At 36.4% G+C, this 64,535-nt stretch overlaps 5 protein-coding genes across 9 annotated transcripts; 2 read left to right on the forward strand and 3 right to left on the reverse strand.

Moving 5' to 3' along the window:
• Positions 1–10,764: 10,764 nt before the first annotated feature.
• LOC132051055 (probable myosin-binding protein 4) lies at positions 10,765–15,498 on the reverse strand. 2 transcript variants are annotated; one of them, XM_059442358.1, is made up of 4 exons: positions 15,109–15,496; positions 13,497–14,921; positions 11,912–13,367; positions 10,765–11,218 (listed from the first exon to the last, which is right to left on the reverse strand). In XM_059442358.1, exons 2-3 carry the CDS (start codon positions 14,689–14,691, stop codon positions 11,953–11,955), a joined length of 2,610 nt encoding a protein of 869 aa, XP_059298341.1. In that variant the 5' UTR covers positions 14,692–14,921; positions 15,109–15,496; the 3' UTR covers positions 10,765–11,218; positions 11,912–11,952. The 2 variants fall into 2 exon arrangements, with proteins under 2 accessions (XP_059298341.1, XP_059298345.1); XM_059442362.1 differs by lacking the exon at positions 10,765–11,218 and adding an exon at positions 11,229–11,536 and having other exon boundaries at positions 15,109–15,498.
• A 6,409-nt stretch (positions 15,499–21,907) lies between these two features.
• LOC132069420 (uncharacterized) lies at positions 21,908–23,185 on the reverse strand. 2 transcript variants are annotated; one of them, XM_059462769.1, is made up of 4 exons: positions 23,056–23,185; positions 22,831–22,929; positions 22,646–22,732; positions 21,908–22,572 (listed from the first exon to the last, which is right to left on the reverse strand). In XM_059462769.1, the coding sequence occupies exons 1-4, from the start codon at positions 23,071–23,073 to the stop codon at positions 22,282–22,284; spliced, it is 495 nt and encodes a 164-aa protein (XP_059318752.1). In that variant the 5' UTR covers positions 23,074–23,185; the 3' UTR covers positions 21,908–22,281. The 2 variants fall into 2 exon arrangements, with proteins under 2 accessions (XP_059318752.1, XP_059318757.1); XM_059462774.1 differs by lacking the exon at positions 22,646–22,732.
• Positions 23,186–30,992: 7,807 nt separating this feature from the next.
• LOC132051071 (uncharacterized) lies at positions 30,993–33,192 on the forward strand. Its single transcript, XM_059442370.1, has 3 exons — positions 30,993–32,133; positions 32,208–32,271; positions 32,736–33,192. Exons 1-3 carry the CDS (start codon positions 31,837–31,839, stop codon positions 32,972–32,974), a joined length of 600 nt encoding a protein of 199 aa, XP_059298353.1. The 5' UTR covers positions 30,993–31,836; the 3' UTR covers positions 32,975–33,192.
• A 3,623-nt stretch (positions 33,193–36,815) lies between these two features.
• Positions 36,816–48,514, forward strand: LOC132051100 (fructokinase-1). Its single transcript, XM_059442387.1, has 5 exons — positions 36,816–37,377; positions 41,549–41,799; positions 41,951–42,242; positions 46,177–46,329; positions 47,211–48,514. The coding sequence occupies exons 1-5, from the start codon at positions 37,000–37,002 to the stop codon at positions 47,598–47,600; spliced, it is 1,464 nt and encodes a 487-aa protein (XP_059298370.1). The 5' UTR covers positions 36,816–36,999; the 3' UTR covers positions 47,601–48,514.
• A 941-nt stretch (positions 48,515–49,455) lies between these two features.
• On the reverse strand, positions 49,456–60,702 carry LOC132051080 (flowering locus K homology domain-like). Of its 3 annotated transcripts, none has more exons than XM_059442383.1 (7): positions 60,567–60,702; positions 58,379–58,927; positions 55,816–56,065; positions 51,716–51,864; positions 51,348–51,635; positions 50,839–51,033; positions 49,456–50,117 (listed from the first exon to the last, which is right to left on the reverse strand). In XM_059442383.1, the coding sequence occupies exons 2-7, from the start codon at positions 58,922–58,924 to the stop codon at positions 49,947–49,949; spliced, it is 1,599 nt and encodes a 532-aa protein (XP_059298366.1). In that variant the 5' UTR covers positions 58,925–58,927; positions 60,567–60,702; the 3' UTR covers positions 49,456–49,946. The 3 variants fall into 3 exon arrangements, with proteins under 3 accessions (XP_059298366.1, XP_059298361.1, XP_059298358.1); XM_059442378.1 differs by having other exon boundaries at positions 60,571–60,693; XM_059442375.1 differs by lacking the exon at positions 60,567–60,702 and adding an exon at positions 59,024–60,165.
• Positions 60,703–64,535: the final 3,833 nt, after the last annotated feature.

The following is a 64,535-nucleotide window of genomic DNA, read 5'->3' on the forward strand; positions in this document are numbered from 1 at the left end:
TGGTTGCCAAGTTTCTTGACTATAAGATGACAGACAGTAAAACTGTTGGAACCCAAGTTCAAGAACTCCAAGTCCTTATCCATGACCTTATTCTTTGAAGGAATGGTGTTCAACGAGGCATTTCAAATGGCTGTTGTGATTGAGAAGTTGCCTTCTTCATGGAGAAACTTCAAGAACTATTTGAAACACAAGCGTAAGGAAATGTCGCTGGAAGATCTTGTGATCCGCTTGAAGATTGAGGAAGATAATAAAGTTGCTGAAAAGAAGTCGCGTGGAAATTCAACGATTATGGGAGCGAACATCGTTGAAGAAGAAGCGCTCAAAGAATAAGAAAAGGAAGAAACCTTTTAGAAAGAGTAAGGAGCAAAACAAGAAAAAATTCAAGGGCAATTGCTATAATTGTGGGAAAGCTGGCCACAAAGCCCTAGATTGTCGTATCCCGAAAAAGGACAAGGGAAAGGGACAAGCCAATATGGTGGAGAAGAATGATGGCATGGATGATCTGTGTACAATGCTATCAGAGTGCAATTTGGTTGGAAACCTAAAGGAGTGGTGGCTTGATTCTGGTGCCACTCGACATGTTTCTTGCTGTAAAAGAAGCATTTGCAACCTATGCTTCCGCTGGACCCGAAGAGGAACTGTTTATGGGAAATACTGCAACAGCCAAGGTTGAAGGATATGGGAAGATACTTCTGAAGATGAATTCCGGCAAGGTGCTGACTCTCAACAATGTTCTGCATGTTCCAACAATTAGGAAGAATTTAGTTTCAATCGGACTACTCGTCAAAAACGGGTTTAAGTGCATCTTTGGTTAGTGAGAAAATTATAATAAGTAAGAATGATATGTTCATAGGAAAGGAAATTTTGCCACCGAGGGCCTTTTTAAACTCAATGTAATAGTTGTTGACAGTATTAATAAGAATTCAGCTTCATCTTACTTATTGGAGTCAAATGATTTATCGCATGTTCGTTTAGGACATGTCAACTACAAAACCTTGCGAAAATTGATTAATTTAGAAGTATTGCCTAAATTCAAGTGTAATAAATCAAAATGTGAAATCTGTGTTGAATCTAAGTTTGTTAAACATCCATATAAGTCTATTGATAGGTGTTCAAATCCTTTAGACTTAATCCACACGTATATATGTGATATGAAGTCAATACCATCTCGCGGTGGGAAAAAGTGTTTTATAACTTTTATTGACGATTGCACTCGATATTGTTATGTGTATTTGCTTAATAGTAAGGATGAAGCAATTGATGCATTTAAGCAATACAAAAACGAAGTGGAAAATCAATTGAATAAAAAGATAAAAATGATTAGAAGTGATAGGGGTGGAGAATACGAATCTCCTTTTGTAGAGATATGTTTAGAATATGGAATTATTCATCAAACTACTGCCCCCTACACACCACAATCAAATGGAATTGCGGAAAGGAAAAATCGAACATTAAAGAAAATGTTGAATGCTTTATTAATAAGTTCCAGTTTACCGCAGAGCTTGTGGGGGGAAGCTATCCTTACAGCTAATCGAATACTCAACAGGGTGCCCCACAGCAAAACACAATCTATTCCATATGAACAATGGAAAGGAAGAAAACCCAACTTGAAATAGTTCAAAGCGTGGGGGTGTTTAGCAAAGGTCCAAGTTCCTTTGCCCAAAAGGGTAAAAATTGGACCAAAAACTGTGGATTGTGTTTTTATTGGCTATGCTACAAACAGCAAAGCTTGTCGGTTTTTGGTTCACAAATCAGACAATCCTGAAATTCATGTTAATACGGTAATTGAATCAGACAATGCTGAATTCTTTAAAAACATTTATCCGTATAAAACTGAATGTGAGTCGTCAAGTGAAAGATCTAAACGGCCGCGGGAAGAACCAAAGGAAAGTAAACCAAGTGAAGAGGATCCAAAGCGTAGCAAACGTCAAAGGACATCTACTTCCTTTGGACAAAATTTTGTGACATTCTTGCTTGAAAATGAGCCTCAAACATTTAAAAGGCAATGTCTTCTTCTCGATTCAAAGATTTTGGAAAGAGGCAGTCAATAGTGAGATTGAATCAATTTTAAACAACCATACATGGGAATTGGTTGACCTTCCTCCTGGAAATAAACCTTTAGGATCAAAATGGATCGTTAAAAGGAAAATGAAAGCTGATGGCACTATTGACAAATACAAGGCAAGACTTGTGGTCAAAGGTTATAGACAAAAAGAAGGCCTTGATTACTTTGACACATATTTTTCGGTAACAAGGATAACATCTATTCGGGTGTTAGTGGCACTAGCAGCCGTATATGGTCTTGAAATCCATCAAATGGATGTCAAGACAACTTTCTTAAATGGAGAATTGGAGGAAGAAATTTACATGGAACAACCTGAGGGTTTTGTGTGTTATATCCCGTATTTTGGTACATTGGGATAATCCGAGTCAGTCATGATAAGTTAAGGACAAGGTTATAATTTCTTCCGATTTTGTTAAAAGTGCATAAGTTGCATATTCATATTTTCATTGGCATGGAGTGTTAAGGGTAAAATTGGAATAAGAAAAATTTGGGGTCAAAAGTGAATTATGAAAAGTTAAGCATTTCATGAAAATTAAGGGCTAGAAGTGAAATTTTGGAAAAAGAATATTTCATGAAAATGGCCATATGTGGCCATGGGTGGGGTGTGGGCCATGGGCCACATGGAAGCAATATATAAGTGGCTAAAAGATGACAATTAATCATCTTCATCATTTTCATCACTTGGAAAATTCAAGAAACTTGTAGAGAAAACAAAGAAGGGAGGTTCGGCCATGGAGAGGAAAACGGAGGTCCAAAAATAGCCATCAAAATTTTTATTTCTTCTAGGTTTCCTACTAATTGGAAGGTTCTAATCAACATGGAGTAGTTGTTGGAGCAAGAAAATCGTTCGTTGTGGTTATGAGCAAGTCTAGCCGTATAGAGAAGTTGAAGGGAAAAGGTGAGATTTAATCCTCTTTATGTGTTTTATGGATGATTGTTCATGTTGTGAAATGTAGAAGGGAATGAAATTCATGAAATATTGCAAGTTGAAGTTGAGCCGTGTGTGTGTGGATTGTAGCCGTGTAGTATGTGTTGTGTAGAAGGAGTGATGAATTAATTGTATTTAGCATGTTTGTGTGTTGTTGTAGTGTGTAGAAAATGAATGAGACTCATGAAATTATGCATGTTGAGGATTGGCCATATAGGGGCTGTTTTGAGTAGGTTATGGCGAATTGATTTTACTTAGTATTTTGGTTGTTGTTGTCATGGATTATGTGATGAGAATGAAGGTATTGAATGGTTCAAGTTGAAGTTATAATTGTTGTGAGCTTGGTAGTGTATATGTGGTGTTATGTAGGAATGATGAACAAATTTTATTTAGTGTTTTGGATTGTTGTGTTGTGGATTCAATGATGCAAATGAAAGTTTAATGGTTCAAATTGAGGTTACAATCGTGTGTGGGCTGTTTTGAAAGCTAATGTGAATTAAATGTAATTTCTTGTATTTATGAAGATGATGTTATTAAAGTGTGGATTGTTGGAGTAGTTTATGAGTTTGGAAGAAAGAAATATGTTATTGTTGTTCATGTTGAGTTGGGAAGGTTTCGGGTTCCATAGTGTATTGTTTGGATTGTTTGAATGTTGGGTGGATTGTTTGAAGCATTCTTGAATTTTGTTTGAATGATCTCGGATTAGTATTTGAATATGTGAGCGTCGATATTGATTTGAATGTATGTAGTTAAATGGAAGGTAAATGAAATGTCGTCGAATTATGTGGATGAAGGTTGTTAATGTTAGAATGCGTTTGAAATTACTTATTGATATTGTTGGAATGGTTGTTGGTATTGTTGTTGATGATATTGGCCGAGTTGAATTCTCGGGGTGGTTGAATTTATAGGGGAAATGCTGCCCAAATTTCCGTAGATAAAGTGTTAGTTTGGAATTGGATTACTAAGTGCCTATGGCTAATGTTTGGTGTCTAATGATGATATTGTAGATTTTGAGAAGCCGAGACTTGAGTTTGGATTAGCTCAGGAAGCAATCAAGGTATGTGAAGCTTATCCTTCTTTCCTTTTGGCATGTCCTAGACGCAACTAAGTTATGATGTACTATGAGCTTCGGGGGAAATTATATTCGTAAAATCCGAGCATGTTTACGATGCTTATTTGCTTCTTGATGTTGGCATCTTTATATGGTCAAGCTATGGTTTATATGTTTTTGTATGATTGGTTCTCAAATGTTGCATAAAAATGGTTGTTTTCAAAAGAGTTTTGCAACTACGAACGTTCGTAACTTTCACAGACAGAACCGGATTGCTTTGATAAGTTCGCAAACGATTCTTATTTGTTTCTTGATATTCGTATTCTTAATGTAGACGAATTATGATCCTTATGTCTTTGGTATGACTAAATTTCTAAGGTTACATAAGAGTTTTGTTTTCAGAAGAGTTTCGTTTTCAAAAGAGTTTTGTTCTTAAACGATTCCGAAACTACGAACGACCGTAACTTTCAAGAAAGGGCTCGGATCGCTTTGATATCTTCGCAAATGATTTTATGACGTATAATGACTTTAATTTTCATAGGCGGGCCCGGATTGGGTTGACGCTCGTCCGTGGGTCCCGCGACTTTCCTCTGTATAGTTCTGATGGCTTTTTGAAAGAATTCAATATGACTATCTTTCTGACCCCCGAGTATGATTACTTATTTATCGGTTGAGTCTGAAATAAGGATTTTTATGTATGTGATTTTGATACGTGACTATGGTTTCTGCAATTCGGTTATGTATCGTGCGCACTATATGATATTCTGGAGTATGATGTGTCCGGTTCGCCGAGCCCCTCCGCTATAGGGCGGCATGCCGCATGTGCGATATTCGCCGGATATTTTGACCGCGGTATGTGTGATATTGCCGCCGGATATTTTGACCGCGGTATGTGTGATATTGCCGCCGGATATTTTGACATGGTATGTGTGATATTGACCGCTGGATATTTGACCGCGGTATGTGTGATATTGACCGCTGGATATTTGACCGCGGTATGTGTGATATTGACCGCTGGATATTTGACCGCGGTATGTGTATATGTGACATTGGCCGCTGGGTACTTGACCGCGGTATGTGTATATGTGATTTTGACAGTCTGGATTATGATCAGTCGGTTAATGTCAGCTCATATGATTTGTTCTATTTTCTATATATATGAGATCGAAACGTTTTACAAAAAAGCTAAGCATTTTGGCATTGATTATCACATTTGTCTTCGTACCGCCTATGTATGATTTGTACTTGAGTGCAAGCCCTTAGGTATTCGGATTTTTATGCTCATTTTACGCACTCCTTACTTGGGTTATGACCTCGTTTTACGTATGCCATGCTTTACATGCTCAATACATATTCATCGACCCCGCTTTCTTCGGGGTCGCATTTCATGCCGCGCGGTACCCGCGAGATGAGTAGATGACGTTAGCGGAAGACGTTCAGTGGGTTGGCGAGCCCGTTTCCTCGGTCTTCCGAATACGAGCGCTTTTGTATGGTATACGAGATGTTGGTAGAGACTTTGCGAACGGTGTCGTGTGTGTGATATGTCGGTTTTGTAAGCGGCTATGTAAGCCGACGTATTATATGCATTATGTTACGAACTTCATATGTTTACAGATTTCATACGATGCTAGTTTATTTGATTTGACAAAGATGAAAGGCATGTTTGTTTTCAAAAAAAAAAAAAAAAATTCACTATGTGCTTATGTCATGTTTTGCGGGCCCAGTATGATTATGAGTATGACGAGAGTCAGCGGGTTCGCTCGGCCCTAAGTAAGGGTCGGGTGCCCATCATGCCCTATCGGAAATTAGGGTGTGACATTGTGGTTCCTGGTAAAGAAAGGAAAGTGTGCAAACTTGTTAAGTCACTTTATGAACTTAGACAAGCACCCAAACAATGACATGCGAAATTTGACCAAACAATGTTAGCAAATGGATTCAAGATTAATGAGTGTGGCAAATGTGTTTACATTAAAAATACTCCAAATCATGAAGTCATTGTTTGTTTATATGTTGATGACATGTTGATAATGAGCAGAGATATTGCTGATGTAAATGCTACGATGCGTATGCTTGCTAGCAAATTTGACATGAAAGACTTAGGAATTCTTTGATTTGATCTTAGGAATTAGGATCCATAAAACTCCACAAGGTCTAGCATTATCTCAGTCACATTATATTGAAAAGGTACTTGACAAGTTCAAGTAATTAAATTTCAATGTCGCAAAAACTCCAATTGATGTAAGTTTTGCATTTCAAAAGAATGAAGGTGAAAGTGACTCACAATTGGACTATGCACGAGTCTTGGAAAGTTTGATGTATATTATGAATTGTACACGACCAGACATAGCATGTGCTATTAGCAAGCTGAGTCGATTTACGCGTAATCCCAATCAAACTCATTGGATGGCAATGAAACGAGTCTTGGGGTATTTGAAACACACCCAAAACTATACTTTGCATTATAATAAATATCCCGCAGTAATTGAGGGGTATAGTGATGCAAACTAGATCACTGGCTCATCTGAAGTTAAATCCATGAGTAGATATGTTTTCACTGTTGGTGGAGGAGCAGTGTCTTGGAAATCATCAAAACAGACATCATACTTTTTTGCTCTACAATGGAATATGAATTTATAGCTTTAGACAAGGCTGGTGAAGAAGCTGAATGGCTTCGAAATTTCTTGGAAGATATTCCATTTTGGCCCAAACCTTTGGCACCTATATGTATACATTGTGATAGCCAAGCGGCAATAGGTAAGGCAGGGAGCATTATGTATAACGGAAAATCGCGTCACATTCGACAGCGACACAATACCGTTAGACAACTACTCCCTAGTGGTGTTATCACTATTGACTACGTAAAGTCAAGAGATAACGTATCGGATTTGCTAACAAAAGGCCTATCTAGAGAGGCTGTTGAAAGATCATCGAGGGGAATGGGGTTAAGGCCTAGGACAAGTCATCATGGCGGTGACTCTACCTAGTAGATTGGAGATCCCAAGAACTAGGTTCAAAGAGATCAAACAAAGTTATGAATGACGGTTCAACATTGTCAAATAACTCAACCTATTCTCGTGATAATGACAATGTTCAGAAACAAGGATAAAACCTTAAGGCTTTTTAATGAGTTAATAAAGCATTAAAGTTTTTTAATGATTGTCTAAGTCTGGCAGAACATGACCAGATAGTGTGTCTATAGGACTACACGTTTAGAAATCACCTATGTGAGTGTGAAGTATAAGCGCTTCAAGGGGAATGATGGTAAAGGCCCATTCTATGCATTCACGAAACCGGGCGGTGTTCATGGCTAAAACGAACACAACAAAGTGAGAACTATAGATGGTTGAGGGTTAATTGTGTGACTTATGTTGTCTAGTTATACAACAAAGTTCGACGGTTCAAAGATATCACATCTACCGATTGATCAAGTATATCCGATATAAGTTCACTACGGAAAGTTCAAAGGGAAACCTACTTATCCAGATGCAATTAATCTTCGCTTATATATCACATACTTATCCGTGCATTCCTTTATCTTATAGCCATTCCCCATTCATATGGGGGATTGTTGGATTTAATCGATAGGTTGAATGGGAAATGGAGGGAAAAGAAGTGGAGGGAAAAATGAGTTGTTCACTCTTGCTTTATGAAATAAGCATTTGTCCCTCATAGGCGGTGGAAAGAAAACTTCTCCTACTTAAAAGTAGAAGCACTCCTTCGTGTTGCTAAAGGATCAAGAAGAGGGCCTCCCCTCGCGTCGTCGTCGTCGCTCGGCTTCGGATTTGGATTTGGATTTAGTCAAATGATCTGATTGATTAATAATCTTTTTGGACCAAATTTCCTTTAATTTTAATTATTTAACTAATTATTATTTATTTAATTAATTAATTAATTAAAAAGTCCTGACCCGCGACCCTTTCCCGAATTAATTTAAAAACAATTTCCCTTCGTTTTTCAACGGAATTTTTCTGAAAGGTTGCAAACTTTTCTGAAAACAGGCTATAGATTTCTGTTGATCCTCAGAATTTTTACTTACGAAATTTTCTGATATTCATCTTCTTCTTTCTCTGCCTTCTTAAAAACTCTCGTGTGATATACTACCTTGAGTGGTTCGTAGTCACACAATTCTTTACCGCTATTTTGGTGAGTAAATCGTTCTATCTGGGAGGAAAGATTCCAATACCTCGAGTACGTTGAGGGGAATAATTTTCAAGGACACACTATGAATTCAGTGGGCTCGATTTGGTTTTCCATATACTGTTCATATTATTTTTCAGTTTCTGTTAATTTCGTTTTCTACAGTTTTGCAGAAATTGGACAGATTCTGTTTTCTGTTTCAGGAATTAGTTTAACTTAGTGGTTCAAAATATTTTTTGCAATACAGATTTAATAACAAGAAGATATGCAATGAATTGGTATCATCCATTGGCCAATTGCCAAAAAGCTTGATGGGAGCAATTGCCCGTTGAAGTTGGTCAAGTTGATCGATCTTCAATATATATAAGTGAGATCCGATTGAAGCGGAATGAATATAAAAGAAGATATTTGAATTAATTTGGTATATTGTACTTTAACTTCAGTCAAATAACGTCACAGTAAAATAAAGCAGATGGCTGATCACGCTTGAGTTTAAACTTTAAACAACTCCTCTAGAAAACGTAAGCTTCACCGTGCTCTAAAGTACTTGTAAAGCACTTAACAAGCTTTTACTATAATTTAGCTTGCTGGTACATGAATCACATCTAATTCTAGCGCATTCCTCTTGACTTTCATTATAAAAAGATAACTTAATTAAATAATTATCCACTTGCAACTGAAGCTTTATACAAACATAAATGTCTCAAAATCCAAAACAATTTAATTAAGGCAAGTGAAAGAAGCAATAAAAACATTATGATTTAAAAAAAAAAAAAATTAGAAGAGGAAAAGGAAAGGAACAGGGCAAAGGAGTAAAGAAGTTGAAAGGTTCAAGTCTATCATGATCATTTCTAATTTCTTGCAGTTTGCTTAAGAGTGAAGAGTACTGAACACTACATGAAGCTATTTATAGATGAAGCTATTTATAGAACTTTTGGACTCATTAGTTTTAATTTATGGAATCTTCCTGAGATTCTCTCACATGCACATACAGTTCAAATATTAATTGCCGTAATATTTGGGACCAGCTTGTTTGGATCGTTGTTACATGTTGTATTGCATAGTAATTGTATTCTATGTTGCCATTCGCTTTGCCAATTGCTAAAGAATATTATTTCTTCCTTCCATTCCAATGAGAAAAAATATTTGCTATTCGCATTATTTATATATCGTCCATTAATTAATTTTCTTTTTAGGGTCATACTTATTTCTCATCTCCCGGTAAGACAAATCACTTTTCCCGCAACCTCTCTTTTTTTTTTTTGTAAAATTAATTCAGTGTTATTGTATCCATCTTTCTTTTTTTAATATTTTTATTTTTCAACATGGGAAAGGTTGACTAACTAGCCAGCAAGTGTTCACACTAATCAATTTTAAATCTTTCTTTAAGAGCTTTTAGTTGTCCTTTGTGATGTATTCCAACGAATGCCCCAAAACGGTCGCAACGTGTTCACAAATATCTATAATTTTTTAATTTTTTTTTCACCTTATAGAAGTTCTTTCTCAACTTAAACATTTTGAGGCAGAGAATCGACGTCATCAGTTACTTCATATGTTTCAAATCTAGAAAGTCAACTCTCGGTAGTTATCTATAACTCCCTACTCCATGGTAAAAAATTTCAAAAGGAAAAACAGTTAATAAATAAAGATTAGGTAGAATATAAAGCACGCAATTAAGAAGAATTCAAAGTTTTGAAGATTAAAACACCAAAAAAAAAAAAAATTATTTCCTCTTCATACTTAAAGATTAAGGTAGAGAGAACTACAGAGAAAGCGGTTCAGCAGAACTCAATAGCTATAGTCAAAACTTATATGCTTTATTAAGAAAATTACTTTATATGTCTACGTAATTTAGCAGAATTCAGTTAACTGTTTTTTTTTTTTTTTTTTTCAATTCAAAAACTCGTAAACTTAAAATTTTGTCGGTGTCTGGCGAGGCAGCCAAGAAGAAATGCAATGAATTGGTATCATCCATGACATGGGCAATTACTTCATGTTTATGACTTTTCATCATTAACCAACTGCCAAAAAGCCTGACGGGAGCAATTGCGCATGGAAGTTGGTCTATTTTATCTTCGGGATACATAAGTGACGATCAGACTGAAGCAAAATGATACTATGGAAGAGGAAATTTGAATTTTGAGAAATGGAGTCCCATATCTGCTCTTTATATTCCCTTTCATGATTACATATGAATAGTTAAGTTTCTTCTTTTTATAACGTGATGTCCGGATCAACTTGCATGCACCTCGAGTATTCTACTGAGTACTTGTTACCTCCTGCCGGCACATTAGACTGATGAATGGTTATGTTTCTCAACAGCGAGTAGTCAGAAAGTATCAATATGGGTTTAGTATATTTTCCTTAAGGGTTAGATTATACTTCTCCCGCCCTTGTTGTATTATGAATTAAGAACCATTAAGTTTAAACCTTGGGTAAAATAGGCAATCATTCTCTGTCTAACAAATGGTATAAAAATAAGGATGGAGGGAGACTCATAGTTCATTTTGATTACACAGAAGATAAAAGAAAATGAAATAAGTGAATAAAGATAAGGACAAGACAACATAAGGCAGTCAGAAGTGGAAGCAAATTCGGAAGTCATTGAAGAGTCTATCTGCATTTACAGTTGTGAAAAACCTGGAAACAAAGCCCAAACTTGAAAAAGATATACACAAATTACACCATAATCCCACCACAAGGTCACATTAACAACTAACAAAATTGTGAAAAGGACCAAAAACAGGGAAAGGAAACAAAAACGAAATGATGAGTAGTAACTTATCACCAAAACCAATTTAAGAGGAGAACAAGACCCGACAAGCAGAACTTTAGACCAATTCTCGATCATCAAACTATTTCTTCACGAAGATCAGAGGAGAAGTGGCAGGCTGTATATTTGGCGTCATTTTTGTTTTGGTTATCTGCAGTTTGCGCTTCTCCTTTCCAACTATGAGCTGTAAATAATGATGCAGCTGGGCTTCTCTCTGCAGCTTCTCTTCCGGTATGCATCTCTTTAAAATCTCAGCAGGAGAATCTTCCCACAGAGGAGGTAAAGAAATTAATTAAAGTAGAATAGTAGGAATCACGTAAAAAAACAAAGCATTGTAACATATTTAGAACAACAATATTTTCAAGTGCATGGGATGTAAAGTCCGAGGGCTATTTACAGTCAAAGCATCTATCTTAGCTCCTCATGTTTATCCAGCTATTGAACTATATTTACAGCAAACATAGTAAGATGGCTGCAATCCAACTTCAGGCCTCAATTTAGAAACACAATTTATTAGCAGGAGGACTTCAGTTCTTGACAATTCGCTTCATATATATGTGCAACATCGTGATCTGTCTAGACCTGGTAAATAATAGTCAAAATTATTTTTCTAGAAGTTTCGTAAAGTATAGAGCGGATAAAAATAGTTAAGGAGCAAGAAATAGATGTTATTATCAGTCGCATATGGGTACCAGTTGACAGATTTGTCCCCCACCCCTGGAAAAAGGAAAAAAAAGAAACTGCTTTCCCTCCATGTAATTTAAGCAGTAACGTTCTGCCAACTCAGCATTACTAGGAATCTTGTTTATAAGAAGTCATCGAAGAAAACATTCTCAGTAAATCCTCATCCCCCAGCATAATATTCAATGATAAATGTAGAAGAAGATCTGTGTGCATCAACTATCAGGATTATTAGAATGTTAGTCATTTAAATAAGTCATTTAAATAAAAGCATACCTTCTCATTGTAAAACTTGAAACTTCAAATTTAGAGATAAGTCATCTCTTGTTAAACTCAATTTTCCGTATTTCTTGCAGCTGATGAGCTATTTCCTGAATAAGCTGTATTCCTTCTTGTCCATTCTGGAGCGAGTTAAAAGCATACATGAGGAATTTACAGTCATTCTCAAGTTCTTTTAACCTCGCACTAAGCTCTGAAATTTCATTTCCTATAGCAGCCCCATCAAGCTCACCTCCAAGAGAGGAAACCTTTCTATGCTTATTGTCTAAATGGTTTCTCTTTTCACTAACAATCGCATTTTCCAAGTCTAAATCCACAGGCTTGTCGATGGAGCCTCCATTTGATTCCGAAAAATCGTTGCGCGTGGATGAAGAAATTTCCTTCTGTTGGGAATTAGTACTTTTTCCATCATCACTTCGTTTCTTAACTTGATCATCAACATCTTTCTTTATCTTTTCTGAATATCCGTTACAAGGAACATTATCTGAGGCCTGTCTACTAGAAATTTGAAAAAGCTTTTTCTCCAAGTTCTCCAGATGTTGTGAAATACGTAGCTTTTCATCCTCGAAATTACATATTGAATCATTAAACTGTCTAGGTTTATCACCGATTTTGGATACTTTAACAGTTTTCGAATCTGAACTGCCACTGAGCTTGTTTTCAACATGTTCTAAACAATGATTCTCAGTTATTACTTTTTCCCCTTTCAGGTTTTTGTTTTCCTTCTGTGGATCCTCTGCTGCTAATTCATCTGGAAAATTATTCCTATATAATTGTAACTCTTCTTCCAGATCTTGCAACTCTTTCTCCCTTTCTGCAAGGAGATCATTAGCCCTTTCTAATGCCTCCATATCATACTCGGCTTGCTCTTCCATCATTCTTAAATACTGCAAGGCCTCCATATGAAGTGATGCCTTCTCCTCTTGCAACCTAGTGATCATGGCCATTGCCTGATTAGCGGCAATGGCGGATGCACTCCTTTCTTCCTCCAGTTCCTTGTATAGAGCATTTATGTATCTCTGATCATGTTCAACTTGTCGTTTCAAACTATCAACAATACTTTCGCCCTCAATTTCACTGACTCTGAATCCATCTGCTGGTTCATTACTAGAATCATCTCTCTCCATGAAGGTAGTTTGAAGCATAGGTACCCCGTCAGAGCTAGAAGCATCACTTCTTTGGCGGTCATCACCATGATCATGATTCCTAAGACTTGCAGTTTGTGGAAGTTGGGGAAGCGACTTAATACCTTCACCAGCGTTTGCAGAATCACTAGTTGCACTTGGTTCTCCAAGTCTATCTGATAGTTTTCTCACTCTATCACTCAGAACAGATATGTCAGCTCGAATTTTTTGGTTTGATACAGATGGAGCACTGTCATCTATCTGAACTGGAGCTTTGGCATTATTCTTCTCAGTTACGTTGTTTCCTTCATCATTTGCTTCAGTCAAATCTACAAAATCATTTTATAAAGACAAACAAATGAGAAATAGGACTTCAACTGCCTTGAGTGAAAAATAGGAACAAGCAAGTGTATAAGACGCATATAAAACATATCAATTAAAGAAAAAGATCAGCTTACTTGACCCATGGATGTTAATACTGGTTGAAGAAGGTATATTACTCGCTGATATGAGCTCCGACAGTACAGAGAGCTCTGAGATATGAGGGAGAAAAATGTTGGAGTTTGAAGTCTCTCCTGATACGTGATGATCTTCTAAAGAATTGGTTGACACGGTAATATTTTGTACTGAAATGAACTCTGGCAATACAGAAGCACCTGTCTTAGGAGAAAGACTTTCCCAATCAAGTTCTGCTAATCCATGCCCTACAAAATCATCATTAGATGCCTGAAAGCTCACAGTTTTGCCTGAGCTAGCAGCCAGCTGCATTGGCTGTTCCAGAAGAGAAGATTGGCGAGCCTGATTCTCTGGAGCGGCAGGATCATTTCCTATTTTCTGTGTTGTTCCTTTTCCAAGTCGAACGTTATCTTCGGATCTAGAATCATTTTTACCACCACGAGTACCAGAACATCCATCATTATCATCATCAGAAATCTGGATTTCTGACTCAGAATCCGAAGTAATCTTCAACTCAGTATATCCTACATGTGATAAAGGGTCAAGAGCAGCAGCCCTTGTCCTAGGTGACTCTGGACCAGAAATTTTATCCCTGATCTTCTTAAAGCTATCACGGCGACTGAAACGGCTACGACCTGGGGCCCGTGGCAAAGGAGGCTTGACATTGGCCTTAGAAGCTCCAAAACCAACTGAAGTTAGCTGGAGCAATCTTTGTGCACTTGATCGAGCTCTCCACGTCTTGTCACAACAAGAACATCTCCATGGACCGGGAGAACTAGGTATAAAGCTCTTATTCCCAAGTTTAGCCATCATTAAGTTATCCGACTCTTTAACAAGTATGTTCTCAGTAGCAAATGATACGAGGCATTCTTCACACATAGCACGAACATCCGCAAGATTACCATGAATATGACAAAACACTTGAAATGATATATCCTCTTTATGGTTCCTGCAAAGATGTCTCCTGTAACATCCACTTTTCTTGTTGCCCCCAAGTATGTGATCAAACCTTGAGCACAACATACATGGTGTCTGCAACTCATAGTAACTTGCAAATCTCGTGATCAAATATGACAATGCAGCATCAAGAAACAACATAAGCATCAAGAACCATTCGCAAGCCGCAGAAGACAAGACTGTCATAAATCCCCGCGGATTTCTCTGTTTAAAACCAGATGAAATCCCTCCAACAGCCATTGCCCACAAAAAAATCTAAATCCCCAAATCACATTACATTTCCAGTGAACCAAACCAATGAGCACTTGTCAATCACTCAACAACAATGACACTAACAACAATTGGGATTGGTAATATGAATCTTACATATCCATTAAGACTATATGGGCCCCATTTCATGTCAATTACTCAACATATATAAAAAAGTCCACCCTTTCCTCAAATCTATATCAGCAATTTCAAGAAAGACCCTGAAAACCCAAGAAAACATAGGACACAAATCAATAAATGCCCACAAATGAAAAAAATTAAAATTGACCCACAACACATACATTTACATGCAACAATATAGAAGAACAGAAGAAATATAAAACCCCACAAAATGAAGAAAAAAAAATGAATTAACGTTAATTTCAAGAATGTATTGAAAGATCATACCTGAGGGGAAAATTAAAAGATGAAAATGACCATCATCATCATGATGATTAACTATTAAACCAATCTGAGAAGGATAGGGAAAATTGAAAGAAAATTACAAAGAAATCCTTTTGGTTCCAAAGAATGAAAGAGTGACGGTTGGAACCAACAGAATTTCAGAATCCTAGTTGTCTGCATAAAACAAGACACAACTTCATTTATCCTTAAAATTAACAATCTGCTTAATTTTCTTTTTAAAATAAAATAAAATAAAAATAAGAAGTACTACAACTTCTATTTTATTTTTTTTATTATTTTTTTTGCTTTTCTTATGTTTTTATTTTTCTGTTTTAATTAATCTTGGTTTGGTTTTTTTTTTTTTTCTTCCTCTTTTTTCCTTTGTGGTTTGCAATAAAGCTGCCTTACAGGTCCTTTTCAATATTTTATGTAATTTTTTAAAGATAAATATTGAGTATTAAATATTAAAAATGTAAAATACTGAACCGCAAACATTGTGTGTGTTTACGTTTTTTAAAAATTAGAGTTAGTAATTTGTGAAACAAGTTTAATCATAAGTATACAAATTCCTTTAATATTATTGTTTCGGCCAAAAGTAAAATAAGTGTAAGTAAAAACGGAGGAACAATATATTCTCCGAAAGGATTAATGTAACATTATACAAACAACAACAACAAGAAGATATCCAGTATAATCTAACGTCACATTATATTGGTTGATTTTAAATTATTGGTGTAAGGAGAAAAAAAAAATCATATTCGTAACATTTTACCTTTAACAACCCCCTAGAAGAGAAATAAAAATTGTCTTTAGGGTAGGTTTAAAACAATTTTTTAAAATATACTTCTTTGCAATTTTATTTTTTAAAGTTTGTCAAAAGTGAGTATTTTTTGTCTTCATCGAATACTTAATAAGCTATGACGGTTAGATTAACTGAAACTGTAAAAATAATTATATTATAAACATCATAAAAGCCCCATAAAATTCTAAAACTACATACCAAAACAGCAAAAACCGCAAATCTGCAACTCAAAATGTGAGTACCCATTAAAAAAAAAATCCACGGTTCTTATTAAATCTAACAATAAGGGTACCATAATATTTGTCTAAATAACAAATGCTTTTACGGTAATATTTCTTGTTTACATATCGAACGTAAGAAAATAAGTAAGAAATTTACTTATTTTCCTATAAATATATTTCAAGAAAATATTAAATAGTTTGCTTCGTACCTAACATACCCTTAATTAAATTATGAATAGATGCATCACAATAAGATTCTATTTAATGCGTAGACTCTATCACGTTGGAATACTCTTTGGACATGTTCTTGTATTTATTTGGTACCAATTTTGAGCAGTATACCTATTTATTTGGTACCAATGTTGAGCAGTATACCTAATTAAACGGTGTGCCAAGTCGGCTGGTTTCCGATACGTGCAAGCATTTTGCATTTTCAACGCTCTCCCCTTCATTGAAAGATATATAACGAGTTGATTACTTCGGTTATTGGCTCAAGAATATTGTTCTCCAATAACATTTTATAATGAAGCTAACAAGTCAACGAATCATTGCCAAAAGTAGTATTTGATCCAACTGTTTTCGAATGTTATACATGTTTTTGCTAACCTAGTGCACAATGTAAGTGCGACTTGAGGGGACGGAGGGTTTGATACTCGTATTATGGTCCCAATTAATTTTTCGCGTAAGATTCATTTAAGGAAGAAGCGCTTCTTAATAGGATTTTTTGTATACTCAGAACTAAAAATCGAGACCTCTAATTAAAGATGAAGAAATTGAATTTGATACATTTTAATACTTTTCTACATTGAACATCTTATACATCAAACAATACGTATTTTACTAAAAGAAATAAGCTAAAACACAAGAAAAAATTATAATCAGTCATCCTTGTCAAACGTCACTTACGAACTTCGATACAAGTTATATATTCTAATTCAAAACTAGGGATGGCAATGGGGCAAGGCAGGGCAAGCTCTTAATTGGGTGAGATAAGAAGATACTTAAACAAGGCGGGGCATGGCGGGCACAGCAGGTGATGGCTTTTATGGGAATTTACTTGGCGTAGAGAACATATAAGTGGTATTTATATTTAGTAACTACACTTTACTTTAATTACATCTAGTAGCTAAATGTTGTATTTCAATTACACAAGTTTACTAATACAAAACTCTCTCTAACGTCTGCTCTCTTGCCTCACTTTCTCTCTCATCCATCTCCTCCTTCCCACCCTTCTGTCTTCCTCTTCATCTTCTCTGGCAAGTCTAACCGCCGCCACCACCGTCAAACGACCCTTAAACACCGCCGCTGTCGTCATACATACACATATATATACACATATACTCGTTGTATATCGTGTATCTACATGTCCACTTCGTAACCCTAGGGTTTTGGATTGCTAGCAGTTCGTTTTGATTTTGTGTGGATCTGTGTTGATTTGAATGGATACGATGTCGTCTTCTAGTCAATGGCAGAGCCGTCGTCTTCTCCGGTGGGTTCTAACCGCCGCCGCGACACACCGATCGAAAAAGGAGTAGTAAGACCCAGATCTGACCGGAACAACGATTTTCGGTGACTTCTAGTGGACCCCGACATTCTCCGGCGTATTTTATTTCTTGTATCTCATATTTGAGTGTATCTTATTTCTGGTATCTCAGATGTGAATGTATTTGAGTGTATTCATTATTTTTTTTAGTATAAAATTCAATGTTTCTTTATGTATTTTTCGCCTATATTTTGAAGGAGATTTTTTTTGTATACAAATAAATACACTGAATTTGAATACAGTTGAATATGCCTATATTTTTTTGCACATATGTTGTTTGAATACAACTAAATTTAAATACAATAAGTTGAATACAATGTAAAAGTAGCTACGAATGAATACAGATGAATTGAATACAGCTGAATTTGAATACACATTACTGTAGCTACGAAATGTAATTAGCAAAAGCGTAGCTATGCCTAAAATACACTCGGATTTGAGATACAAGAAATAAAATACACTTGGATTTGAGATACAAGAAATAAAATACACTCGGATCTGAGATACAAGAAATAAAATACACTTACATCTGAGAAAAATTCGATCGATGGCCATGAATTCCAACCATAGAAGACGACGGTGGTGGAGGAGAAAAGGGCTAGAGAAGACGACTGAAGAAATCTAGAAACATTTGAAGAAAAGCCACGGATCAAAAATGAAGCTCTGCGGGTCATTGATCAACGAGAAAAGAGCTGGAGAATTTAGGAGAACTATGTCTAATCAGAAAAAAATAGTGAAATCTACTCCTAGATGTGTCATGCTGAGAGAGAGAGTTGAGGGAGAACAGGGAGAGGGAAGGTTGAGGGAAAAGCTTGGACATAGTGGAAAGAGGTATTAGTTACCTTGTGTAATTGAAATACAACATTTAGCTACCAGATGTAAAAAGTAAAGTATAGTTACTAAATGTAAATACCTCTTACATGTTCTCTACACCACATAAATTTCCCAAAAAAAAAAAAATTTGTGCGGACTGCCCTTCAAAGGCACTGGTCTTTAATTTTTACCCCTCAAATTGTGGTCTTTAATTTTTTTCCTTCGCCTAATAACCTGAGGTTTCGGGTTTAAACCCCAACTTAGAAAGAATAAAAAGTAATTTCGCAAGGCAGAGTTTTGCATGAGTTTGAAACTCTGCCTGAGGCCTAACTTTGGCCCCAATAGGCCAAACTTTGCTACGAAATTTTGCCTTGCGATTTTTTTTTTACTGAGCCAGGATTCGAACTCCAAACCTCATGGTATTAGGCGAAAGTCAAAAGTTGAAGACCACCAATTTGAGGGCCAAAAATTAAAGACCAGTGCCTTTGAAGGATGATCGTGCAAATGACCCCAAAAAAAAAAACTCAAAGTGTAGTCATTTGTGAAAATTCCTCTTTGAACAAAAACAGGCCCAAGCCCACAAAAGCTAACTAGAGCCTACTTCCCCGTACTTGTTACCTAAATAGGTGCATATAGGGCTGTTCAAAATCGAACCGCAACCAATAACCCAACCGCAAAATAAGTTTATTGGTTTATTGGTATCGGGTAATTGGATTAACGGATGGGGAATGGTTTGGAATTTTATAGTTAACGGCTTAACGGTGCGGGGACGGTTTCTCGTTTTCTTATCGGTTTAGCCGTTAACCCGTTAAGAATAATTAAATTATAAATATATCCCTATGTATATAAAGTACTAAAGATTAGAAATACTAATCTTTGAGCCTAAAATTCATTTTTCTTCGACATGGTAGCGGTTTCTCATTTTCCTTATTACTTTTGCTTGTTGTTTGTTTCTTATTATCTCATGTTACCAACTAGAATCATTCAAAACTTTTTTACTTTCCTTGGATGTTTCTTCCCTTTTCTATGGTGAAGATGAGAACGAGATAGAATTACTAGTGGTTGTTTAAAAGAAATAAGTTTCTTATGGACATTGACACACTCTAGTATGAAAATCTCACACTTAATCTGCACAGTTTATTTAATAACGATACTTTAGTGAAAATTTAATTCGTATTTTCAATAATTTAAAATCATGTGTCCCAAGAATACCCACCATGAGTAATACATCCATTTAAATCTTGCGATGTGAAGCAAATAGGGTCAAATGTGAGTTTGCAACCTATACGCTATCAATATTGAGCCTTTTGTGTTTTGATAATTTTGTATTGATGCAATAGTCCGAGCAATAGAAGGAAAAAAAATCTCATATACTTCATTGATGAACCGATAAACTGACCGCTAACCGACCGTTAACCGCTAAATCCACACCGAACTAACCGATATCTTATTGGTTGGTTAGCGGATTGAGATATTTAAAAGCCGATATCCTATAAGCCGAACCATTAAGTACAATTATCCAACCGAACCGCCCGATAAGCACCCCTAGGTGCATATATAAAAATCAGCAAAGCTGGTAGAGGAACTTAAAAAATTGCTCAGGCACATCCAGGGAAATAATATTAACTAGGTAACCTGACCTATGGAACATGCCTTGATAACTTAATTTTTTAGCACGAGATTAATTATAATTCTTTTTTTTTCTATCTATATATACACAATTTATTTAAGTAGCCGTTTGGCCATAAAAATTATTCATTTTTTTTCGGGAATTTTTTTCACTTTTTTTTACTTTTGGGCGTTTGGCCATAAATATTCGGAATACAACTTGAAGTTGTATTCCGAAATACCAAAAACAAGAAAAACTTGTTTTTCCAAATTTTTTTACTTTTTTCACTTTTTTACAATTACATTTCACCAAAAACTACAATTTCAAAAACTATAGCCAAACACAACTCCAACTCCAAACACCTCAATTCTCCAACTTGCTAAAAAAATAATGAGCTCATGAACAAGTTATTTGGCTCTGTAAATTTTCTCCCTCTCAATATATTCTATTATTTATTGTTGGCCAAATTACAGGCGTACATCATTGTAAAAAATAAATTAATGATAAAAATACATACTTTTTCGACAATATCAACCGTCAAGCGGTCAAGGTATATGTTTAATTACGCAATGATATCATTTCAACATATTGTCTATAAAGAAAGTAGCACCGGAGAAAAAGAAGGGGAAAAAAACATAAACGGAGTGGGACAAAGCAAAATTTTAAGAAAATGCTAAATGGGATGGGGCGGGGCAGGGCAAAAACTTAATAGGTGAAGTCTTACCTGCCCTGCGCGATTGCCATCCCTATTCAGAACAATTTATTGATGGGATGAAAACGTAGTATATCTAGATCACTTGAACTAAAAATCCATATAATGATTTTATTTATATACTTCCTTCCATCGAGGAATAACTACCTAATACAGTTATCGGGATTCAGGCACAGCTGCTTAAGGCAGTTATCAAAAACCAGTAATCCAAAACTAGTTTAAAAAATTAAACGTGTAATTATGGAAAAATTATCTCAAATGTAAGAAATAGGAGCACATACGAAGTTTAGAAATACCAACATTTTTCCACCTGATCCGAGTATTTGTTACCTTCAATTTCGTAAAACATGTAATCTTGTAATACTTAATCCTCAAAGAATGAAGATAAATAACATGAATTATGGCGATGAGTCCCGGTGAAATGAGTATTATCTTCCTATGAATAAGCCTCAATGTTAATTCTAATGATTTTAATAATCATTACACCTCAATCTCAAGAAATTATCGGTCTCTCGAGATAACTTTCTTCCAAATGAATTTTGGTCTACCTCATCTCCTTTAACACTTTAACTCACTAAGATTTCACATTTATGGACCGGTGCATCTGACACTCGATGTAGGAGATGACCAAACTATCTCAAGCGACTTTCTCTCATTTTATTCTCGATGTGTGCTAGTTGAACGTTCTTGTGAATGTAGTCATCTAATCTTGTCCAGTCTTATACGACAATACATCCATCTTAGCAATCGTATCTCTACGACACTCATTTTGGAGTCCGGAACCAAAATGCCCCCAAAAAAACCATTTTGAACTAAAATACCCCAACAAAAAAAAATGTTACAAAAGTACCTTTAGCGCAGTATTTACTGCGCTAAAGCACTTAACCGTAACGACCCCGTTAAGTGTTTTAGCGCAATATTTTACTGCGCTATAGCACTTAACTCTAACGGGCCCGTTGAGTGCTTTAGCGCAGTAAAATACTGCGCTATAGACATTTGTCTCTCATCTATAGCGCATTATTTTCTTGCGCTATAGCGATCGCCATTTTCCAAAACCAGCCTCTTATTACATTCTCACTCCTTTCTACGTAGTTTAGCCGTATATTAATCATGCTTTGAGACTCCGGAACTTCAATATTTTGTATAGAACCCTACTTATATTTGTACAATTAATAAAATAGGCTCAATACATCAAGAATACGCAATACTTTGGATTGTCGTTTTAGTGGTTGAAAAGTGCTCGAAGTCCTTTTTTGTTTGAAGACTTGTAGTCATTAGCTTTACGTTATTTATCTTTTAGGGTTTCGTCTTATTTTTAAATTAATGCTTAACTTTATTTCGAATGTGTCACGTTTTTTTTTATTATCAATTTAGGATGTGAAACGATAAACAATAATAAAGACTAAGATAATATGTATAAATATGCAAAAAATATATAATATTTACGATAAATTGTACAACACTAATGTATATACATTATCGAGGATGGGTCCCACATGTAGTATGCCGGAGAGTATCCCTAGGCCTAAGGCTCATACTATCCCCACCGCCCTCGCCATCGTCTCCATCGCCCTTTTTCCTCTTAATAACCGGGCGCTCCAAGTCATGATCATCTCCTCTTCCCCTAGCCCTTGCGCCCTTAACTAGAACGTGCTTCTTCTTGGGATCTAGTCCCGCTGGCACGCTCAGAACCTCAGGCTGAGCTAGGTCTGGAAACTCGACCTCTTCCTCGTCGGGAGTCGCCACCTCAGGCGCCGAAGGATGAACCTGAAAAGTATATAATAATTAGTACCATTTCTTATTTATATTGAATACATTAACGTTATTTATTTAATCAAACCTGTGTGTCAACGGGCGCCTGAGTAGGCTCCTGAGATGGGTCTGTAGGCTCCTGAGATGGGTGTGGTGGTGAATATGAGGTAGTCTCCTGGACGAGATGTTGTTCGAAGTCCAAGTAAAGGTTATAAAAATTAAATAAATATTTACCTTATATTGAATAAAATTAGTTTTAAGTAAAAAACTTACATGCGCCTCGGTAGTCTCATGAGAAGACACCTCTGCCTCGGCAGGCTGATGAGAATGCTCCTGAATGGGTCGCTCCTGTGGACCCACTGGCGCCGAATCCTAAAATATTAAAAAAATGAAATAATAAGTAACATACATATTTAAAATAAGTACTTTAAATAATCAAATATATATATTAAATATTGACCTTATATTGAATAAAACAAATTTTAATAAAAAGCTTACCTGTGGCTCGGTAGTCATATGGGAAGACACCGTTGGCTCGGCAGACCTATGAGAAAATGCCTGAGTGGGTGGCTCTGGTGGACCCGCTGGCGCCGAATCCTAAAATATAAAATATTACTAAATAATGAGTAATATATATATATTTAAAATAAATAATTTAAATGAACAAATAAGTATTTTAAATACTAACGGGATCAAAAACTCATCGAAGTCAAGAATCCTGGCTCCCTCTAAATTCCTCACAGGCCGCTCATCAGCTAATGAGTAAGCGCGTAACGCCGCCCAATCAACGTTATCACGCTCCTCCATGTATGCGTTACGGCTCGGCGCGGTGATGACGACCGAGGGTATCTCGGCAAGTAAGAGCGTCGGCGTAAAAGTAGGTGAGTCCCCAGGTGAGCTGCCACCGGCCTGGAACGGCTGCGGATGGACTAGACCGTGAACGCCCTCTGGAATGAGATCGGCCTCATCCGCCTCATCTACCAGATGGTGTCTTCCACCACCAGGGCCTCTAGTAGCAGCACCGCGGCCTCTACGCGCACGGCGTCCTCCGGCAGCACGGCGTTCTCTGCCAGCACGGCCTCCTCCTCTAGGAGCACCCGGTCCTCTCACCGGCCGCACGATACTCGGCCTCTCGGAAAAGGCTCCTCCCGCGCCTAATCTCGCACACTGCCGGATACCATCCTCCGATATCCGTACCATCTCTGCCGCAAGCCCTGCAAGCCCAGGGTAAGGCATATGCTCTAACCCCAAGATGCGTAAACGCTGTACGGCCACCAGCTGCATTTGTGTTCAATAGAAAAAAAAACGTTATTTTTTAAAACGTAACAATTAATGCAATTAAATAAATCTAAATACGATAAACTTACCAATGCCTCGTGCTGCCCCGCGAGTGCTGAGTATCCTACATCCCTAGGGGGACGCAAAGTTGGGTTGCCGATCAATCGGCGTGTGATCTGATGATACCAGCGCATGTAATGCTCAATGGGAGTCAAATGGCCGACCACCGCTAAAATGCTCAACTTTGTTCTCCCAACGGTGGAGCCGGACATCCATGAAAGCCGAGAAAATCATCATCAACGGCGGCCGATCGTCCGTGGTAGTGTCGGAGCTCATGACGGATGTCAGGGGGTATACTCTGTGTATGCCCAAACTATCGTAAGACACGCTCGGGCATGTGATCCTCTACGATGTCCAGGTGTATCAATGGAAACCGCGACCTCCAAACCCCCGACCACCGCCTACGAAAGGCGGCAAACCATCTAATATAGCGGCGTACGGCGTCCATATATATAAATAGTTGCATAACATATAAATACAAATCAGTGATCACCAAGTAGAAAAGACGTTTAATTAAATTATTAATGTAAATTTAAATAGTTTTACCGCATCGTCCGTCATGTGATCAAGCTGGTCCCGGAATGGAAGAATACTGTGGTGCGTATCCACATCCTCGGTCAAAACCCGCTGTCCACCTCCTCGCATAAGGCATGTCAATCTCGAGGTGATGCCTAGGTACGGCTGAAAAGGCAGCATCCTCTCCCATGCCCATAACTGTAAGCGATATTAGAAAATACGATTTTTAAGTCGTCATTTCAAGAGGTTTGTCTACATTAAAGGAAGGCACACTTAAAATATTACTTGGAGAAGAGCAAAAAATCCACACACATCTCTGACAACACCAATAGACGCTCGGCACAGGCATCTGTAAAGATACGCCAAAACAGCACAGCCCAGCCGTAGTCTTCCAGGCGGTTCAGATGCTCCAAGAAAATCAAATAACGTAAGCTGACAAAGGCACCCGATGAGTTCGGGAACAAGATGCCCCCGAATATAATAAGCAGGTACAAACGGGCATGACTATCAACATCGTCCTGCGGGGTGCCGTCCTCAACCGGATCCAGACCCTCCAAATAAGTGCAAAGTGCACTAATCTGAACCCGACTCTGTCCAGAAATCTGGCCCTCGGCATCAGGCACAAAGTGGGTGAGCCTAGTCAACTCTGTCGCCCACGTCTGACCAGGAGGAGGCTCATACCGAGTGTATAGTGGCTCTCCATCTACCCGCAATCCAAAGAGGACCTCCACATCCTAAAGTGTAATCGTGGTCTCACCAGTGCGAAGATGGAAGATATGTGTCTCTGGTCTCCACCGCTCAACCATGGCCGTGATGAGCGCCCAATCATCTTTGTACCCGACCAACGGACACGCAACGGTAGATACTGCCCCGAAACAATATCTCCAAGACGTGAGGGTGTGGGGAGTGCTCGCGTAAAAGAGTCCACGCTCTCTGCAGCCTACGGGGACGGAGCCTAGTAGATATCCCTATAGTACCGGCCCATAATAAGTCTGACCTATGATTGTCTTGCAAAGACAATACTGATCTATCAGCGGGCCCCGGGTGATCAGCGGGCCCCGGGTGAGCATCGGGCCCCGGGGGAACATCGGGCCCAGGGGGAACATTCGGATCCATGAAAGAGTCCGGTCTGTACAAACTAAATTAGTCATTATTCTTGAAATGAAAGATAAATTATATTAACTAATTAATAATTTGTAGGGAATATGTGAATTATGTAATATTATATCTTGTGAATAATTAACATGAGATATGCAGTAAATTTAATATGTGATAGTAAGGACACATATGTGATGGCAAAGACTTTTAAGTTAATTAGTTTTGAATTATGTGATGGCAAAGACTTGTTAAGTTAATTAGTTTGGAAATCGAAATTCAGCAGTAATATTTGTTTAGAACTCTATTTTGAATATGTGATATATTTTTAGTTGACCAAATAGCCAACACAACTACGATAAAATTAAACTAAAAGAGTATATTCGTCGACCACATATTTTCCTACAAACTTTACATTTTTTTTTGTTAGCTTATATATTTATGAAAAGAAGAACTTTAACTATTCTTTTTAAGATAATCTTTTTTTATTTAACATATATATTCACGCTTTTAAAATTATATAGATTAACAATTCATAATCATTTACAACTTGTTTGGATGGTTGTTACCTATTGTATTGTATTATGTTGTTAGTTTAAATACAATGTTTGCTTTGATTGTTACTTTAATTTTATTTTTATGTAACGACGAAAGGTCCTATTTTATGTAACCACTGATTTGGTCCTATACAATACAACACAATACGATAAATGTCAAAACAATACATAACAATCATCCAAACAAAGTGTTAACAACATAATAATTCATTACCAATCAACTTTTTTCAATTCATAAACAATATTTAACAACTAATAAATTCATAATCAATATTTAACAAATAATCAATTAACAAAATAATAATTCATTAACAATTCATAAATAATTAACAAATTAACAACTCATAAACATATAACAAATTAACAATTCATAAACAATTAACAAATTAACAATTCATAAACAGTTAACAAATAATGAATTAAACAAAAAAAAAATCGGAATAGTGGCAAAAGCCACTGCCCAGTCCGAACAAGAACAAAAAATTTTTTTTTTTTTTTTTTTTTTGGAAAATAGCAAGGATTAAATGTTAAGCATGCTTAGAATATAATGTATATAACTAAATAATAACAAAAGTTCATAGTAGAAAACCTTAATCGAAGATTTTTTGTAGAGTTATTTTAATCGAGTTGTACGCCGCTTTTTCCCAAAATTCGAACTTAGAATCTTGCTCCTTGACTTGAATATACTGAGAATCTAAACTTTCCGAATGAAATTTAATAGAAAATGACGTTTTTGGATGTGGGGACCACCTCGGTTTCGCCTCCAATGGCGTTTTCAACTTTTTTTTTTTACACCACTGGAGGGACCAGTGGTGGAACCCGATGGGTTTAATGTGGAGTCCTATAGCGCAGTATTTTCTTTGCGCTATAGGTGAGAGAAAGATTTCTATAGCGCAGTAAAATCTATGCGCTAAAGCACTTGACGGGGCCATTACGGTTAAGTGATTTAGCGCAGTATTTTACTGCGCTAAAGGTACTTTTGTAACATTTTTTTTGTTAGGGTATTTTGGTTCAAAATGGTTTTTTTGGGGGCATTTTGTGGATGTGTGGGACTTTAACGGCCCAACATTCACTGTCACGTAGTATTGTTAGTCTTATAATTGTTTCATATATAGAACTTAACTTTCACTTTGATAATTATTCTTCTATCACTTGGCCTTAAATGTTATTGACTTTAATACATTAAGACCAAAATGGTTCCGACATGTACTGGACAGCCTTTGAACAAATGACTGAGGAGTTGACTGGGGATCCTAGACATTCCTTTAGTAGATATGCCTCTGGAACAGGTGAATTGGTGATACTCAAATATTTATTTCACACATACGCTACAATTACCAGGTATCCAGAGAATTCACAAATAGTGAAATTTTCGGAGCGTGCTCAGGTGAAAACTAGTTGGGGGCTAAAATTGGGTTTACACACACACATACACACTAAATTATATGGCGGTTGGTGGTTGTGGTAGTGTTGTGAGTAGTAGCTACTGGTGATGGTGACTTGTAGTAGACTAGTAGTGGTTGATGGTGGTAGTGGCTAATAGTTGTGGTAGATGATAGTGATCTAATGGTGGTGATGAATAATAATAGTTTACAGCGGTGACTGATGATGGTGATTATCAATAGTTATTATGGTGATGGTGGTTGGTGGTAATGATTGTTGTAATGGCAGGCAACAACAATAGTAGTTGATAATGGCTGGGGATGACGCTAGTGGTGAATGGAAGCAATTGGTGAACTGCCGTCTTTGTAGAAATTATTGAATAGACTTCTTAGTAATGTTAAGGTTTTGTTACAAAACTTAATCATTCAGATCCATTAAGTGTTTGTAACATAAAAATATAAACGCACTTAGTGGTTAAGATCTAAATTATTAAGATGCTATCCGACCTAGAAAAAAAAATCGGATTTAATGACTGAGATCTAAATAATTAAGATTAAAATTGACACCTTCGTTAAGTTTAAACAGAGAAAATAGGGATAACCCACTATTACCTCCTGAACTTTGGTCGAAGTTGCTACGACACACCTTACCTTTGCAGGGGTCCTATTACCCCTCTAAACTATTTTTTTTTTCGTATTTCTTTGCACCTTGAGTGTTGACGTGGACCACCATCCCAATTATATAAGAAGCTGTGTAAATACGCATTGTGGGCCCCAAGCCATTTCTCTTTTCTTTAATTTAATTACCTTCTTCATATCGGATTAAATACCCAAACCAAAAAAAAAAAATTAACCCTCTTCGATCCTTGAATAAAATATCCCCAAAACTTTAATTTCTTTCTTAGTTCTCGTCAAATTCAGCATTAATAGAGTGAAATCAAGTATGTAGCATCTTAAGTTCTTCATTCAAAAGTATAAAATTTTACTCCAGTTCAAACAAGTATAGTGTAGGGTTCTTTTTTATTTCTTTGGTGTTACAACTTGTAGATTCAAGGTCAGTTGGAAGTCTAAGTTTGCATTTCGTCCAAAGGTTAGTTCTGTACTATATTTTTAATTGGGGATTGTGTTAGTTTAAGGTTTTTTTGGTTTGTGATTTTCTTTGAGTTGAATAACATAGGGTTTTTCGTTAATTACTGATTACATGTTAGATTTACCATATGATTTTGCATGTCTACACTGCAATTTTACTCTTTGTTTAAGTAAAGTAGTGACTTTTTCTCAATTTCATCGATTACTTAGTTTGTTGAGGATTATCTTTGAATTTGTTGTTTGTTTGTGTTTAGGTATGAGTGGGTGTATATTCATTACTGTAAGATTGTATCATGGTGGGAATTTAATTTTTGGAGATGATAATGAACCAAGATATGTGGGTGGGGTAATGAGTGAATATGTTGATGTTGATGTGGATGCACTTTCCTATTTTGAGCTAAAGGACTATATTAAAGAACTAGGGTACAGCTCAACTTGCAAATTTAGTATTCAGCCACCTAAATGTGGCATTTTAGGAGATATTTACAATGATAGGATTCTTTCAAGAATTGATGGGGTTTTGCAAAGTGGACAGACTTTGAAAGTATATGTGCACATGCCTGAGGGGGAATCTAATTCTGAAAAGGCTCAAATATGCCATCTAACTATCGGAAATGGCTCATTTATGCCATCGAACTATAGGAAATGGCTCATTTATGCCACTCATCAATAGTTTGACTCATTTATGTCATCGCCCGTTACCAAAATGACTCATCCATGCCATATTTTATTAAAGCTGATTTTACAATACCATATATGACACGTGGCCTCCAATTAGAGGTCTACGTCATTTAATTAAACCAACCCAATTTTAAATACCAAATTAATAAAAAATCCGACCCATACACCTTATCACCCACAACCATAATCTAGTTGGAGGCCACGTGTCATATATGGTATTGTAAAACCAGCTTTAATAAAATATGGCATGGATGAGTCATTTTAGTAACGGAGATGGCATAAATGAGTCAAACTATTGATGAATGGCATAAATAAGCCATTTCCTATAGTTCGATAGCATAAATGAGCCATTTCCTATAGTTCGATGGCATAAATGAGCCAAACTATTGACGAGTGGCATAAATGAGCCATTTTCGATAGTTGGATGGCATAGTTGAGCCTTTTTCGTTCTACTTTTAATAAAGGGGTAAGGACCATTAAAACAAGTGCTAGTCAAAATATTGAAATTGGTGAGGTTGCTTTAAATGTTGTAGCTTCAACTCCAAATATTGTCCTAAATACTACTCCTCTGTTAGAAGTAGTACCTCCAAATACTCAAGATCCATTAGATCCAGCAGCTGCTCCATCAGATTCTGAAAACAATGAATTTTCAGTAAAGGGATATGATGAATCAACTGATGATAGTCCAGATTCTGAAAATGGTGACTTACTTGGAGAGGATGATTATTTCAGTGATGTACATGAGGAGTACATAGATCTTAGGCATGAGAGAAGCGAAGCACCAAGGAGGAAAAGAACGGAGAGAATTCCTGCACTGAAGAAGTACCATGTGGTGAAGATGGACCAGATTTGGGCTTTGATGAGACTGAAACTAGTAAAAAAAAATTTAGAAGGAAGGCTAGGGGGTGATGAACCATATTACCCAAGTTCTGATGCTTGTAGCTTTGAAACTGATGATGATAAAGGTTGGTTTGAAGAAGGGGAACAGAGGAGGGTAAAATTGTCAAAATCAAGAAGGAAAAATACTGCTTCAAAGGGTGTGAAATTTGATCCAACTTGTAAAAAAATAGTGTGGCAGTTGGGAATGAGTTTAGAGATGCAGTTACTAGGTATGCACTTCAGAGGAGAGTTCAAATTGAAAAGTATGTCAATGAGCCTACTAGAGTTAGGGTGAGGTATTGCAAGTGGCTTTTGTTTGCTAGCCTTGACAGTGTAAGTAATAATTTTGTTATTAGGACTTACATTCCAGTACATAAGTGTGAGAAGTCATTCAGAAATTACTTGTGCAATTCTAAGTTTTTGGCTAGTGTCTTAAAAAAAGAATAATTGAACAACCAAACATAAGAGTGTTTAAGTTGAAAGAGTTAATTAGGAAGAAGTTCAAAGTCCATATTGGTAAGACCACAGCCAGGAGAGCAAGAGCTAGAGTGCTTAAAGAGATTACGGGTGATCATATTCTTGAATTTGGGAGAATTCTTGATTACAGGGATGAGTTGTTAAGCAAAAACCCTGGGAGTACTTGTGTTGTGAAGCTTGGTGAAGCTAATGATCTTGGTAGGCTAGTTTTTGAAGATTTTTACATTTGTTTTAATGCACTCAAGAAGGCATTCGTAGCTGTTTGGAAATGTATAGGATTAGATGGTTGTTTTTTGAATGGAATAAGTAGGGGGCGATTAATATGTGTTGTGGCTAAGGATGGGAATAACTAAATGCTTCCACTTGCTTGGGCAATAGTGGAATATGAGAATAAAAAATACTTAGACCTGGTTTTTGACTTTCTTTGAAGAGGGACTTGGGATTAGGAGATGGCACATAATACACTGTAATTTCAGATATGCAAAAGGTATGTCCTTATCATATTTCTGATTTTTTACATACTTTCTGTTTTTTTGACTTTTTTTTTTTTTTTTTGCGCATACATTCTGGTTTTCATGTAATGATAATAAATAGGGACTTGAATTAGCAACTAGGGAACTTTTACCTTCTTGTGAAGAAAGAAGGTGTGCTAGGCACATCTATGCAAATTGGTCAAAAGAGTGGAGAGGGCTTCAAAGGAAGCAATTATTTTGAAAGTGTGCTAGAAGCACTTATGAGGCAGAATTTAGGGAAAATCTGAAATTACTAGGAAAGCTTGGTAAAGGAATAGTGGATGATTTGTTGTACTATGATAAAGAGTTTTGGTGCAAGGTGTTTTTTAACACTGAAGTGAAGTGTGATGCAATGGACAATAACATGTGTGAGAGTTTTAATGCTTGGATTTTGGGAGCAAGGCACAAGACTATTATTAGCATGCTTGAGGAGATAAGAGTAAAGGTGATGACAGGAATAGCTAGGTTAAGTGAATTTGCAAATACTTGGATAAGCAACATCTCTCCAATGGGAATGAAGATATTGGAGGATAAACAAGATATCAAGTGATGGATGGAAACAAACAACACATTGTTTGTCTAAGAAATAGAGTTTGTAGCTGTAGATCATGGAGTTTGAAGGGGATACCATGTCCACATGCCATATTTGCAATGCTTTATAAGCAATATGACCCAACTGAATTTATTAATAGCTGCTACAAAAAGAAGAGATACTTGATGACATATTCTCACTTCATTTAATCTCTAAATAATATGTCATTTTGGCCTGAATCTGCACATCCTATAGTTGTACCATCAATGGTCAAACCAATGTCAGGCAGACCCAAAACAAATAGAAGAAAAGAGACAATTGAAACCAAGAAGTCTGGTAAACTGCCTAAAACTGGTATGGCCATGATATGTAGTCTCTGCCATATTAGGGGTCACAACAAAAGAGGGTGTCCTTTGAAGAGAAGTGATGGAATAAATATTGGTTCATCAACAAGTATTGCACATGATCAACCTGCTGCAAATCCATTAATTTCAACAAGGGGAAGGGGCAGACCAAAGGTAATGTACTACTTTGTTTAATGCCTTTTAATATCAATCAACAGTCTATTTTTTTTTTTTTTTTTGTATGTCAGAAAACAACAACTACTGAAGCTGAGCCTGCTATAAAGAGGGGGAGAGGCAGACCTAAGAAAACAGGTGATCCACCTAACACTGCAAATAACCCAATTGTTGCTGCTGAATTTCCATCAAGTTTAACACATCATGATCTTGGCAGCTGGTTTGAATGTTTTGCTCCTAACCTAACAATAAATGTGGCTGCTGAAATGTCTGTAAGAGCTGTTGGTTGTTAAAAAAGAACTAAAGGTGCTAGAGGAAGGTAAAAGGGTGTGGGAAGTTGGATTACATGTTCTTAAACATCAGATGCACCTACTGCATCTGTTGCACCCAATTCGTACTGTTGTAAGTAGAGGAAAGGGAAATGGAAAGGAAATAGGAAGTACAACCCCATATAAAAGACCAAGAGTGATGGGAATGAGTGTGTTTCAAGCTGAATGGCTTCACAACTTTTAATGCAACTATTGATAAATTACATTATATATATTGTTCTCTTGTAATAACTTCAACTTATTAATTTTTCCTTTTTTTTTTTTTTTTTATAGCCTGGGCTGCCAAGTCAGAGAATAGTACTACTAGACCAAGAAATATAATAAGATCAGCTGATGTAATTGATGATATTGGTTTCAAACCATCAAGTGGACTGAAGTGGAAAGGAACTAAAACAATCACAACAAGAAGGCTTCAAGATATTAGAGATCAAGCAAGGGCTAATGGTTCAAACAATGCAAGCCAAAGCACCACTTCTTCACTGCCAAGAGATCCATGGAAGCTTTCGTGTTGATGTTAAATGTTGCTTTTGTTTAGCTGGAAATACTGTATTTTGTTTATTTGAAACTACTTAAGACTTGAGACTTTTAAGCTACTGTTTTTTTATCATGTTGGTAACTGTCAGATGTACCATTTGTGTTGGTTGTTTTGGAAACAATGTTTTATCATATGAAATGATACTGAATTGAATTAGTATTTATATTCAATGTTGAAGTTCTGTTTCACCAGTTCTATGTGGCCTTAAATGTGACTTCTATGTATTGGATATTTGACAATTGAAGTTGATGTTTAAGTGTACGTGTTGAATGTGAGCTCAATGTTTGCTTGGTGCCATATGGAATTGGTTTTGATCTTTGGAAAGCAGTGATTTGTTGCCTGTTTTTTTAAAGTTTGTAATGGCATTTGCAAAATTTGTCATTGAGTGAAATATGGTGCATTTTGAGGAAAATCTAGTCATTTTGAGGAAAATTTGGTGCAGTTTGAGGCAATTTGTTGCATAAACTAGGGGTAAGAATTTGTTGCATTTCAATGAAAAATTTGGTCATTATGTCATCTTACTCTGGCCAAAATTTGCTCAAATAATACCTAAAGAAAATTTTCAAAATTCACTCAAACAATACCAACAAGAGGAGTAGGATAAATCAAATACCACAATATCATTGAGATACAAAAATGATGCTACATTACAACCAAAATATCTTTCCAACAAAACACATCTAACTTAGCCTATCCGAGATCATTGAAGTTCCATTACAACAACCAAAATGAGGTTCTATTACTACAACAACTAGCTACTATGGCAGCTTCATTTGATTTTTCGTGAAGTTGCCAATTTGGATTAAACTACTAAGATACACAACAAACACACACACCATCAAAAATCAAAGGAATTTTTTATTAAACCTACACGATTTGTTTTTCTTTTTTCCATTCATATCATTCTCTTTCAAATTAACCTTCTCTTTTGAATCTCCAAGCTCATTCAAATCATCCTTCTCCTCTATTGAATCTTCAAGCTCATTCAAATCACCCTTTTTCTTTTTTGAAACTTCAACCTCATTCAAATCACCTTTCTCTTTTGAAGATTCAAGCTCAACCAAATTGATGTTGAAATTATCATATTGAAGGGTAAGACTTTCAATCTCATCCAACTGAATTTCCTCATGTTTTGAATCTTCAAGTTCAAGTGAATTCATGTTGAGATCATCATATTGCATCTTAAGACTTTCAAGCTCATCCAAATGCAACATAACACGCTTTTAATTTTCTTCTAACTCTTTGGTTTTGTTCATTAATTTTGGAATAATAAACCTTGATCTCTCATCAACACTCTGCATGTCTCTCCTCGAAAAACTTGCCATTCGTGGCCTGAAATTTAAAGAACACATTAACACTAACACTAAAATTAATCAATCAAATTAATATATGAACACAAATCTCATAGTGAGGACAAGACCAAAATCTCTTTCCGGGATTACGATATGACCAAGAAGTCTGCATTTTCAGCAAAATGCTATGTCTGCATCGCACTTCAGCATTGTGCCTAGGATCTTCTTCGTCCACACACAACTTATTCAACAAGCTATTCGCCATTCCCGACCCTAATATTTCATACACAGAAATTGGGGAAGAAAATTCAAACCCTAAACTTGAAATTCGACATGAGAGGGAGAGAATATTATGAATTTACACAATAATTAACTTATCTGGTTGAAAAAGGACAAATTTGACACCAAAATAAGATTTTGAGCTCTTGCAAATGGGTGAAAAAATTGGATTTGGAGCTGATGAAATAAATCGTGTTTTGGACGAAGTGGTATCATAATTGACTTTGGGACTGACACGTGGTCATTTCCCATACGTTTCAGCCTCTTTGTTTTGCTTTATACGCGCCTTGAAGATGTGTTCTCACGCAATGGTCCACGTCAGCACTAAATGTGCAAAGAGATATGAAAATAAATAGTTTAGGGGGGTAATAAGACCCCCGCTAAGGTAAGATATGTCGTAGCAACTTCAGCCAAAGTTCAGGGAGGTAATAGTGCCTTATCCAAGAAAATAATAATTACTATAAAAGCGCTTGAAATATTCTACTCCATTTTTTTATGCATAATTAACAAAGGAACATTTAATTAAATATTAGGCACTATAAAAGTGCTAGAAATATTCTACACCATTTTCTCTTCACACAATTAATAGAAAGTAAGGAATATTTATTAAATAGTTATAGTCACTATAAAAGTGCTAGAAATATTTTGCACCATTTTTTCGCTTCACATAATTACCAGAGAATAGAAATATTTAATTAAATAATAGTCATTATGAAAGGGCTAGAAATAGCATTAGATAAACGCATCGTGATATTCTTCTAATAAAGAATATTAGAACTTGTTGGAGTCCCACATCGTGGATGAGTACTTGGTCTCCTTATAATGGTGGTTGGTAGTACTGATTGTAAATGGTGGCTAGTGGTGGTGATGACTGATTGGTAGTTGTGGTGATTTACGGATGATGGTAGTTGATAATGGTGGGCAGCGGCAACGGTAGTTGATAAAGCAGGTGATGACGATAATGATGAATGCATGGATGAAATTGGTGAACTGTCGTCTTCAGACATATTAAGCGGTTATAACATAAATAAAATAAACGCACTTAATGGTTAAGATATGAATTATTAAGATTCAGATCTAAAAAACAAATGACCTTAATGACTGAAATTATCTATAATTAGGATTAAGATTAAGATCTTCATTAAGTACAAACAAAGATAATAATTATCACTATAATAGCTAGAAATATTCTACAACATTCTTTTCTTCACATAATTCATTAAGTACAAACAAAGATAATAATTATCACTATAATAGCTAGAAATATTCTACAACATTCTTTTCTTCACATAATTAACCAAAAGTAAGGAATATTAAATTAAATATTAGTCACTATGAAAGTGCTAGAAATATTCTACACCATTTTTCTCTTCACACAACTAATAGAAAGTAAGGAATATTTATTAAATAATAGTAGTCCCTATAAAAGTGCTAGAAATATTGTGCACCACTTTTTTTTCCACATAATTACCAGAGAATAAAAATATTTAATTAAATAATAGTCATTATGAAAGGGCTAGAAATAGCCTGAACCATTTTCTTCACATAAATTAACAGAGAGGAAGGAATATTTAGTTAAATAATAGTCACTATAAAAGTGCTAGAATAATGTGTACACTATATATACAATTGTAGTGTATTGACATTGGACAATCCCATTGGATAACGTATAAGATATAAATAATATGGAAAAAAATAAATACGCCATCAAACTATGGAAATGGGCCATTTATGCCACTCGTAAAATCGATAGTTTGCATCGGTTAACTATATTATTTAAATGGCCATCCATGCCATTTTTCAATAAAGTTTCGCTTTACAATATCGTATATGACACTTGGTCACCAATTAGAGGTCTACGTCATTTAATTAAACCAAGACAAATTAAATCTTAAATTAAACTAAAACCCGACCCACAAATCATGTTTGTTTAATTAAATGACATGGACCTCTAATTGGAGGCCAAGTGTCATATCGGGGGGGGGGGGGGGGGGGGGGGGGTATTGTAAAACGCGTTAATGAAAAATGGCGATGGACCATTCGATAGTCACTAAGATAAATGAGCCTAAACTATCGATTTAATGACATAAACGGCCATTTTCGATAGTTCGATGACATATTTGAGCCTTTTTCGTAAATAATATAACTACACAATAAACCTTTGCAATGTTGCTTTTTAAAAAAAATAAAAAATAAAAATTGTAAAAGTTATGTTCAATTAACATAATTGTAGTTTATTTAGCATGTCTCCTGGTGTATTTTCTTATCTACCCAGTCTATTGTTCCTGCTACCTATATTTTCATTTTTGCCTTGTTGTATGCAATTCATTTTCCTATCAATCTAAGTGTATGCCTTTTTCTTCTCTTTGCATACACTACAAATTATCAAATATTTGTATCCTTGTTGTAATAGTGATAGAGAATTAGCTGAATGCATCATCAGGCCACCATATCCCTCAAACCTTCATCATCTAATTCTATAACCCACCATCACCATGCCTTATTATCTCCCATTTTCCAAAACCCTAGTTTTCTAATAATTCCCCCACTCTGTAAAAAGAAGAACCTTCGTTGTTGTTCAATTCGAGGCATTGAAATCCCTGTCACTAAATTCAACAATACTAATAATAATAATAATAGTAATGGGTCTACAAAATTGACAAGTATAGCTGCTGTAAAAGATGTTGATATTGCAACACTTGGTAATCTATGTGTGGATATTGTTCTTAATGTGCCTCAATTACCACCTAAGCCTTTACCCCAACGCCAAGCCTATATGGAACACCTATCCAAATCTCCTCCTGATAAGGTCAGTCTTTCCTTTTTCAACTTTATTTTGGTTCTATAATTGTTGCTTCTTGATTTTGCAATTTGAATTATATATTATAGTAGTGATATATATATATATCTGTAGTCCTAATAACACCCCTGTAACCCCACCAAAATTGGCGACACATAGTTGATGTTGATGCGAGTTATATATTATATAGTAGTGATAGTTGAAGAAAATGCTAAAACAACATACCTAGTGTAGTGTAGTCCCACAAAGTGGGGTCTGAGGAGGGTAGAGTGTACGCAGACCTTACCCCTACCTTGGGAGGTAGAGAGGTTGTTTCCGATAGACCCTCGGCTCAGAATAAAGCAATAATAAAGCAGGTCAAATAAGAAAAATGGACAATAACTGCAATGCAACAATACGCTAAGCCAAGAACAAGAGACAAGAATAATAGCAGAAAATGAAGGATTAAGGAACTACAAGATTAATGCTATGACTACTAGTAAGGAAGAATAAGTGAGACAACGCTCTACTACCTACTAACCATCTACCCTAATCCATGTCCTCCACAACCTCCTATCTAAGGTCATGTCCTCGATAAGCTGCAACTGCGCCATGTCCTGTCTAATCACCTTTCCCCAATACTTCTTCGGCCTACCTCTACCTCTCCTGAAGCCATCCATAGCCAATCTCTCAGACCTTCGCAATGGGGCATCCGCGCATCCCCTCTTCACATGTCCGAACCATCTCAACCTCGCTTCCCGCATCTTGTCCTCCATCAAGGCCACTCCCACCTTATCCCGGATATCTACATTCCGAATCCTATCTCTCCTACTATAAGACAATGCTAAAGCAATTATTGAAAAGTTTAATTGATAGAGAAAACATTTATCAAAGTTTAAAATTGAATAGTTCGATTTTCAAAAAAAAAAAAAAAATTGAATAGTTTGAAGGGGAGCTTTGGAGCAACGGTAAAAGTTGTATCCGTGTGACCTATAGGTCACGGGTTCGAGCCGTGGAAGGAAGCAGCCACTAATGCTTGTATTAAAGTAGACTACCTACATCACACCCCTTGGGACGCAGCCCTTCCCCTGCTAACGCAGGATGATATGTGCACCGGACTGCCCTTTTTTTACAAAAAAGATTGAATAGTTTATGTAATCGAATTCTGTTAGAAATGTCAAACATTTTGGATGTCGTGAAAGGAAAGAAGAATGAATTGGGATGGAAGGAGTACTATGACTCTCCTTCTTATGCCATTTACCAAACGAATTTGACTGTATGGATTTTTGAAGAGTTGAAGAAGTAATCAGTTTGTGTTGATGGTTGTTTTTGTAAGTTGTGAATACATAATTTTCCGTCTAGAAAACTATTAATTCTGTAAATACACGTCGTACCTGCCAATAATTTTATCCACGATGACACTATTAAGTCGTTAACACTAGTTATTAGAGAATCAAAGGCTTTAGTAAAGCTTGTATGGAAATTTTGGCTGGAATATGGTTGAGATCCTTTGCATCTTAAATGATCGACCTAGATGATTAAGTCTATGCACCACATTTTGCACCCAAGGATGTGGCCTAGTGGTCACTGGCAGTGTTGTCAAAGGTGCGCTTAAGCCCTGAAGCGAGGCTCAAAACATGTTGAGTGCTTCTCCTCGCTTTATGTGCGCTTCAGTGTCGTCATCAAGGTTCTAAGACATACTTTTCTTGAAATGTTGAGCGCTTCTCCTCGCTTTATGTGCGCTTCAGTGTCGTCATCAAGGTTCTAAGACATACTTTTCTTGAAATGTATGCCTCTCTTGAAGAGGTGACACTAGATGATTGATATTCACTTTATCGTGATGTTTTTACAATTTCTTTGTCAATATATTTGTTATTCATGCTTACTATTATTAGTCTTGGACTAAACATACATATATTGCACCATTGTGCTTTTTTTCACTAAAGCCCACACTTTATCTGCGCTTTGGCACTTAAAGCCCCAGCTAACCTTAGAGCTTTTTTGCGCTTTTCGCTTTTGATAACACTGGTCACTGGCCCGTACATCACTGTCATGAGAAAAGAAGGTCCGTGTACCACATTTTTGGTTAAACCCAGTATTTAACAAAGTAAAAGGTGCGGCTTATATGCTTGGATGTCATCATCTTTGGAAGCCGCACGTTATCTTCAGTTGAATTAGCAGAATTCTGGGATAAAGGGTAATATCCCCTTTCCTTTTCATTATAGCTATGGAAGGCTTGGACAGCATGATGAGAATTGCTTCTCAAAATAGCTGGATCAGAGGATTTAATGTGAGAAATAGGGCTAATGAGGCTATGGAAATCTCCCATCTACTGTATGCTGATGATACAGTAGTTTTTTGTGAGGCAAATCAGGAACAGATCTGCCATTTGAGGGTGATACTAGTGGTTTTTGAAGCATGTTCTAGGCTGAAAGTCAACTGGAGGAAGAGCAGTATATTCCCAGTCAAGGAGGTGCAGCAGATCCAAGTGCTTGCAAGCATTTTGAATTGCAAGATTGAGAATTTGCCTACTGTTTATCTTGGAATGCCTTTGGGATCAATGCATAAAGCTGTGAAAATCTGGGATGGCATCATAGAGAAGACTGAAAAGAAACTAGCTCTATGGAAATCTCAATACCTATCCTTGGGAGGAAGACTCATCTTAATCAACTCAGTCTTGGATTCCTTGCCAACATATGTGATGTCCTTATTTCCTATCCCAAGCAAGGTGGTTAAGGCTTTGGACACTCTAAGGAGAAACTTTCTATGGCGAGGAAACAATGGGGAAAAAAAAGTTCCACTTGGTAAATTGGGAAGTAGTCCAACAAAGCAGAATGCATGGAGGATTGGGGGTGAAGAACCTAAAATTACAGAATAACATGAAGTGGTTATGGAGATATAATCAGGAAGATCAGGCACTATGGAAAGAGGTAATCCAACATAAGTATAGCCAAAATGGGAAATGGTGTACAAATGAGGTGGCAAATACCTATGGTGTGGGGGTATGGAGGACCATTAGAGCTTTCTGGCTGGCTCTGAAGGCAAATGTTAACTACAAGGTGGGTAGGGGTGACAAGATTCTTTTCTGGAAGGAAAATTGGAGTGGACAGGGGACATTACAACTACTGTTTCCTAGCTTATTTTCTATAAGCACAAATCCAGATAGTACAATAGAGGAGATGTGGTCTCCCCAAGGCTGGAATTTAGTTTTCAGAAGACTTCTAAATGATTGGGAAATAGCATGGGTAGCAGAACTACTGACAGTAATTGGTGGATTTCAAGGAACTAATTTTGAGCCAGATAAATTGACATGGAAGCATAATCAAGATGGACTGTTCTCTGTGAACAGATTGTATAAGAAGGGTTTGACTGAAATTTCAGGGAGGACACTAGGACCTTGGAAATCCATTTGGAAAAGTGTGGCCCCAACTAAGGTGAAGTGTTTCACCTGGCTGGTAGCTTGGAGAGCCTGCTTGACTCATGAAGCACTGCAGAAAAGAGGAATAAACATTGCTTCAAGATGCACATTATGCAAGGAGGCCTCAGAGACAAACAATCACCTTTTCCTTCATTGTAAAGTTATGGCACAAGTCTGGGCATTGTTCATTAATTTGGCCAAGGTGAACTGGACTATGCCTGAACACACTGCAGACCTTCTAAGCTATTGGATAAGAAGGGGAGGGAGCAAGAGTCAGAAGATTTGATGGAAAACAGTTCTTGCCTGCATCTGGTGGAACATTTGGAAGGAAAGAAACGACAGAATTTTTAAAGGCAGAGAAAGTTCATTGCAGAAGATCCAATGGAAGGTCTTTACTTCATTAAGTTTTTGGTGTAAAGAACAATATGTAGAAGAGGAAGTTCAGTTAGTGGACTTTTTAGGATTACTGTAAGTATTTCTCTTTCAGTAAAGTGTAAATTTTTGGAGGTGGCCAGCATACCCTTAATGCTGAGGAATACAAAATTACCAGTTTCAAAAAAAAACAATTCACTAGCTCTTGATATTTTGGCCTACTTATGGTGTCTAGACATCTTGAATTAAATTGGAATGTAGAAATATTGGAAGCATCATCTATACACCAGCTTAGTGATGCTGAAGATGAGTGGTATTAGCAGCCTGGCATTATCCTTTTATGTTATTTCCACATCATTGTATCTCCATAACCATGCAAATTGATATCTTGATTATTTCACCCTGTTTCAGCGGTACTGGGAGGCAGGTGGAAACTGCAATGTGGCTATAGCAGCAGCAAGGCTTGGCCTTCACTGCATCTCCATTGGTCATGTAGGCGATGAGATCTACGGACGCTTCCTCATTGATGTGCTTAGTGATGAGGGTATTAGTATAGTTGGGATGAATCAGCAGAGTGAAGTACTTAATCTTTCAAGTTCTGACAATGAAACACTACTGTGCTGGGTGTTAGTGGACCCTTTGCAGAGACATGGTTTTTGCAGGTCCTTTTGATCTTGCTTTGTCCCATTTTCGTTTCTTTTACTTCTTTTTTCACATCGCGCGCAAATGATCTTAGTTTTTTTTTTTTTTTTTTGTAAGATAAGGTAAACAAAAGGATCATAGTCTAACCTTTAAGGCGTTAATGTTTTCCAGTCGTGCAGATTTTAGGGCAGATCCTGCATTCAGTTGGATGAGCAGTCTATCTACAGAAGTAAAGATGGCTATTAGAAAATCAAAGATCCTCTTTTGCAATGGTTATGACTTTGACGAGCTCTCCCCTAGCCTTCTTGAATCTGCTCTTGAGTATGCTGTTGAATCTGGGACATCTATCTTTTTTGACCCTGGACCTCGAGGTAAGAGTCTTATCGCAGGAAGACCTGAAGAACAAAGAGCAATTGGCAAGTTGTTGAGGATGAGTGAAGTGCTTCTACTGACTTCCGATGAGGTTTGTATTTCATACTTGCAAAATTTCTTCAGTCACACTTGTGCCTTCTGCTATCCTACATCTCAATGTGTGTTTAAACAGATATAATTTGTTTGAAACTGAAACATAATTAGTTTCTCTGTATGCATTTTAACGTGTTAAATAATCCAGTTAAAACAGCTCTTCTGGTAGCTAAAATGTATCTCACTGAACATGTGATATTTGGCTAAGTTCTGTTATATACTGGAATCCGGAAATGCTGGTTGAAATTTTGGTCGAGACAATATTGTGCAGCTCAGAGGCAGCTAAAATTTATGGTATAAATAATTCATTTCCAGAAAGTTATACTTACTGCAGGCTTTGGAGCTTTTTGCATTTAAAGCCTTTTCTATAACTCTCTTTTCCTTTTGCATCATATCCTCTTCTTTCTTGAACTTTTCATATCCTCTTCTTTCTTGAACTTTTTTGTACAATTTCTGATTCCATCTTAATATATTTTAAATCGTAAGTGCTAGTTTTTGACCCAAGGAAGAACATTTGACAATGGTAAGCGGGAATGCTATGTGTAAAGCTAGTTTTATTGCGTTTAGACCTAAATCATCATTGACTTTTTTTACTTTTTCTCGTTGCTTTGTTGGAGAGAAGAATGGAAGAACAAAGACAAAAAAAAAAAAAAAGAGGCATGACTTTCAGAGGTTCTAACAGGTCAGAGAGAAAAAATTGGTGCACGGTGATATTGCCATTTCCCCTTGTCTATTCACAATTGCGTAGAGCATTATTTGTTTTGCAAGAAATAAAGAGGTTAAGGTGCAAACTGTGAAAAAATAAAGGATACTTATGATAGGGTTTGAAGCGCACAAGGGTTTCTATACTGGGGGTGCAAACGCAGAACTGGTTTATGACTTCTCGTTCAAACTAATAAGACTGTATAGATGAAAAATATTTAAACATTCAAAAATAATGAAAACCTAAAGAATTAATCACTGGGAATTGATTTATTCTTATGTTTGATCATTTTAAGGAAAGTACATTAGTTTCATTCATAAAATTTATCAATTCTCTAATAATTGTCTTTTAATATCTGGAGAATACCCAGCTTCCTCTCCACTCACCCACCCCTCAACAAAAAGATAAAGAAAGAAAAAAAGGAGAGATAAAATGATGAAAATAATTAGTAAAATACCTGATCTCCTAGTAACATAATCAATGCAGTTTAAGAGTTAAGATATGATTTCTTCACCAAAAAGAGTAAAGATATGATCAAATTTGCGGCTTTCATCATTTATGTTCCTTTGTTTTCTCATTGAGAAACTCAGGTCGTCAACTACTGATTTGCTGCAACAGAAGTCTAGGTATGATGTGAGCTGTGTGACTAGCAGAAGGTAGCAATAGATTGTTGAAAGTGCGGAAAATAGGAAAGCAACTGTGAAAGGAAAGAGAAAGCTTGTATTGAATTGATTGTGAATAACATATACAACAGCTCCTTACAGGAGTTTAGGTTACATGAAATAAGTAAAATTTAGACCAAGTTTCCTTGTTTAGGAAACCTAAACAAGGAAAGTATAAGCTTAAGAAACTTTCCTAATTACTGAAATTCCTGATTTTGATATAACCATTAAGAATATTCCATACTATCGACCTATATGTACTCTTAACATATAATAATATTAATTGTCTTTACTTTCAACATGTGCCGTCAAACTCAAGGTGCTGAAACGATTCTGAGTCTGCAAACTTAAACTTGAAAGTCAAGTAGAGTATGTTGGAGGAAGTTAGTATTTACGGAACAGTGATCTGATTGTACAGTTGAAAATAGTGTCTAGAATTGAGCACCCGAAAACAAAGAGGAGCTGGAATTCTCTCTTGTGGAAAACGATTGGTAATTTGCACACAAAAGAAGTGCTTTTAGCAGCATTACACAGAATCGAATCTTTTTGTTTTTTGATTGGTTCAGAGAAAGGAATCTATTTTCAAACATCCAAAGAGGTACGGGGATGCGAATCTCCATGGCATCATTAGCATTCCTTGAAGTTGCAGCTGAGAATAATGAAAAAGTTCTTGTAACAATCACAGAAATTGAATTTTGGATGATGGACTTAATACTCAGACTCTGATATTGTAAAGAAAATGAAAAGAAGACTTTTGCTGGACAGTGACCAGAAATTTAATGTTAAAAGGACGGGCTCAACACCCACCTTCGTGTGTCATGAAGAAAAAGAAGCTGAGGAGTTTTGTGGATGTCTTCTGCTAGAACAATCATAAAAAGAAACAACAATAATTAACTTATAAAAAGAATGAGAACTTTGGTCTGGCCAATGACGCACAACACATGCTAACAAGCAGAAGATGCTTAAATCTCTATTAAAATTGTAGAGACTGATACTGTGTGAAAAGAGAGAGCTTGTCTTGAATTGATTGTGATAAAAATATAGAAGAGCTCCTTTTAGGAGAGTTTAGATAACATGAAATAAGGAAAGTGAGACTGAGGTAAGTTTTCTACATAAGGAAGGTATAGGCTCAACTTTTCCTAATTGCCAAAATTCCTAGATTATGACATAACCATTTAGAATACCTTTGACCTAGATATACTCCAAATTATAACTGTATTGATTTTCTTGATTTTCAACACAAACAATGCTCAATTACTTGATAAGCATTAATAATGGTACTAGAAATTTGGAAATAGATTGTTCAAAGTGGGAAAAACTCAAAGCCTCTTGTCATACATTAAAAAAAAAAAAAAAAAAAAAAAAAAAATCCACTTATGTACCACCTATTTCAGTGGCGGATCTTAAGGGTAAACTTTGGTTCACGTGAACCGGTGGTCGTCCCTTTAAACTAGGTATGTTGTATACATAATTCTTATAATTTTTGCTGGTCCCCATGGTCTAATCTGAGAGGTGCACTGTTTGGGTAGCTACTTACCCAAAGGAGAAGGGATCAAAATCACTGATTCTGTTCCAGTAGCATTTCTTTTTCCTTTTTTCCCTTTCTTTTCTTTCTTTCATTTGTTTTCAGTTGCCAATTATAACCTATTTAAATACCTATTATTAATTATTGTTTACTCGCTTTGTTTACCTTATTCAAAAAAAAAAAAAATTGTTTGCCCGCTAAGTTATTGTGATTGTATATCTTAGAAGTAGTAGTGAGGTGAGAACTACACGCATCCCGTGTTTGTATCTACCAAATGAATATACGACACGTCTTCATGTACACTATTATAACTAAATCATAGTTAATGTGAACCGAGGGTCTTCCCGAAACAGCCTCCCTATCTTCCGAGATAGGCGTAAGGTCTACGTACACTTTACCCTCCCTAGACCCCACATTGTGGGATTTCACTGGGTATGTTGTTGTAGTTAATTAATGCATACTAGTACCTTAATTATGCTAAATTTATATAGTTTAGTGTAAACACCGAGTGCAGATAAATTTTTACCGTAGTAGTGCACCCATCTTCGTGAAATTCTAGATCCGCCACTTACTTATTTCCTTGCAGTGCCATCGCCCCTTTCCACTTTCATGTACATTTTTAGGTTAATAAGTCGGAAACGAAACAGGGAGGAAGTGTGAGAGAAAGAAAAGAAGGTGAAAAGGGTTCCATCTTGGTAGGGTCTGGGTTGGTTGAGCCATGGATATAGCATTATCCCTACTATGGTTTCTTGTAGTTGTAAAGTTGACCTCTTGAGCAACTGTAACGTGATATTCGAGCTGATGTGTTGGCTTTTTCCTTGTTGCTCTATCATAATGTAGCATTGTGGGTATCTTTCTGAATTTATACTTCGTATATTTTGGTCATGTTGCTGAAATTGTGATATTTTCCTTTCCTGTAAATCAGTGGACGGTTTTATGGTAGTAATTGCTTCTAGAGCATTGAGGATGTCCCCTCCCCCCTCTTTCCCTTTCTCCACTCTTTTATGTATGTTACTTATCTGAATCGTAATGTCTTCTCCAGGCTGCATCTTTAACTGGTATCAATGATCCAATTTTAGCGGGACAGGAATTGCTCAAGAATGGAGTTTGTACTAAGTGGGTAATTGTTAAGATGGGTCCGAAGGGTTCAATCTTAATCACCAAGTCGAGCATAACTTGTTCACCTGCTTTCAAGGTATCAATTTTCGTGGCTGATTGGAAATATTGTTTCTTGTAAATCAATTCATCTTCTTAATAGAAGTTTACTTGTTTTGTTCCCATTAGTTAGCTTATCAGAAGTTTACTTGTTTTGTCCCGATTGGTTAGCTTATCCGCAAGAAATTTATGTTTTAATTTGGGTTCTCATTCTTCATAGAACCCCCATTTGAGGGCAGGCAGTTTACTAATGACTAGACAACATTTCTGAATATTTAAGAAAATTGAAGCAACTTATGCTTTCTGAAATAATTACTTAAATTCATCTTCGTCTTCCCAGCAATCATGGGAACCATACAGTTCCTTAAAAAAAATCCTTTTAATAACTGAGAAATCTTTGAGGCCAGTGGCACGCAGTTCGAAACTCAATTGATAATAGGTGTGGGCCATGGAAGTTACAGACCGTTTTAGATAATGCCAACATTCTCCCACTTGGTCCGTAAACTCTAATTCCATAAATGAAACATAATACATGAATCATGGTGATAATTCCTCTAGGTGCGAGTAGTATCTTCTATGTATCACTATGCATTATGCCTCCAAAACTCTACCCCTTTGCCCTTCTCCACTATTGTACCAGGCTTTTGCTTGAGGCAGGGTTGGAACCTGTGATGTGGGTCTAATTTGTACATCATCATGCATTGCGCTCTTACCACTAGACCAAAGCCCAAGGGCTTGTGGTTAGATAGTTCATCCCCCCCCCCCCGGGGCTAAGTAGGAATCATGCATTTTCTATGAAGTGCATCTTTCATAAATTTGATTATAAATGTTAACAAATGTTTCCATCTATCTCAAAAAAAAGATTAACAAATGTTTATCCTCTCTGATGCTTGTATTCTGTCTGCCCATTGATTGTAACAGGTCAATATTATAGACACTGTGGGGTGTGGAGATAGTTTTGTGGCTGCAGTTGCATTTGGCTTCATACATGACTTGCCTTTGAGTTATACATTAACCCTTGCAAATGCAGTGGGTGCTGCAACTGCTACGGGGTCTGGTGCTGGTAGAAATGTTGCCAGTTTGGGGAAAGTCCTGGAACTATTGAAGGAATCAAATCTGAATGAGGATGACAAGTTTTGGAATGAAATACTAAATGATAATGTGAACTCCCAGGATAAAACTATAGTGTCAAAAATGGTCGTAAATGGTAACAGTCAGGTGAACCGTGTCTCCCTGCAAAAGGTGGTTTCTGAAGTGTTGCCTAAGCTTGAATTTGCAACAGAGAAGGTTGTGGCTCCTTCAAATGGATGAACCATTCTTGGGATAAATAGATCTTGTAGATGTTACCCATTTTTGATTGATCGCGGCATAATCACCACTATGGAAAGAAATGCATGAAGTGGAGGTGATCTAGCTTGCTCATTATGAGGTGCACGGTTGTATTACGGTTGCTGCCTTGCTGGTGGTCAAATTGACAGTTTTGGTGATAGAGTAAAATGTCCAGATATACTATTCATTGATCTGCTTGCATGCATGATAGAGGAATTGGCAGATAGATTGAGCATTAATGTTTGCGGGAAATTGCATGATCAAGCAGCCTGTGATTCTTGCTTGTTGAAGTTTTTGATTGTTCCTACGTGCACACTTAAGAAGTTGTGCCTTGCTTCCTGTAATTTGATTCTTACAACATCCATTACTGCCTGGAATATCAGGTTTACTGTTCATTGAAGCTCTCTGACATACAGAAGGAAAAATGGGTCATTTGTTTTACAATGGATGCCATGAGCTATATTTTTCTAGTGAAGGATGTTGTGTAGAAGACACCAATTAGTGTTTGCAACACGAAGGCCATTATCACCATTTATGATCAATAAATGGTTGGGCACTAAATTTGTGTCTCCCTTTCAATCCGATGCCCATTGAGAGCAATTCAACTTTCATCATTTGTGCAGGATGAGTTAGTTCGCCATTGACCAAATGGGGGCAAGTGCATAGATAGCCGATTTGGTAACTCCTAATTAAGTCATGGCATAACTTAACATTTTGCAAGTCTAGTCAAATCTCGATCCGACTCTTGACATATGCGTCCGAAGTTGCAATATTCAGGTCCGATGTTACAAATTTTATTTCAAGTTTGGCGTATTGCTTGTGGAAGCAAACTTTTAGACATGCAGCACGGTGGTTGGCATCACATTTGTTTCTATTAATCTTTGCTTTTCAGTAAATATGTTGGAGCTCACGCTGCAAAACAGGTTTTCATCATGCTGGTGAAAACAAAAAAGAAGAAAAAGTAAAACACCACAAAACATGCAAATTAACAAATGCCCGCTGCTAATATTGTTTCAATCATATTCATATCCTTACTGCTTTTTGCTGGTGTATCTGTTTGATTAAGGGTGACTCTCTTGTACCAGAATGAACTGGTTCTTCGAGCTTTTCTGATTATTGACTATGGATCAAATAATTTGACAAACTGAATATACCTTAAATAGCAGAACGAAAACTAGTTACTAGACACAATCCCTACGACCAAATGGCCCCAGGCCATGTAGGAGACCCAATTATTCGTGTTGTAACATATATGGTAATGGAGTAATTTGGCGCTAGCTTTGTATAAGTTTTCCCCACCCTCTTCCCCGTCCTTTTCTTCATTCGACTTGTCCTTTGAACTCTTTTTTTTTTAATATAAATAGGAACTGGATACGTCCATTGCAGAATCTTAAAGATGCAGGGGTAACAATTGTATTGTATCCACTAATTTAAAATCCACGAGCTGCTTCTGATTATGAAGCAGACAACTATCCTCAGCAATTACCTCTTATTGATGGCTGGCCATAACATCAGAACTTAAAACATGTTGACAAAAACCAAGATGTCCTCTGAATTGGTGGCTGGGTAAGAGCTTTCCAAATGACAAAACTCGTCGTAGGGGCATTCCTTCACTATGAAATACGGACTGTTAAATCTGAGAATGCTCCTTTTACTGCATCTGTTAGTCCATGGACAGAAAGCCCATGCGACAAAGTTTGCTGGTCCTCTCCTACATACACATTTGGAACCATCCAACCATAACATAAACAAGGTGTTGCTCAAACAAGATAGGAGTACTAGACGAGATTCATTATACCCATGGAACGACATTGCCATACAAGCAGAGGCAGGGAGAGCAAAGTAACGGATTTGGCTGCTAACATTGACCATACAAATGCAGTTTACGACTTAAAATACTTTGGCAACCCCTTATGTGAACGCACGTCCACAGAGCTATCACATCAACAAAACTCACAGGAAATAAATTTAGAAAAGCTCCAAAAGACTAGAGGATGCCATCTATAGCTAATTAAAGATTCAAACTAGGAGAACTTTTTTATCTCTTACATGAAAAGATCTAATATGTGGAATTGTTTTTTTGTTATAATTGATCAGAGTCCGCTGTGAAACCGAGGTAAAACATCATCCTGTACTCAGTGAGTTGTTTCAACATGGAATGTAAAAGACCACGGGTAAACCAACCAGCAATTCCACCTAAATACCTAATGCATCCACGACTACTACTACTAATCATGATACAGCTAACTAAAAAACAAAACTTTCTAAACAGCTGACGACTTCAGATCTCATGATTGTAAGCATGACTTGTCTTGAGCAGGATATCCATCAATAACCATAGCTGGATCCATAAATGGAACCATAATCCCCCGCAGATGGATGACCAGTGCCACCTGATGGTGAAGTATATACAGGACCTTGAGAATAAGGATTATAGCCTTGGGAAGGTGGTCCAGCCGCAGTGTTCTGCATTGAGCTGGTAGCATCAGCAATAGAATTCTGCACCATAAGAAGGTTGGTAAGAATGCAATGCATTTCTAAGAAATCTCAGTTGTAAGACTAATATGGCAAAGCTCATTTCTTTGCAGTTAAATGTAAATCTTACATTCACAAGTTACAGGTGACAATGGGGGCTTCTGGAAATGGTAGCAAAGATGATTTTGCTTGGAGATAGAGAAGCAGTTTTTCATTTGATGCTTGGGTTTTTAGAACGTTTTAATTTGTACATCAGTCATTTTATACTTCTGTATTCAACATATGCATTTAGTATGCTCATATATACTGGAAGTGGACAAAAGTGCCTACATGATATCTACATTTATTAGAAATTTCAACTTTTTTTTACAATTTTTATGTATTTTCACAGTTTTTGGTAATTTATGCTTATTATATTAGTTTGTAAATATTTATAGATTACAAATTGATGGGCTTATGTCTCATGCCTTGGGGATCTTCCACCAACCACCCCCCCCCCCCCCCAAACCCCCAAATGTTAGGTAAAGCATCTCGCCTTGTGATCACACCTTTTAAACTGATCCCCCACCAGCAACACGGTACCACCTCCCTCTCTACTTCTGTACTCCAGTATAGCTAAAAAACTTTGCATCACCCTCGCCAGCACAGCTAGCCCTTCATTTCTCCAAGCCCAGAAACAGCACTACAACTGTCGGATTTCCAAAAGGTAAATTAAAGTTCAGTAATTCAATTGTCAGAATATTACCTGAATTAATTGCTGCGCTGTTTGCACTTGTGCTGCGGATCCAGTTATCTCCACAGTCATCTCACCAGGAACACCCCTTGTTTCCTGAACTGCAATAGAAGCACCACTGGTCCGACGAACATAGCTAATATTTGAACCAGAGGTCCCGATAACAGCATCAGCATAGGACAAAGGAATTTGCATGTTTTGTGTGACCTTCAAAGAAAAAGGAGCATCAGATAACAGAATGTTGGAGTACTTTATAAAAAGAATTGAAGGCCAAAAAGAGAAAGCAAGACTGCTGGCAACTTGATGGATCTATTCGGTAGTATCCTTAAAAGGCCACCAGACCCTTACCATGTGTAACATATACAGGCATGATGTACATGCCACCTCTACATGCACCTCTTTGGGTAATTAATTAATCAAGATCAGAGTCCAACTACCCGAATTATCTTTAAGTTCACAGAGAATGTATAAATTAGGTCGCTAGTTGCATTCAACAGATTGAATGTAGAAAAAGAGCTCACCTTTGTAACCATAGATTGTTGTGTTTGCACATTTTTACCATAAGCTCCCATTGAAGCATCTCTACTATAAGGAGGGGGGCCCTGACGCGGCTGTTTTTCCAATGGTGGCATGTCTACCGGTGGAAAATAAGCATCGAACTGTCGTGGAGGCGGCATATACTGAGTGTTGTGCCCATAACCAGGTCCACCGCCAGCACTCCCAGGAAAACCGGATGGAGGAGGGGCCCATGACTGAGTAGGTCCAGGCGGAGGCATGTTCTGATTTGGTCGAGCATTTGGCATTTGCATCTGAGCAGACAAGAAAGACACAATTTCAAAAAGTATTACTAAGAAGGTCAAATTCTCCCAAAACCAGCCAGTAGACTTACTTGCATCTCAAATACTCCAATTACACTACGATCAACTAAAAATTTCCTGAGATGTGATGCAACCATTTCAACTGCTTTATGCACGCCGGCGGGCTCTCCTTGTATCTCAACAACACTGTCATCAGGAAGAGCAAAAAGTGGAAGGTGCTCTGCAGAATCCAGTTGATGGGAATCAAACATATGATAACATTTCCAAAAGGAAAAAGGGATTTCAGAAGAGAAATTAGAATAACACACACACCACTTGACTTCACAACAAACACCACAGCATGTCAGTTTCTTTAGCTTTACCAAGTTCACGACATGGTCCTTTATTATTTATATAATTCAAGCAGCAAACAAGACAAAGGGAAACAAACCAAAGGGACCCAGAAATTTGAGCATTATTCTTCCTCAGAATAGTTACTTTGATTGTTCTTCTGCAGCTTTTTAATCTACTCTCCTATCTTTTGAACCCCCACCCCCCCAAAAAAAAAAAATCCAAGTTCCCAAAATTTCAGCATCTGGAATTATCCTTATCCCGGTTTTTGTTTATTTCAATAATGGCAAATGACACTTCACAATATTCTCTAGCATCACTGGTCAAATATAATTAATAAGATGGAGTATGTCTAAAAGAGTAAAAGCAATATATTTGCCATAAAATCTGAAGTTTATACACTCGTACCAGTGTTAACTTCACGTCCTTTTACGACCCAATGTACCCACGTAAAGCCAGCTCTAGATCTTAGTGGTTCACAAAAAGAGACAAGAAAAGGTGGGGAATCTCTACCAAGTCCTTTAGATGTTTAAAATACCGTGAAGTCCTTATAAGGAGGGGGAAAAGGTAGGGTTGGAAAAGATTTCCTTCGAGGAGTCCAAAAACAAATTGGATCATAGAAGCAAAGTTTATCAGTAGGAGATGGAAAAAGCGCAAAATTCTGGAAAGATGCCAGGAAGGAGCAAACTCCATTGATGGAAGTTTTTCCAGATTTGTTCATTCTATGGTAATAACCCAGAGAGCACAATAGATGAGATGTGGAGTGCACAGGGTTGGAACTTATCCTTTCAGAAGATTGTTGAATGATTGGGAAGTGGAAAGGGTTGCCAACCTGTTAAGCAGAATTGGTGATTTCAGTGGCACCAACAATGATCCAGACACCCTGAGATGGAGGCATAACAGTGATGGAAAATTCTCAGTAAAAAGGGCTTACAAAAGGGAGGGCAATAGGCAGAATTGAGAGCAACCAAAGCTATGGAGAAGCATATGGAAGTGCCCAGCTCCAAATAAGGTGAAACGCTTCACATGGATGGTGAAAAGAAGGGCTTGTTTGACACATGAAGTTTTAAAGAGAAAAGGTGCCATCATAGTTTCAAGATGCTTCTTGTGCAATGAAACTGATGAGACTAACAAGCACCTATTTCTGCATTGCAAATTCACTGCACAATTGTGGTCCTTATTTCTCAACTTAACAAAGACTAATTGGTCTATGCCATGCTTAGCTGTTGGATGAAGAGGAGGCAGTAAGAGTCAGAAGAAATGGAGGAGGATACTACTCCACTGCATTTGGTGGACAGTGTGGAGGGAGAGGAATGGGATGTTTTGAAGATAGATCCAATTCCATTCAGAAAGTTAAATGGAATTGAATAGTATCTTTCTACTTTTGGTGTAAAGAAATAGGATTAGAAGATATAGATCAGTTTATAGATTTATTAAAATCCCTGTAAGTATTTCTATTTCCTTCTTTATGCTGTAACACTTTTTGAAGGTCCGGCATGTCCTTAATGATGAGGAATACACAATTACCAGAAAAAAAGAAAAAAAAAATTGCTAACAATGTTGTCTTCATAGAAATCCAACATGATCAAGCCTTTTAGTAAGTCCACAAGGCCTATCGAAAAATCTACAGCTTATTCACCAAAATCATACACCACATTAAGCAAACATGTCCTTTTTTTGTTTTTTGTCATAGTAACCTCACCACCCACCCCCAACAAAACCTCTCACACGGGGCCAAGCTGCGGGCTTTTAACACTTAGCTCCCTTAGTCACTATAACCACCAACCTCCTGGTTAGAGATGGAGGTCCTAGCTCCCTTGATGACTAAACTACCAACCTCCTAGTTGGGGATGGAGGGCCTTTCCCACAAAGCTACCCCTCTCATGTCATTTAAGCTAGGGAAAATAGCGGTTTTGGTCCCTGAATTATTACTTTATTATGATTTTAGTCCTTGTGTTATTGAACTAAGCGCATTAGACCTTCAATTAATATAAAGGTGTGATTTTGGTCCCTAATACTAACAGATGTTAAAAACTTAACAGAATCAATACCAAAAAAATAAAATCACTGAAAAAGTCGACCAAACAGAGGAGATTTTTAGTAGGAGCATGTCCATATTCAACTTAGATCTATTTTATCAACTCAGACCAAAACCACTTTTTATAATGAAGAAACAGAGATGGCGTCATACATATTATTCTCACGTAAAAGAATTCTAAAGCTAAGCAAAAGAAGTTAGAAGAACATAAATCATTAAAAAAGGAAGACAAATAATAAGAATTCTAATTACTATATATCTAGATCCTCTCACTTAAAGGAATGCAAGGGATCATTGGAACTTGACAATCCGATCAAGAGCAAAAAAGTAATAACCCCGCCAGTATAATTAACAATAGTCCAAGTGAGAATACTGCCTGCTACATTGCTGGATGCAAACTCAGTTACCCTCCGTTAATATAGGCAGGTCTGAGTTTTTTATGCTTGGCATATGAGTATGGAAACTGGCGAGTGAGGCGACCAGTAAAATATTCACGGTGATCGTCTATGATTAAGATGTTTCATAGAATTGTTCAAGAAGTGACCAGACCTTTTACATGCCTCAGAAAACCAGTTCTGGTGATCATCATGTAGGGGTTAATTCCCCTTGTCATTCCTTTTTTTTTTTTTTTTTTTTTTACTTTTCCAGTATTTATTTTTTGATCTGTGATTCTGTTAATTATTTAACGTCTGTTAGTACTAGGGACCAAAATCACACGTTTATATTAATTGAAGGTCTAATGCCCTTAGTTAAATAACACAAGGACTAAAATCATAATAAAGTAATAATTCAGGGACCAAAAACACTATTTGCCCTTTAAGCGAACATATCTTTTCCTTGCAAAACAACTATAGTTTAGGATATCCCGTAAATAACTTTTCAGCTAGCAAAATTGTCTTGGTTAAGATTAAATCATTTCACCACTTTGGGCCATTTACAGCAAGCATAATCGAAATGGATAAGAAAAGTATTAATTCCACATGTTCTATTAACATATATCTGGAAACTCATTCGTAAAACCAGTGTTCTTACAGGCTCACTTGAAGTTAGCTTAAGCTCTCTGGACTAAGTGGAGAGCAGGTTTGTGCTTTGCCTCGCTTAAGCAATGATTGAGAGAAGGGACCAATACAAAAAAATACACTAAATACAATTGTAACTTTGCTGGTTAAGAAAATATACCAGTGATTAAGAATGGAAAACTATAAATTTAATATAAAAACTCAACTGCTAAATTTGAATTAGAAACTTAAAACTACATCTTTCATCTTAACTAAAATTTCAAATAGTTTTCACACTTGACTAACATCATGTTTACTTCAAATATTCCAATTCTTTTATGAAAGACTTCATATTTTCTAGTTCCTTAGTCCACAATTAGTTTTTGTTTTCTTAGGAAATTTAGTTATCTTTCTTATATTGCACATTATTTTCTACATGTGTGCCTCTCTAGTAAGCGCTTCACATTTAAAGTCCAGCAACAAGCCATGGCACTTTACTTCGCTTTTCACTTTTGACAATGCTGGACTTAGCAGTAAATCCTTATTAGATTCTAAAGATTATTTTCGCCATTATAGAGATTAGAGACCTAGTTAACCAATGCGCACTTACCCAGGTTAGGGGAGCTCATGTGAAACACATCCTTATCCTATATATACCAAGAATATGTGCAGTGCCAAATTTCTCTTCAAATACGCTATATCTTGACAGCATTACAAGGCAGTTAGGGACTGCAAATGACAAGATGGACTAAATTCTCAAGGAAACAACTTGAGAAAAGGATATCTAAGTTAAAGAGAGAAGCACCTTCTCCAATTACTCGAATGGTGCAATGAGATGTGTCTTGAATAGTCTTAATAGTGCTACCCTGTTTCCCAATCAAGTTTCCAGCCTGTGAGGCTGCCACAAGTAGTCTGGTCGTGACTGGCCTCCCAGTGACTGGTGGAGCTCTAGCTGAATCAGTGTCTACATCAACAATCCGCTTGTGAACCTTCAAAAGACCATCCATAGCAGGCGGAATTGACAGGCTTGGATCTTCTTTCGCAGATATCATCACCTACAACAGAATAGAATTATCAATCCATGGGCAGCAAGATATAAGGAAATATGCGCTAAATCGACTTTTGCCAGAGCCCAATGACTGTTCACAATATGTTCACTTGTTCAGGGTTCAATCAGTATAATGCAGCATCAGTAAATATAGTGTTGTGTTCTGGTATCATAATTCATAAGCAGAATAGAAGTGCTAAAAACAAAAGCTTCCACGAAAATCTGCCGAAATCAGGTGAAAGTATAGATCCCAATATGCCGGTTTTACAATTACATCCAGCTCGTTCTCCAACAAACTACCAAACAACCCATCCCTCTAAAAGGAAAATAAGAGATTCCTTGCAGCGAAAACTTTTTAACAGAGGACTTCTATTTTTGATGAAGTAAGATCGTTAAGACTGCACTAATCTGCAATTTATAAGTAGCCCTAAATCAAAAGCATTCTGATAGACCTTACAAAATAACAAGCATTTTGATAGGACACAGGCACTTTGTGCCAAGTGCATTTACACCTATAAACTAAGGAGTCTGAATTCCTATGGATATGCCCACTTACTAAAATGCCTATTTAAGCCTTTTAATACCATATGAATTGTTAAATATAGATCCAGTTGCTCAATTGTTTACTATTTAGCTAGGCACACCCACAGAAATATAAAAGCAAATTTTGGATAGTCTAAAAAAAAGCTGCTGCTATATTTCAGCCGACTTTTCATAAATTAAAAAGATGAATTCCACTCAGTTCTTTTTCTAAGCTTCTTGTTGAACTATATCCCAGCACATAATCATCCATTTAATGATTTTTTATAGGTTCATTAGATGATTTTGATTGTTTCTCATGTGGAAGTTATGTCCTGCAGATTGTAGTTAAATTTGTTAACTTCCTCTTTGATACAGTGCAACAGCTTCTGACAAGACACCAACCGACCAAGTTTCGAAGTTACCAGACATAGTGCAATGCTTCTTGGAACTGATAGTGGATAAAGGCAATTCTCAGGATTGTCAGAACAACTTTTCAGCACTTGGAATGCTCAATGCTGATGACTCCAGTCTGGATCTTGGTTCTTCTAGTATGAAGCTCACTTTCATTGAAATGTTTCCTTATATGGGCAGGAACCTGCACACACTCATGTTGGTTACTATGAGGTCATAGAAACTCTCACATCATTTTGGTTGTGTTAATGGCTTGTTTTTAACCCACTTTGAAGAAGTTAGTCATAGTTATGGTTCACTTGGTTGAATAATACTTAAAATTTTCTCATGAAGGGAAAGAAGTTAGTTCTCTTCTGAATTTAAAAAAGTGAAGTCATAATTACTGTTCAATCAGTTGTATATTAATCCACTTATTTCTACCAGCTCTCCCTCAAATTATTTTCTGTGATAATTGATGCTACCATCAGCATTGAGAATTACTGATTTTCTTTTTTCTACTGCTTTCCTTTACGTAGATTACATGTAAGATCAATCACTACTACACTGTTGTTAACACCATGTTAGTTGGCTGCAATCACTACTACACTGCTGTTAACCTCATTTCATTTGGCTTACAATAACATCTAGACACAAGGTGGGGCTGAGCCTAAAGGGATTCCATGAACCTCTAGTCTTTTCTTTTGGGTATGTGGGGCGGGTTGGCAAGTGAGGAACTTCTACTACGTCCAGCGTAAATAATAATTGAGTTAAGTGAAAATATGCTTAAGTCAGATTTCTAGAACCATGAAACACCAATCTCTAAAACCATTCCCCACAAGCAAGAATTTTTAATAAAAGAAGAATTCACCATAACCAAGCAGTACTAAATAGATGTATGAACACTTGTAGGTCAACCTTAAGCTACTGCATTACAACCACTGAATTAACTGGTAGTTTGCCAGACTTAAAAAATAAGTAATCACTATCCTACATGCATGAAGGCAGAGGCGGATGGAGCACCATAACTTGGGGTTCAATTGAACCCCAAACTTTCGATGCGGGGTATAAATTTACTAAAATTACAATAAATAGTAGATATGAACCCATAACTTTAGAAATATAATGGTTTAGTGCTAAAAAATTTAGATGTTGAACCCCTAGAATTTAAATCGTAGATCCGCCTCTACATGAAGGAAGGTGAAGCTCACACAAGGATGCCTATATTAACATGTGCAAGCCATAAAGAGAGTTCACGAACAGTAAGACAAATGGAGAATGTAGCTTTCTGCAGTAGCAACATCGCGAGGGAAATCATTTCACACCATTAGAGTGCATATATTTATATAAAAAATGCCCATAATATGTAGATGCTAAATAGTGTAAATGACAAAATCAATCAGCAACTCACAGCTCTTTCAGTGGTCCCAGGAGGACCATCAAGGACCTTAATGCGAGCTTTTGTCTCCTCACAAGTCTTCTTAATATACTCTCCTCTGCGACCAATGATACTACCCACCTTCTGAGCGGGAACTAACATCCTGAAAACGTTTTCTCCTGGCCAGCCCGGCCATTTTTTTTCTTCGCCAGCCCCTGTATCAATTGAAGTAACTTTTACCTCCTCAGAAGCATGTGTCTCCTCAGGTGCGGTATTCACGCCAAGAGTAGTATCTGACTCATGAATATTATCCATGTTCTGCACAGCATCTGTATCATGGACATGATCAGTGTCATGTACATGATCTGCCTCATGCACATGATCAGTGTCCTGCACATGATCAGCTTCGTGCACATGATTGGTGTCCTGCACGTAATCAGATTCATGCACGTGATCAGCGCCTTCCATATTATCCTTGCCATTGACATTATCGTTGTCCTGAACACTGTTCATATTATCCAGGTTTTCTGTGCCATGCAAGTTACCCGTCTCAGGTTGCTCAAAATTTTCATCAGTCATTTTCTGGAAGAAAAAAACAAAAAGAAATTTACAAAAATATCCAGCCACAGCCAATTGGCTGAATGAACTATTGAACTCTGAAGGCCTCCTGCATTTCACCTGTGTAGAAGCTGGAACATAACAGTTTACCTTCATGAAGTTGGTACCGTAATGCTTTCCCAAAAAATAAGAAAAAAGATGGAAAACATGCAACAACAACAAACCCAGTATGATCCCACAGGTGAGGTCTGGGGAGGGTAGGATATATGCAGACCTTACCCCTAACTTTGTGTGGTACGGAGGAGATAGAAAAACATGCATCTTTTCTAATATAATTTCCGTAGTGATTTAGAAATTAGAAAACTAGAACTAAAAAACGGCGAAAAAAGATAGAAAAACATGCATCCTTTCTAATATTATTTCCGTATAGATTTTCAAGAAATTAGAACATTAAAACCAAAAAACAGCGAAAAAAGGTGTGAACGTTTAGGATTAACACAAGATTAGACCCTGTAGGCTCGCTATAAAGCATTGAGAATAACCAATAAGTTGAATTCCATGCTGGAATCACCAACCCCCAAAATTAAACAAAGAAAAAACAACCTTATCATACATGCATCACTGACCCCAAAAAATACTCAATCATGCACCTCGCCTTCTTGAGAGCAAAAACCATACTGAAGTTATAAGTCACAAAACCCCATACCTTCTAACATATGACCCCTTATTTCTTTGATCAAAATTATCCTCTAGTACTAAGTCTAGAAAGCCCCCAAAGGCCGAGAAAGAATCCTAATGGAGTAATTCAGAGGAGAAGATTAGAGGGCCGGGTGCATTATCTACAGGAAAATGTACATTTCTCGTTACAAAAGAAACTGAGTGGGCGTTTGGACATAAAAATTGTGAAATTTGGAAAAGAGTAGTCACTTGTTTTCAAGTTGAAAATAGTACTCCCTCCGTGCATTTTTACTTGTGCCCTATACTAAAAATAGAAGTCCACTTTTACTTTTGTCTAGTTTAGAAAACCAAGACAGAATTTAACACATAGTTCCTAATTTATCCTTATTACTTGCTATAATCACTTATCAAAGCGTTTCCCAAAACACTGCATTTATTATATTCAAAGGGTAATATAGTAAGATTATCATTCTACTTTTTGCTCCTTAATAGGCGCGCCAAGTCAATAACATGACAAGTAAAAATGGACGCAGGGAGTATTTGGATGTTGGAGTTGTGTTTGAACATGAATATAAATTGGAGTTGTTTTTCAATTTTGTGAGTGATTTGAAGCGAAAATTGTGAAAAAATCTTTTCGGAGTTTTTCGAATTCCGGAAAATTGTAACAATTTTCCATGTCCAAAAAAATTGAAAACTACCTATGGCCAATCAGGCACTACGTCTTTAAACTGTAAAATACAAAATCCTAACACCCTAAAAGCTTTGTACAAAAGACTCATAGCATATTTACCGTTTGAAAACCCTAATAGACAAAACCTGCAATACCAGAACCTTCTAGAACCATCTCTTTCTAAAACAAGCCTAAACCCTCCCACAAACAAGAGAATAGACAAAGAAATGCTTAAACAATCAGATATATATACATATGCATATTGAAATTTTTTTATATATATTCAATACGCTAAATTTGAATATGACAACATACTTACAGAAAACTGAAAGCTTGCAAAGTGCGAAGTGTGTAGAAGAGCGGGAGAAAGGAAGAATAACCAAAAATATGGGAATGAAAACGGACACTAGGTTTTATAATGTTAGTTTTGGATAATTTATAATCTACTTCCTACACTTCTTCTATTTGTCATTTTGGTCTTTCAAATTGGGAGAAACTGACAAATATGATCCCTTATGTTTGGGTATTTTAAATCAATCTCTGAAATGTACTTCTGAATAGTTTTGGTCCTTTAATTTGTTAAAATTGAGCATTTTCGGATAGATCAAATATTTTAACAAAAGCTATCGATTAGATTTGAGGGAAAAAGTTAAAAAGTCAGTTTAATAAAAGTTTCAACAAAGACTCATTAAATTCTAAAAAACGCAACACAAAAAACTGTACTAGACACTAAGTAGGCATTTAGCCATGAAAACCAAATCTTTTTTCTTAAGTAGGCGTTTGGCCATGAAAACCAAATCTTTTTTCACTTTATTTGGTATTTTGGAGTTGGAGTTGAAGATCGAGTTGTGTTTGGTTATGGTTTTTGCAAAGAATATTTGGTTGTTTGAATGTATTGAAAGTGAAAAAAGTGAAAGAAAAAAAATGAAAAACAAGTTTTTGTTGTTTTTCAAATTTCAATTACAACTTCAAATTGTATTTAGAATTTTTATGGCCAAACACCATAAATTGATCATGGACAAATGGGGCCTAAATATCATAGCAGTTTCACCTCAAAGAACTGCACCAAACTCTAGAAAATAGATCATTTTTTAGTTATAACTGAGGACAATTTAATACTTATGAATGTGATTTTCAACCGCATTTTTAAGGACAATTTCTTGGCTAATTCTTTTTGTTTATTTTAGAAAGAGATAGATGGAGTAATAGATTATCATGATCGAGCAATATGAAATGGAAAATTTTAGATATTGTTGCAATGTATTAAGTAAGGCGTAAACATTCACTTTGGAATTACAAAAGTTAATTAAGATAGTTTTGATCAATTTTTTTAAAATATTAACAATATCAATTAGAAAAAATGAACAGAGGATAGAAACAACTTATCAAATTAACGTCGCGTCATGAAAGAAGTCACTGTCTTGAAAGTGATTTTAGCCAGACTGTGGTGCAAGTCGTTTAGACTGGCCGCTCCTTAAGGTTTCACAACACTCTCAAACACTTGCACTAGTGGCTGAAAGTTTGGACTTGTCAAATACAGTCCAGAAACTCATGAAAAACAATATTTGAGAGAGAAAAGATATTGTAGTATTTGATATATCTCCATCAAAAGAAAAGATATATATTTATATAGGTGAAGGAAATCAGGAGTTACAATGGGTTTCAAAGAGGACTTAATGAGCCATTAAATCCGCCATTAAAGAGAATTCAAATCAGGAAGTTAATTCAGTCATTAAAGGGAAATAGAAGAGTCGGTTACAAATATGAAATTATGACTCATTATATAAAATAAATTCATACTTAATGTCAAGAGAATGAATCCAGACACAGTAACCATTGCATTAACAATGTAAGAATTCAATAATAGAAATAAATAATTCCAACACTCTTTGCATTCAATAACTAATTACATCATATATGAGATATAAATGTTAAATATTTAGTTAACCCGTACTAAGTAGCTCAAATATCGGCTCCAGCAATAACTAATTACATTATATATCAGATAAAATATTAAATATTTAGTTAACTCGTACTAATTTAGCTTAAAATTCGAGTTCACTTTTTATTTTTCTCTTTCTTTCATTATTAAAAAAACTTTAAAATGAGAAAATAGGGAGAGAGTCGATATTCTGAAGAATAACTTCATCAAAGAAGAAAAGTTGCTCTTAGATTATTTTAATTTTTAAATCTTTTAACGGTGATTATTACGGATAAAATAATTTAAGAATATTTACAAAGTATCTTTCTACTCTCTCAGTCTTAAATTATGTGACTGTATTTGGACGGGTACAAAATTAAGAAATAAATAAAGGCTTTTGAAATTTGTGGTGTAAAACAACCTATAGAAATTTGTATGCCTATTAATCATGTCATTATGCGTAAAATGATAAACTTTATATAAAACGTGTCATTTTTTGTGGGACTAAAATAGAAAGAGCATCACATAAATTGAGACAGAAGATCGGGTTAATATTAATTCTACATTAATTATCTTCCAAAATCACCATAGAGTGTGGTACAAAAGCCATGGCCGAGCCAAAAATTTAGTGAAGGATGTGCAAATTTTTTTTTAACTTGTGTCAAGGGTGTGCAAATTTAAATATATACTCATAATAGCTAACATTTAACCTATGTACACCACGTAATTTTTCGGCGAAGGGTCCTGACCACCCTTCGTCTAAAGTGGCTCCGCCCATGTACGAAAGATGGGATCCCTCCACCTTAATCTGAGGTATCGATTTTGAGTCTCGTGATTGGAATCCCTAATAGGCAACACTTTCCACCTATTGGATACTACACAGTGCAAATAGGACGGAGTGCACAAATAGATGTTTGGACGACCGCTATTAAAAACATAGTCAAAAGTTAAAAAGTATTTAAATTTTAGCCATCTTGGGATCAAGCTTCAAACCCCATGTATGGAGTTTCAAACTTGATCGTTCGAGCATGAAGTTTAAACTATCAAAACCGAACTTCATATCTCAGATCTTAAGAAGAATAAGAAGTGTTCTTTTGGAGTTTCATTCTTCAGGATAGAACTTAACGGACACCTATGCAAATTTTACTGCGAATCTTTAATTAGTCTGGCCAGTAAATTCCAACCAGTGAAATTAAGAGACAAATCTAATGAAATCCTATAATGATATCTTTGTCAACCAACTTCTAACCAAAAGAGATTTTTACTTCCTGAACTCTATAGAATGTAGCTTATAAATTTGTCCTTCTCTGGGATCTTGATTATTGTACTAATTAATAACTCTAAGTAGGCGTTTTGTCATGTGATTTGAAATCATGATACCATATTTTGATTTCAAATCAGTGTTTGTTTATGAATTTTGCATAGAAATTTCAACTTCAACTTTAACTTCAACTTCATATGATCATGATTTCAAATTCCAAATTCTCCAAAAAATAGGATTTGAGATTCCAAATCATAATTTCAATTTTTTAAATGTAAAACTTGACCCATAAATTTATATTTTGTAAAAAAATTCATAAGTTGGTGGATATATTTATATCCACGAACCATATTTACCAACCATTTATATCTCACTCTGATGGCATTTTGATCCTCCACATTCTTCTCTTGTAAGGAGGATTCGTCCCCTGAATCCTTTTTTTTTTTTGTGTGTGTCACTTCTCTCCAGCAACTTAGTTATTAATTGTAAATAAGCTCCTTTGGACACTACAAAAAAAAATGGTTTTAGCGACGGATTTTAGCGCACAATTAATTTCGTCTCTAGGTAACGACGGATTACCTATGGAATTACAGTTTTGTCGCCAAAAAAATAAAAAAAGAAATGATATCTAAATTAACGACGGAATAGCGACGGATTTTTAAATCTGTCGCTAAATTTTGGCTCGAAAATTACGCACCTTCATTTTAGCTACTAAAATTACGACAAACTATGGGCGGCAAAATTTATTACAGATTAGCTATGTAGGTAGCGACGGATTATGTCCGTCGTTAAGTAATATGTATGTTTCACAATATTTTAATATCAGTTGCGTATATTTCCGTCGTTATCTTTTAAAATGGTAAAATTTCAAGTTAATTTTTAGCGACAGAATTAATCCGTCGATAAATCCCTCGGTAAATAAAATTTATTTTTATTTTTTATCAACGAAATAAAATAAAATAGACTCTAAATCCACTAATACCTCAAACCCACCAGAACTTTCTCTTCAAACCCAATGGAAAATATACTCTTGCTCTTCAAACCCACCAGAAAATTCGCCGTTGTTCTCATACTGTCACTCTGTTTGTTTCTCATTTACCAT

Source organism: Lycium ferocissimum, chromosome 1 (assembly GCF_029784015.1).
Source record: "Lycium ferocissimum isolate CSIRO_LF1 chromosome 1, AGI_CSIRO_Lferr_CH_V1, whole genome shotgun sequence".
Taxonomy (NCBI): Eukaryota; Viridiplantae; Streptophyta; class Magnoliopsida; order Solanales; family Solanaceae; genus Lycium; species Lycium ferocissimum.

Bases quoted from the DNA above. Each gene is read 5' to 3' on its own strand.
- LOC132051055 (XM_059442358.1), bottom strand. From the start codon at position 14,691: ATGGCTGTTGGAGGGATTTCATCTGGTTTTAAACAGAGAAATCCGCGG. The intron at 13,368-13,496 runs GTAAGCTGATCT...ATGATTTTGTAG, and splicing joins TATTAACATCCATGGGTCAA to ATTTGACTGAAGCAAATGAT.
- LOC132069420 (XM_059462769.1), bottom strand. The intron at 22,733-22,830 runs GTAAGTTTTTTA...CATCTCGTCCAG, and splicing joins ATGAGACTACCGAGGCGCAT to GAGACTACCTCATATTCACC. The intron at 22,573-22,645 runs GTTTGATTAAAT...TATACTTTTCAG, and splicing joins AGGCGCCCGTTGACACACAG to GTTCATCCTTCGGCGCCTGA.
- LOC132051100 (XM_059442387.1), top strand. From the start codon at position 37,000: ATGCATCATCAGGCCACCATATCCCTCAAACCTTCATCATCTAATTCT. The intron at 41,800-41,950 runs GTCCTTTTGATC...AATGTTTTCCAG, and splicing joins CAGAGACATGGTTTTTGCAG to TCGTGCAGATTTTAGGGCAG. The intron at 42,243-46,176 runs GTTTGTATTTCA...TGTCTTCTCCAG, and splicing joins TTCTACTGACTTCCGATGAG to GCTGCATCTTTAACTGGTAT.
- LOC132051080 (XM_059442375.1), bottom strand. From the start codon at position 59,224: ATGCATGTTTTTCTATCTCCTCCGTACCACACAAAGTTAGGGGTAAGG. The intron at 58,928-59,023 runs GTGAAATGCAGG...TTTTTCTTCCAG, and splicing joins ATGTTCCAGCTTCTACACAG to AAAATGACTGATGAAAATTT. The intron at 51,034-51,347 runs GTGAGCTCTTTT...TTTTCTTTGAAG, and splicing joins AACAATCTATGGTTACAAAG to GTCACACAAAACATGCAAAT.
- LOC132051071 (XM_059442370.1), top strand. From the start codon at position 31,837: ATGTCATTTTGGCCTGAATCTGCACATCCTATAGTTGTACCATCAATG. The intron at 32,134-32,207 runs GTAATGTACTAC...TTTGTATGTCAG, and splicing joins GGGGAAGGGGCAGACCAAAG to AAAACAACAACTACTGAAGC. The intron at 32,272-32,735 runs GTGATCCACCTA...TTTTTTTTATAG, and splicing joins AGGCAGACCTAAGAAAACAG to CCTGGGCTGCCAAGTCAGAG.